The 60,948-nt window shown below is 44.8% G+C and overlaps 2 protein-coding genes across 2 annotated transcripts in view; one reads left to right on the top strand and one right to left on the bottom strand.

Annotated features, from left to right (window-relative positions):
• The first annotated feature begins 228 nt into the window (after positions 1-228).
• PCP4L1 (Purkinje cell protein 4 like 1) lies at positions 229-51,885 on the top strand. The gene is made up of 3 exons (XM_016194438.2): positions 229-405; positions 48,924-48,978; positions 50,893-51,885. Exons 1-3 carry the CDS (start codon positions 397-399, stop codon positions 51,033-51,035), a joined length of 207 nt encoding a protein of 68 aa, XP_016049924.1. The 5' UTR covers positions 229-396; the 3' UTR covers positions 51,036-51,885.
• A 7,486-nt stretch (positions 51,886-59,371) lies between these two features.
• Positions 59,372-60,948, bottom strand: part of MPZ (myelin protein zero) — an 8,698-nt gene continuing 7,121 nt past the window's right edge. The window contains exons 4-6 of the mRNA XM_007537426.3: positions 60,858-60,948; positions 60,582-60,639; positions 59,372-60,504 (exon numbers count right to left, since the gene is read on the bottom strand). The exon at positions 60,858-60,948 is cut by the window's right edge and continues 45 nt beyond it. Coding sequence (XP_007537488.3) covers positions 60,406-60,504; positions 60,582-60,639; positions 60,858-60,948 — 248 coding nt within the window. The 3' untranslated portion in view covers positions 59,372-60,405. The remainder of the gene's footprint in view (positions 60,505-60,581; positions 60,640-60,857) is intronic.

Raw genomic sequence — 60,948 nt, 5'->3', positions numbered from 1 at the left:
CCTCGAGGTTCCCAGCCCCAGCTGGGTGCTCTTTGGCGGTTCGGTCTGGCCGGCTTTCACCCCCCGACGGTCTCCCCCTCCTTCCCGCTCTCCTACCGGACCGGCCTTCCCTAGTTTGGAAATGCAGCAGACCTCGGGGCCTGCTCCCATTGGCTACTGGTGGCTGTCACTCTATGGAAGCCCTCTCTCCTATTGGCGGGGTGGAGGCGGGGCTGAACCGGCTATAAAAGGCCGGACCTGCGGCGCACGGAGCGGCTGTACCCGGACAGGGTCTGAAGGAGCAGTGGGTGGTGCGGCCCAGGTACCGGTGCTTGCTCGCAGCACTGACTCCACGCGGGCTGCCCCTGCGCTCTGCCCTGCCTTGCCAGAAGCTGCTGCACCCCGTCAGCCGCCGAGATGAGCGAGGTGAGGGCTGCGTGAGGAGCCAGGGGTCCCGAGGGCCGAAGCAGGTGGCTTCCTGGGAACCAGCGGGAGAGGAAGGTTTTCACCCTGCCCCTAGTGTGGAGGGAGCTCCTGGGGTGGGAGCACTAGACTTGGCAGGGGGGGCGGAGTTCGGGACTTCAGGGCTCCCCCCCCCCCCGGCTCTCTGAGGAGCCCTCCCCACCCCTCACTCGTGACCGCTTGCCCCGCGACTTAGAGAGCATCTCTGTTACCCCCCCCACCCCCAAGTCCTTATGTGCCTCGGGAGAGACGCGCCTAGAGAGAGACCCTCCCACCTCCATAGTGCTGCGACAACCAGAGTCCTTTGGTTAGAGTCCGGGTGGTATAGGGGTGCTCACCTGCAGACCCAGTCCAGCAATATTGTGTGTGTGGAGGTTGGAGCAGGCAGGCTTGAAAAGTGCTGGTTCTGTTTCCTCCTCCCAATTTGGAGGCACCCAGAAACAAGAGCTTCCTGTGCAAGTGAAGTAGGTGGGAATCACAAGCTTGCTCTCTGCAACCCCTTTCTGGGGGGAGGGGAGAATCCCCCAGGTTCTGAGTTCAATTCAGCTACTCCGATCTGTCACAACCCAGCTCTAAACAGGTGACTAGACCTTTCTGTGTTTCCCTGGCTAATTTGTAGAGAGAACTGCCATACATATGAATGAGGTGTAAGGTATACAGAGGGCTTAGCACAGTACCTGGCTCAGAGTAGGTGCTCAACCTGCTGTTAGCTTTTAGCTATTCTTAGTCCTCCCGAGGAGGCTCCCCTTCCCCGCCTTTTTTTCTTTTTCTTTTTCTTTCTTTCTTCTTCTCTCTTCTTCTGTTTGAGAGGTGCCCCCCAAATCCTCAGGGAAATCAGAGGCAGGACCCTACAGCCTTCATCCACAGACACTCTATTCCCTCCCATCCAAAGCTGTCACCTAGAAGCCAGTTAATACCAAGGACTGTGGTTGCCATTGTTCACTAAGATCATCCCGGAACAATCAGCAGATCCTGGGGGGGGGGGGGCTGCCTGTGAACTGGGGGTGGGGGAGACACACACAACCCCTCAGGTTTTTGTGAGTATAAGGGGCTTGGCATTCCCCCCTCCCCAAAGCAAAGGAAAGTGACTCCTCCATGTCCCAAGTCCAAGTTCAGAACCTTTCTTGTGCTGCTAAAGCTGAACTTTGTAACCCAGGCTTCCCCTCCTGGGAGTTTGTGCTCTTCATCCACATAGAGATGAATGGTTGTCCTGAGTTTTTTTTTTCCCCTGGGGGTAGAGGGGCAGTACACAGATCTATGCTGCCCCTATCCCATCGGGCATCTAGGGTGGCACTGGGTGGAGTGACAAAGCTATTTCTGTGGCAAGGAAAAATAATCAGGTTGGAAGGGGCAGTTAAATCTTTTTTTTTTTTTCACTTTATTTTTTATTTATTTATTTATTTATTTTTTACATGCATAACATTCCCCAGATTCCCATTTAGCAATACAACCCCCACTATTTCATTCATCATTTTTCATGGACCTGTATTATCCCCACCCACCCACCCACCCCAGAGTCTTTTACTTTGGTGTAGTACTCCAATTCCATTTCAGGTTCGACTTGTGTTTTCTTTTCTAATCTTGTTTTTCAACTTCGGCCTGAGAGTGAGATCATCCCATATTCATCCTTCTGTTTCTGACTTATTTCACTCAACATGATTTTTTCAAGGTCCATCCAAGATCGGCTGAAAACGGTGAAGTCACCATTTTTTACAGCTGAGTAGTATTCCATTGTGTATATATACCACAACTTGCTCTGAATGACTCTGAAAATGTCCAATAGTTCTAGGTTATCTATCTCTTCATTTAGCTCCCTTATGTCTTTACTGATTTTCTTCCTGGATGATCTGTCAAGTTGAGATAGTGGGGTGTTGAAGTCCCCTACTATGATTGTGTTACTGTTAATATATTGCTGTAGCTCTTTCAGTAGAAGTTTGATGTATTTAGATGGCTTCTCATTGGGTGCATAGATATTAATAATTGTTAAGTCCTCTTGATTGACTGATCCTCTGAGCATTAAGTAGTGTCCATTCCTATCTTTTTTAATCTTATGTATTTTAAAGTCTATCATGTCAGATATGAGAATAGCTGTTCCTGCCCTTTTTTGTGGGCCATTGGCTTGAATGATAGTTTTCCATCCTTTCACTTTAAGTCTGTGTTTGTCTTGTGGGGCAGTTGAATCTTGAGTTAGTAGTTTAACTTGACTGACTTGTCCCCAGGGAGGGGGGATTGGGAGCCCTTTTGGGGGGCCCAGTTAGCTGTCAGGGGGCCACTCCCAAGCTGTCAGAGGGAGCTTTGTCTAAGTAGCAATTTAGCCCAAACTGCTGCCTTGCCACATCAGCCCAGGAGGAGTATTAGTACAACCTCGAGCAGCCACCTGGGTATACACGGAGACCAGCTGTCTCCGGAGCCAATCCCCAAAGGGTCTGGGTCTCACCCCACAGAGGCCTGGACCCAGCCTGTTTTCTTCCTCCTGGAAGAGCTATGATAAGAATCGGAAGTGTTGCCCAATGCACTCAGGGGAGACTTAAAAGTGCCTGGTCGGGGGGGATGGGGTCCTCCTTTTGCAGATTGAAGTACCTGGCCCAGGAAAGCCCATGTACTCTGATCTTATATAAGCAGTAGCTCACTCCGGGCGGGCGCGCGCACACACACACACACACACACACACACCCACAAACCCCTCCCCCTTATTTCTGTTCTTGCTTTGGGGAAATTACACACAAGGAAGGGATTCGGATTTCTTTTTTATTTTATTTATTTATTTTGCCTCCAGGGTTATTGCTGGGGCTCAGTGCCTGCACCAAGAATCTACTGCTCCTAGAGGCCATTTTCCCCCCTTTTGTTGCCCTTGTTGTTGTAGCCTTGTTGTGGTTATTACTGTTACTGTTGATGTCGTTCGTTGTTGGATAGGACAGAGAGAAATGGAGAGAAGAAGGGAAGACAGAGAGGGGAAGAGAAAGACAGACAGAAAGACCTGCAGACCTGCTTCACTGCCTGTGAAGCGACTCCCCTGTAGGTGGGGAGCCAGGGTTTGAACCAGTATCCTTACGTGGGACCTTGCGCTTTGTGCCATGTGGGTGTGCTTAGCCCGACCCCCGGGATTTGGATTTCTTTTTTTTTTTTTTTTTATTTTTTTTATTAATTAACAAAACCATAGGGTAGGAGGGGTACAACTCCACACAATTCCCAACACCCAATCCCCATAACCCACCCCCTCCCATGGTAGCTTTCCCATTCTCTATCCCTCTGGGAGCATGGACCCAGGGTCGTTGAGGGTTGCAGAAGGTAGAAGGTCTGGCTTCTGTAATTGCTTCCCCGCTGAACATGGGCGTTGACTGGTCGGTCCATACCCCCAGTCTGCCTCTCTCTTTCCCTAGTAGGGTGTGACTCTGGGGAAGCTGAGCTCCAGGACATATTGGTGGGGTCTTCAATCCAGGGAAGCCTAGCCAGCATTCTGGTGGCATCTGGAACCTGGTGATTGAAAAGAGAGTTAACATATGAAGCCAAACAATTTGTTGAGCAATCATGGATCCCAAGCTTGGAATAGTGGAGAGGAAGTGTTAGGGAGGTACTCACTGCGAACTCTAGTGTACTTCTGCTTTCAGGTATATATTCTGCAGTAGTTTATGGATATGTGTGCACATAAGCTCTCTCTCACAGAAACTGTTGTATATCTAGGTTATGGGACTTTGTTAGAAAGTGAACTACCTGAGATGAAATTAGAGTGTACTATTAAAGGAAAGGTCTCACCCGAGTAATGAAGCTGAAGGGTTGTCATTCCACACGTGAAGTCTCTGGATACATTCTGAGGGATTTGGATTTCTAAGAGTTCTTCGTTTGCACTGAGAATAAAGACCCGGGAGGAGTGTCCAAGGCAGTGCCCTGTCTGGTGGGGTGACTGGGGAAGCTTTGGTGGCTCTCTGCTATCATTCAGCACTGCAGCAGAGTGTCACCCTAGCAGGGAGTTCCAGAGAGCTGCAGGGGTGCCTCTGAGTTCCTGTTCATTGTCTCTAGCAGGAATAATCCACCAGGTCTCACTGCCTGCCTGCCTGAGACTTTAGTAACTTCCCTGCACCCAGCTATCATTGGGGCAAAGTAGGAGTGCTGGGTGAACAGGAGCTGTTGGCATGTAATGTAATTCCCTCCCTAGCCCCCTTTGTCTAGAGACTAGAAAAACAACAGATCAGTGATTAGTCTCATTAGGAGTGACTGGAACGACACCCAAGGCTGTTGGCTCACCCAGTAGGTTACCATACACCAGGATCTGAGTTCAAGCCCCCAGCCCTCACTTGCAAGGGAGGAAGCTTCATAAGTGGTTGAGCAGTGCTGCAGGTGTCTGCCCTCTCTTTCTCTCTCTACTTCTCTCTGACTTTCTGTCATGTGGAGTGGGGGGGGGGGAGGAGAATGGCTTCAATGTTCTGACCCCCATTTTTTTTCCATAAAGCTCCAAATAACTGGCCATGGGTTTTTTTTTCTTTTTCCGGTATTTCTTCCTTCTTTCCTTCATTTTCTTTTTTCTTATTGTTGTTGTGGTTGTTATTGTTCTTGATGTCATTGTTGTTGGATAGAACAGAGAGAAATGGAGAGAGGAGGGGAAGACAGAGAAGGGGAGAGAAAGATCTACACCTGTAGACCTGCCTCACTGCCTGTGAGGCGACCCCCCTGCAGGTGGTGAGCTGGGGGCTTGAACCGGGGTCCCTACTCCAATCCTTGCGTTTTGAGCCATGTGTGCTTAACCGGCTGCGCTACCGCCTGACCCCCCTTTCCTTCATTTTCTATAGTTATTTATTTTTGGATAGAGAAAGTGAGAAACTGGGGGCCAAGCTGTGGGACACCCGGTTAAGTACACATACTACCAAGTGCAAGGATTTGAGTTCAAGTCCCCACTCCCACCTTCAGGGGGTCCGGTCCGCTTCACGAGTGGTGAAGCAGCTCTGCAAGTATCTGTCTTTCTCTCCCTCTATCTCCCTGTCCTCTCTCAATTTCTCTGTCCCATCTAATAAAAATTAGCAAGGAGGAGGTTGGTCGGTAGCACAGTGGGTTAAGCTCACAGGGCTGCCAAGTGTCTCTTTCCATCTCTATTTCCCACTTTGACTTTCAATTTCTTTTTTTAAAAAAATATTTATTTATTTATTTTCCCTTTTGTTGCCCTTGTTGTTTAACATTGTTGTGGTTATTAATGTCGTTGTTGTTGGATAGGACAGGGAGAAATGGAGAGAGGAGGGGGAAGACAGAGAGGGGGAGAGAAAGACAGACACCTGCAGACCTGCTTCACCGCTTGTGAAGCGATTCCCTGCTTGTGAAGTGATACCCCTGCAGGTGGGGAACCGGGGGCTCGAACTGGGATCCTTATGCAGGTCCTTGCGATTTGCGCCATGTGCGCTTAACCCGCTGCGCCACCACCCGACTCCCTTGACTTTCAATTTCTCTGTCACTGTCCAATAATAAATAAATAAAAATATTTTCAGAAGGGTTAGAGAGATAAAGAGAGACGCCTATAGCACTGCTTCATCTTTCTTTCTTTCTTTTTTTAAATCTTTATTTATTGGATAGAGACAGCCGGAAATTAAGAGGGAAGGGGGTAATAGGAAGGGAGAGGGACAGAGAGGCACCTGCAGCCCTGCTTCACCACTCTCAAAACTTCCCCCTTGCAGGTGTGGACCAGGGGCTCGAACCCAGGTCCTTGCACACTGTAACATATGCGCTCAACCAGGTGCACCACCACCCAGTCCCAGCACTGCTTCATCTTTTAAAATATTTATTTATTCCCTTTTGTTGCCCTTGTTGTTTTATTGTTGTAGTTATTATTGATGTCATTGTTGTTGGCTAGGACAGAGAGAGATGGAGAGAGGCAGGGAAGACAGAGGGGGGAGAGAAAGATAGACACCTGCAGACCTGCTTCACTGCCTGTGAAGCAACTCCCCTGCAGGTGGAGAGCCGGGGCCTCAAACCAAGATCCTTACGGAGGCCCTTGCTTTGTGTCACCTGCACTTAACCCGCTGTGCTACCACCCGACTCCCACCGCTTCATCTTTTAGGAAGCTTTCTCTTTCAGGTAGGGACTGGGGATTGAACTAGGGGCCTTGCACAGGTAATGGATGTACTCTACTGTGTAGATGCACTACCACCCTGTCTTTTCTTTCTTTCTCCCTCCCTCCCTTCTTTTCTTCCTTCCTATAGAGACAGAGAGAAAGGGAGAAAAGGAGAAAGGGACCACAGCACCAAAACTTCCTCTAATATGGTGGGGGCCAGGCTTAAACCTGAGCTGTACTTTTCACGTGGCAAAGTAGCACACTATGCAAGTGAACTACCAGTACTCAGTGGTGATATTTTATAAAAATATTTATTGAATAAGATATAAAGGCAGAAGGCTGAGGAGACAGCATAATGGTTCTGCAAGACACTTTTATGCCTGAGGTTCTGAAGTCCCAGGTTCAATCCATAGCACCACCATAAGCCAGAGCTGAGCAGTGCTCTAGTTTCTCTGTCTCTCTCTCAACCAGAACATTGCTCAGCTCTGACTTACAGTGGTGTAGTGGATTGAGCCTGGGACTCAAGTCTCAGGCACTGAGAGTCTCTTTGCATGACCATTATGCTATCTACCCCCACCCATTCTCTTATTATTTTTTAAATTTTATTATCTTTATGTATTGGATAGGAATAGCCAGAAATCAAGAGGGAAGGGGTGATAGAGAGACACCTCTAGCACTGTTTCACCACTCGCAAAGCTTTTCCCCTGCAGGTGGGGACTGGAGGCTTGAACCGGGTCCTGTGTGCTCAATCAGGTATGCCATCACCTGACCCCTCTATATCTCTTTCATTAAAAAAAAAAAATAGAAAAAGGAAGGAGGAAGGAAGACAGAGAGGACAGAGCACTGCCCAGGACAGCCCAGGGCTTCAGGTATGCAAATCCTTTGCTTCGCCCACTGATCCATCCTCCTGGGATGCCCATTGGTCTATTTTACCTTGAAAAGAAAAAAACACAGTTTGTTTTACACACATTCTTCAAGATGGGAATATAGGTATCTTGTTCATAGATGAAAATCTCAAGTAATATATCATTTAGTGGTAGGATTTATGAAGAATCCCTTTAGATGATCTGATCTAATCTTTAAAAAAATGTTTTATATTTATTTATTTTCCCTTTTGTTGCTCTTGTTTTTCATTGCTGTTGTAGTTATTGTTGTTGTTGTTGATGTCATCATTGTTAGATAGGACAAAGAGAAATGGGAAGAGGAAAGGAAGACAGAGGGCGAGAGAAAGATAGACACCTGCAGACCTGCTTCACCACCTGTGAAGCAACTCCCATGCAAGTGGGGAGCCGGTGGCTCGAATCAGGATCCTTACACTGGTCCTTGTACTTGGCGCCACGCGTACTTAACGCGCTGCGCTACCACCCGACTCCCGATCTGATCTAATCTTACCCATTTTACAGATAAGGAAACTGAGGCCAAAATTAATCTAAGTTACACAGTACTAGTCCCCAGACTAGAGCACATAACAGACTTTCTTTTTTTTTTTTTTAGAACAGCGTCCAAAGTCAGATTTGTCTTTTTCACTTTTATAGAATTATTTATTTATTATTGGGTAGAGACAGAAATTGAGAAGGCAGGGGATATAGAGAGGGAAAGAGACAGAGAGACACCTGCAATCCTGCTTCACCACTTGTGAAGCTTTCCTGCTGCAGGTGGGGACCAGGGGCTTGAACCTGGGTCATTGTACACTGTAATGTGTGTGCTTAACCAGGTGTGCTACTGTCTGGCCCCCACAATAACTTAAAAAAAAAATAATTTTCCAGCATATTTTCTATTTTTTAATATTCTTATTTATTTATTATTGAATACAGACAGAGAGAAATTGACAGGAAAGGGAGAGATAGAGAGGGAGAGAGATAGGGAGAAACCTGCAGCATTGCTGCACCACTTATGAAGCTTTCCCCCAGCAGGTGGGGGACCAGGGGCTTGAACCTGGGTCCTTGTGCACTGTAATGTGTGTGCTTAACCAGGTGTGCCACCGCCTGGCCCCCAAAATAACTTTCTTTCTTTTAAAGAATTTATTTATTTATTCATGAGAAAGACAGGAGGAGAGAAAGAACCAGACATCACTGTGGTACATGTGCTGCTGGGGATCGAACTCGGGACCTCATGGTTGAGAATCCAATGTTTTATCCACTGCACCACCTCCCAGACCACCCAAAATAACTTTCTTTTTTTAAAAAAAATATTTATTTATTTTTCCTTTTGTTGCTCTTGTTTTTTATTGTTGTTGTAATTACTATAGTTGTTGTTACTGATGTCGTCGTTGTTAGATAGGACAGAGAGAAGTGGAGAGAAGAGGGGAAGACAGAGATGGGGAGAGAAAGATAGACACCTACAGACCTGCTTCACCGCCTGTGAAGTGACTCCCCTGCAGGTGGGGAGCCGGGGGCTCGAACCGGGATCCTTACACCGGCCCTTGCGCCAGTCCTTGCACTTTGCACCACATGTGCTTAACCCACTGCACCACTGCCCAATCCCCGTTCCTTGCACTTTTTAAGAAATATATTTCATGGGTGGGGCTGGCAGGTGGCTCACCCAATAGAGCACACATTACCATATACAAGGGCCTGGCCACTACCTATAAGTGCCTGTAGGAGGGAAGCTTCATGGGCAGTGGAAGAGTGCTACAGTGATAACCCCCATCTGTCTTTCACCTTCAATCTAAATTCAAGGGGAAAAAAGACAACTGGGAATGGTGGAGTCATGCAGACACCAAGCCCTTGAGATAGTTCTCTTGGTAAAAGAAAAGAAAAAAAATATATATATATAGTATATGTATTTTGCTTACACATCCTTTACATAGGTGATCTAAGTGGTATGATTTAATAAATGCTGAATAAGATATATAGAGAGACCAATATGGGGTGGTCTGGGAAGTGGCACATTGGACAGACCAATATAGGGTGACCTTCATCAACAGGGTATTTTTTCCCCTCTATTATTGGGGATTAATGTTTTATATATAGTCAACAGTAAAATGGGTATTTAAAATTATTTATTATTATTATTTTTAAAATATTTATTTTATTTATTTATTCCCTTTTGTTGCCCTTGTTGCTTTATTGTTGTAGTCGTTGTTGGATAGGACAGAGAGAAATGGAGAGAGGAGGGGAAGACAGAGAGGAGGAGAGAAAGATAGACACCTGCAGACCTGCTTCACCGCCTGTGAAGGAACTCCCCTGCAGGTGGGGAGCCGGGGTTCAAACCGGGATCCTTATGCCGGTCCTTGTGCTTTGTGCCACCTGCGCTTAACCTGCTGCACTACAGCCCGACTCCCTATTTATTATTATTTTAACTAGCTCTTGTTTATGGTAGTGTGGGAGATTGAACCTGGGACTTCTGGAGCCTCAGGCAGGAGAGTCTCTTTGCATAAACATTATGCTATCTACTCCTGCCTTGGTTTTTTTTTTTTTCTTTTCTTTTTTTTTTTTTTTTTTCTTAGCACTGCTCAGCTCTGGCTTAAAGTAGTGCTGGGGATTGTACCTGGGACTTCAGAGCTTCAGACATGCAAATCTTTTGTATCATCATTGTGCTATCTCCTCTCCCAACTAAGTATGTTTTGGTAGAGTACTAGGCAGGATAAGTACCTTCCAAAGGTGCCTAGTCATTTTTAAAATGGAGCAGTAGCCAAGGAGATAGCTCAGAAGTGGAACTCAGGACTTGCATACATGGGGGCCTGGGCTTGATCCCAAGTACTGCATAGCAAACAAAGTTTAGTGCTGCCAGAGTTGAGCAGTGCTCTGGTCCTTTTCTCATGAGAATAAACAAATAAATCTTAAAAGATTTAAAATCAAAAGTGCTGGGGAGGAGGTGAGTGAATAGGGACAAAACAAAACCCTGACTTGCTCCAGAAGGAAATCCCAAGCCACTTTTTAAAAAATTATTTATTTTTACCAGAGTACTGCTCAGCTCTGGCTGCTAGTGATGCTGGGGATTGTACCTGGACCTCAAAGCGTCAGGCATGAAAGTCATTTTGTAGAACCATTATGCTTCTCCCCAACCCTTCTTAAGTCTTTTAAATATGTTTATCAGAAAGAGGGAGGGAGGGAGGCAGGGAGGGAGAGAGAGAGAGAGAGAGAGAGAGAGAGAGAGAGAGAGAGAACCTGACTAGCATTCTTTTTTAAAAATATTTTTTTATTTTCTCTTTTGTTGCCTTTGTTGCTTTATTGTTGTAGTTATTGATGTCATCATTATTGGATAGGACAGAGAGAAATGGAGAGAGGAGGGGAAGACAGAGAGGGGGAAAGAAAGAGACATCTGCAGACCTGCTTTACCACTTGTGAAGCAACTCCCCTGCAGGTGGGGAGCTGGGGGCTTGAACCAGGATCCTTATGCCGGATCGTTGCGCTTTGCACCACCTGTGCTTAACCTGCTGCAGTACTGCCTCACTCCCCTGAATAGCATTCTTACATGTGTTGTGCTCCATATCAGACTTTGACCTTGCTTCATAGTTGTGCTACCTCCTGATTAGTTGCAGACCACCTTGCAGATGTCTGTTAACCAGTCTGTCACTTTCTCCTTTTTTTTTACAACACATTTTTTTTTATAAAAAGGAAACATTGACAAAACCATAGGATAAGAGGGGTACAACTCCACACAATTCCCACCATCAGAACTCTGCATCTTATCCCCTCCCCCATAGCTTTCCTGTTTATCCCACTGGGAGTATGGACCCAGGGTCATTGTGGGATGCAGAAGGTTGAAGGTCTGTCTTCTGTAATTGCTTCCCCGCTGAACATGGGTGTTGACAGGTCGATTCATACTCCCAGCCTGTTCTCTCTCTTTCCCTAGTGGGGGGGGGGGGTTCTGGGGAAGCGGGGCTCCAGGACACATTGGTGGGGTTGTCTGTCCAGGAAAGGCTGGTTGGCATCATGGTAGCATCTGGAAACTGGAACCTGGTGGCTGAAAAGAGAGTTAACATACAAAGCCAAACAAGTTGTTGACTGATCATGAACCTAAAAGCTGGAATAGTGCAGATAAGAGTTGGGGAGGGTCTCCGTTTTGTAGATAGCTAGTAGGCATATTTTAGTTCTATTCCAAAAAGGCATCCTCCTTCATTGCACTGACTCCAGAGATGGATCTGGGTGCTCTCCCCCTTCCCCTCTCCCCACAAAGAGGTGGTGATTGCTGGCAGTTCTTGTGTTCTTGGAGCTACCTTCCTCCCACATGAATCCTCCAGCTGAGTGCAGCGCCATGGGAAGTGTGTGTGTGTGTGTGTGTGTGTGTGTGTGTGTGTGTGTGTGTGTGTGGTGGTGGTGGGGGGGGAACTCAGCTATTTATGTTGGGGCATTTGTGCCCTGTGTAGGCTGCATATTGAAGATTATAGTAATCTGGGAGACTCTGGCACTCCTCTCTCTCTCTCTCTCCCAGTCCTGGAGGAGGGGCATGGGGGGGAGGCTGGGCACAGCTCCAGGCTATGAGGAAAGAAAGAAATAACTGCTCATTAAATTGTGGCAGCCCTAGCCAGGAGGGCTGCTGACTCACCTCAAGCCTTGAGCCTGTGTGGCTGGGAGTCCTGCCTCTGCCTTCGTGCTGGGACAGCTGTTCCAGAAGGGGGGGGCACTGGGGTGCTTAGATATCCCTGTACTGTCTGGGGGTGTGGGTGGGTGGCTGATACAGAGGGATTCTGGTTCCAGCCCATTGGGTGAGGAGTGGCCTGGAAAGTGAGGATTCCCAGTGCTTTCCTTCGGGTGACCTTGAACATGTGACCTTGTGAGGGATGGAGTTGCAGGGCCAAACTGAAACCATTTCAGTTAGGCTTACAAGGGGCCCTCTGCCTTCACCCACCCACCCCCAAGTCTCACTGAGGACCTGGGGTGACGACCTTGGTTTCACCTTGGGGGATAACAGCAGCAGAGTGACAAGGCTCCTGGGCACCTGAGACTCCTTATCACTCTGATTTCTGTCTCCCTCAGGAAATGGACCCTTAGTGTCGGGGAACCCCCAAATCTAGGACCCACAGCAGGAAAGGGTGTGTTTGGGCATAGAACTAAGAGCTTGTGTCATTGTTCCTGTGTAATGGGATAGAATTCTCCACACAGAAATCACAATACTCCACACCACGTCAGGTGATTGAATATGAATTTTATTTAAGCCTACTCTGCTGAGGGTCCAGCCCAAGGAAGACTCACCACATAGGAGCTCCCCAAGGACTGAACGCCTAAGCACAGTCACAAGCATCTTTTATACTTTTTGCAGCATATGCCAGCATTGATTACATACAATATTTTGCACAGTTTCCGGGACTTGGCTTGTTTACCTGAAATCTAATGACTGGGGGGCTTTTAGGTTTGCACCACATCTTGGTACAGAAACATCCTGTTTTCCCAGAAACAAACATCCTACCTTACTGAAAGCAGCAGGGTTTACAGAAGCAGAAAGTTAGCATTATTCCTACTCTAGGTCTGGTTAATTTTGAACCCTTCTATTGTTCTGATGCCTGAATACCATCCAGGTTGATCTCTGGATTATGCCAGCAATTTCTTGATTATACCTGTACCCATTTTTCCCTTGATTATGCCTGTACCCATTTCTTTTAATTTTTAAAAAATATTTATTTTCCCTTTTCGTTTTTTCATTGTTGTAGTTATTGTTGTTGTTATTGATGTCATCGTTAGGCAGGACAGAGAGAAATGGAGAGAAGAAGGGAAGACAGAGAGGGGGAAAGACAGACACCTGCAGACCTGCTTCAACGCCTATGAAGTGACTCCCCTGCAGGTGGGGAGCCAGGGGCTTGAACCGGGATCCTTACGCCAGTCCTTGTGCTTTGCGCCACATACGCTTAACCTGCTGCACTACCACCCGACTCCCTCCTGTACCCATTTCAACCCTCACACCTGTGCCCCGAAGAAGGGGCAGGATTGTGACACTGGATAGTCACAGCCTGTTTCTCTCAGGTTGGCTCCTGTGTCAGAAAGAATGTGTGTGTATGGGGGGGTGGGGGTGGGGGGGCAGGGTGTGAAGGAGGCAATTATGACATTGCAGAGGGTCTGGAACATGTCCTCATCTGCCTGCCAGTCAGCTGTCACACACATGCTGGGGTGTGGTCCAGGTCTTTCCAGTCCACAGCTGCTCTGGATAACTCTTGCTAAAGGCCTCCTCTTCCCACTTGCGGCAGAAAAAGTGAGGGAATTTGGGTTGGTCCCTTTCCCCTAGATTGGTCTGACTTGCTTTTGCAAAGACGGGTAACACCAGTCGCCTCTTCTGTGACAATGGTTGCTATGGCAACACCTTTGGAGATGAAAGAGACAAAGGAAGGCAGCAGCTGGGGAAGGGGGCAGGGTGGGTGAAGTTCCAGGGTGCTGCACCCCACCTGCTGCTGCTCCCACTGTGGCTGGTGCTTTGCTGGAATCACCAGGATACAGACGGGGAGGAAGCATTTGATGCAGGAGACTTGGGGTGGGGTAGGGGCTTCACTGCTGAGTTCCCCCTCCTTTCCTGAGATCTATAACTCAAGATCCACAGTGGAGACAGCAGGCAGGGGTGCTCTGCACAGAGACCTAGTACTGATGGTGGATACTGTCTTAGGCGGGACCCCCATCTACCCACTCTGGATGCCAGAGTAAGTCCCATGAGGCTGTGGGGTGGTGACACAATGCCAGAAGTCATCATTGTGATGTATTTGTCCACATACTCTATGTTTAAAAGATAGAGACAGAGAGGCAGAGAGTGAAAGAGACCACAGCACCAAAGCTTTCTCGAGTGTTGTAGGGGCTCTATGTTTAAAAGATAGAGACAGAGAGGCAGAGAGTGAAAGAGACCACAGCACCAAAGCTTTCTCGAGTGTTGTAGGGGCTCTATGTTTAAAAGATAGAGACAGAGAGGCAGAGAGTGAAAGAGACCACAGCACCAAAGCTTTCTCGAGTGTTGTAGGGGCCAGGCTCAAACCTGGGTCTCATATGGCAGAGCAGTGCACTATGCAGGTGAGCTATTTCACCAGCCCTCTTTATACAGGCTCTTTACTAGGGCTTTTGAGTCATTATCACACTGGGGGGTGGGGGTGGGCTGACATTGGTAGATAAAGAGACTGGTGTCAGCTTCACGGAGGCTGCTGGTTTTACATAACAAGCTCAGCAGGAAGGCTGGTGTGGTAGCAGAAGCCCCCAGGGTCCTTTGAGCAATCTCAGTTTCTCTCCCCATCTTCACCTCCGTGGAACAAGGGACTGAGCTGCATTCTGGCAACCACAGGCTTTATTCTAGAACTTGACCTAGCCAACACCCAACAACAAAGCCCATTTAAAAATTTTAATTATCTCAATTTATTGGCTAGAGACAGGCAGAAATAAAGAGGGAAGGAGGTGATAGGGAGGGAGAAAGACAGAGGCACCTGAAGCACTGCTCCACCACTCATGAAGCTTCCCCCTTGCAGGTGGGGACCCGGAGCTTGAACCCAAGTCCTTGCACATTATAACATGTGCTCAACCAGATGTGCCACCACCCAGCCCCCATTCTTTTTAAAATTTTTATTTATTAATGAGAAAGATAGGAGGAGAGAAAGAATTAGACATTTTGGTACATGTGCTTCTGGGGATTGAACTCAGGACTTCGATTCTTGAAAGTCCAGTGCTTTATCCACTGCACCACCTCCCAGACCACCCAAGTCCATTCTTCAGCCCACAGCAATACCACTTACCAAATAACAGCTGCTTATTGAGACACAGAGAGGGAGAGAAGGAGAGAGGTCAGGCTGTGGCTCATCCAGTAGAGCGCTCACATGACCAGACACAAGAACTCAGGTTTAACCCCCCAACCCCCGCCCCTATCTGCAGGAGGGAAGCTTCACAGATAGTGAAGCAGGGGGGTCAGCAGTGATGCATCAGGTTAAGCGCACATAACAAGAAGCACAAGGATCCCGGTTCAAGCCCCTGGCTCCCTACCTACAGGGGGGGGGGGATGTGGGGGGGTTCACTTCACAAGCAGTGAAACACTGTCTGTAGGTGTCTATCCTCTCCTCTCTCCATCACAAGCTCTTAGTTCTATGCCCAAACACACCCTTTCCTGCTGTGGGTCCTAGATTTGGGGGTTCCCCGACACTAAGGGTCCATTTCCTGAGGGAGACAGAAATCAGAGTGATAAGGAGTCTCAGGTGCCCAGGAGCCTTGTCACTCTGCTGCTGTTATCCCCCAAGGTGAAACCAAGGTCGTCACCCCCGGTCCTCAGTGAGACTTGGGTGTGTGTGTGTGTGTGTGTGTGTGTGTGTGTGTGTGTGTGTGTGTGTGTGTGTTTTCCTACAGCCCTAAGCTTCTGGCTCCCTACCTACGGGGGGGGGGGATGTGGGGGGGTTCACTTCACAAGCAGTGAAACACTGTCTGTAGGTGTCTATCCTCTCCTCTCTCCATCTTCTGGGAGAAGCAACTTGGCACACTGATCCGAGTCTAACTGATCTGGGTTCAGACCCTGGATCAACAGTATTTATTCAATACCATTCTGCCAACCCAAGTTGGGTGACTGTCACTTAGCTTGGTTGTGCTCAGATAGCTCATCATCTACAGGGTGGACAGCACCACATGTGTAAAAGCGGGGCTCTGGCTTCCCCCTCTCTCTTTTACTTTATTCTTTTGTTGACAGGGACAGAGAGAAATTGAGAGGGGAAGAGAGAAGGAGAGAGAAACAGAGATGCCTATAGCACTACTTCACTGTTTTTTGGTTTATTTGTTTTGATAAGACAGAAAGAAATTGACAGAGGAGGGAAAGATATGTATGTAGATGATATCTCTGGTCTCCAAAACCCAATTTCATTCATCCATCCATCCTTCCTTTTTTCCTCCCTTCCTTCCTTCCTTCTTTCCTCTCTTCCTCCCTTCTTTCCTCTCTCTCTTTCTTCTCCCTTTTAAAAAAGTATTTATTTATTTATTTATTCCCTTTTGTTACCTTTGTTTTATTGTTGTAGTTATTATTGTTGTTATTGATGTTGTCATTGTTGGATAAGACAGAGAGGAGGGGAAGGCAGAGATGGGGAGAGAAAGACAAACACCTGAAGATCTGCTTCACCACTTGTGAAACAACCTCTCTGCAGGTGGGGAGGGGCGGGGGGGGGGAGCTGGAACCAGGATCCTTAACGTGGTCCTTGGGCTTTGCGCCACGTGCGCTTAACCCACTGTGCTAACGCCCGACTCCCTTATTTATTTATTTATAAATTTTTAAAAATATTTATTTTCCCTTTTGTTGCCCTTGCTGTTTATTTATTTTTTAAAAAATTCCTTCTATTTTTCTTTTTACTTGGTAAGACAGAAAGAAATTGAGAGAGGATGGGGAGGTAGAGAGAGAAAGAGACAGAGACAGAGAGACACCAGCAGCATTACTTTACTACTTGTGAAGCTTCCCTCCTGCATGTGGGGACTGGGGGCTTGAACCAACTAGTACATGGTAATGTGTGCGATCAACCTGGTGCACCACCACTCAGTCCTCAGATACTCATTTCTTTTTTTTTTTTTAAAGTTTATTTATTTATTATATTTATTTATTTCCTTTTGTTGCCCTTGTTGTTTTGCTGTTGTAGTTGTTATTATTGTTGTTGATGTCGTTGTTGGATAGGACAGAGAGAAATGGAGAGAGGAAGAGAAGACAGAGAGAAGGAGAGAAAGACAGACACCTGCAGACCTGCTTCACTGCTTGTGAAGTGACTCCCCTGCAGGTGGGGAGCTGGGGGCTTGATCCTTCCGCCGGTCCTTGCGCTTTGCGCCACGTGCACTTAACCTGCTGTGCTACCGCCAACTCCCTAGATACTCATTTCTTTTAGTAGCTGAGTAGTATTATCTTGAATGGATTTATTTCTGTTTGTTTCCTGTACCTTAACTGAGGCCCATTTGGGTTGTTTCCTGTTTGGGGTAATTATTAAAGCTGTAATAAACAGTCACAGCTTTATTATTTATTTATTTATTTTTAAAAATTATCTTTATTTATTTATTGGATAGAGGCAGCCAGAAATCAAGAGGGAAAAGGGTGATAGAGAGGGACAGAGACAGAGACATCTTCAGCCCTGCTTCACTGTGGGGCTATGTGTAAGCTTGATAGAGCTTAGGGAAAACTACCCCCATTCTTGGATGGAGATCTGGGAAAGACATCCCCTTGTTAGTCTCTCTCATTGAGATGAGCAAAGGGGAAAAAACAGTCTCTCAGACTCAGTTTTCCCTTTTCAGACTCTCAAGCCCACAGAGATCTCACTGCCTCTCCCCATTAACTGCAGGCCACATGGCTGCCTACCTTAAGGTTAATTCAAAGTTCACAGTCACCCAGAGTTCACACAATCACCTCACTTTTGATCACTAGAGAAAGCATAGTCCATCAAACACCACTCTGACATCAGTCAGTGAAACTCCAAACTTTATTTCCATATAGCTTTGATAACTACCATGCTTTGTTTATCTTCTCTCTATCTCACCCTGCTGGTTTAACCCCTATGTTTCTCTCAAATACCTTTGGATAACTAAGTTGCTTGCATTATGGAGAATAATTGTCTTGACCTTTATGTATCTCATCAATTCCTGTCATACCAGCCCCCTACCATAGGATAAGCTGACCTTTAAGAAACCTGTAATTTCTGACATATTTGAAAAATGTTCTTTGTCTGGACCTCTATTTTTAGCCCAAGTCCACCATCCAATAAACGAGTGTCCCAATTCTCCCCGGTGTCTCTTGTCTGTATTGCGTCGTCTCTTGAACGAGCGAGGGAGAACCGGTCGTTTGCCTTCCTTGTTGGTAATCAACCCACGTAAGTGCCAGCACTTCACCACTCACAAAGCTTTCTCCTTGCAGGTGGGGACGGGGGTTTGAACCTGGATCCTTGCACATTGTAACATGTTCACTTAGCCAGGTGTGCCACCACCCGGCCCCAGCAATCACAGGCTTATGTGTAGACAGAAGGTTTTTTTTTTTCTCCCAGATATGGAGCCTCATGCATGTGTGATTAGCTCCACCACCCCTGCACCAACTTTTTCATTTGGACAGAGAAAGGGAAAGACACAAAGCTCTGGAGCTTCCTCTGAAGGCATAGCACCTCCTTTGTGGTGCTGGGGCTCAAATCTGAGCCACTTCCCCAGTCTCACAGAATTTTCCATTTATCTCTTATTTGAATACATAGGAATATGATTATAGGTGTTTTTTCTTCCTCTCTTTTAAAAAATTTAATAATATTTGTTTATTGACCTGAGTGAGAGAAGAGAGACAGAGCATCACTCTGGCACATGCAATGCTGGGGATCAAACTCAGGACTTCACTCTTGAGAGCACACTTGGCTATTACATTACCTCCCAGGTTACAAGATTTCTGGATTTTTTTTTTTTTTTTGGTTATGTTTAGAAGTTTCTATTTTAAGGGAGTGATTTTCTAATTTTTAATTTTTTTAAATATTTATTTTATTTATTTATTCCCTTTTGTTGCCCTTGTTGTTTTATTGTTGTAGTTATTATTGTTGTTGTCGTCGTTGGATAGGACAGAAAGAAATAGAGAGAGGAGGGGAAGACAGAGAGGAGGAGAGAAAGATAGACACCTGCAGACCTGCTTCACCGCCTGTGAAGGAACTCCCCTGCAGGTGGGGAGCCGGGGTTCGAACCGGGATCCTTATGCCGGTCCTTGTGCTTTGCACCACCTGTGCTTAACCCGCTGCGCTACAGCCCGACTCCCAGATTTCTGGATTTTATGATAAATAGAGACTTGAGATAATTGCCAGAGTAGCTACTCCCATTTTTGCAATCTTATTAGTGAAGTATGAGAGTTCTAGTAACTCTGTCTTTACCAGCCCATATTGTCATTCTAAAAAACATTCTAATAGGTGTATAATACGATCTCATTGGTGATCTTAATTTGAATTTTCCATGAGTTATGCTGTTAAACATCTTTTCATGTACTTATTTTCCATCTGTGTATCTTATCGTGATGTGTCTAAATACATTGCCTATTTTTACAAAATGTATTAAATATTTTTTAATATTTATTTATTCCCTTTTGTTGCCCTTGTTTTATTGTTATAGTTATTATTGTTGTTGTTACTGATGTCGTTGTTGGCTAGGACAGAGAAATGGAAAGAGGAGGGGGAAAGAAAGACACCTGCAGACCTGCTTCACCACCTGTGACTCCCCTGCAGGTGGGGAGCTGGGGCTCGAACTGGGATCCTTAAGCCAGTCCTTGCGCTTTGCATCACCTGCGTTTAACCCGCTGTGCTACCGCCCAACTCCCCAAAGTGTATTAAATATTATAGAGATTTTAAAGCTCTATAAATTCTGAATTCACGTCTTTTATTGGATATGTGACTTGTCACTTCATTCTTTTAGGAATATTTTTCAAAGAGCAGTTCTTGACTTATCACAAAGTCCAGTTTATAATATATATGTATTTTATTTTATGGACTGAGTTTTTGATGTGTCTAAGAAATCTTTGCCTACTCCAAGGTTGCACATATATATTAGTCATCTTTGGAACCAAACCTCTCTGGTTCAACTTTTTCAAATATAAGCAGAGGCAGAGACGGCTTGGGAGACAGCATAATGGTTATGCAAAAGACTTTCATATATGAAACTCCAACTTCCCAGGTTCACTCTCCAGTACCACTAATGAGCCAGAGCTGAGCAGTGCTTTGGTGTTTCTTCTTCTTTTCCTTTCTGTTCTTTTCTTTTCTTTTTTATTATCTGTATTTATTTGATAGAGATAGCCAGAAATTGAGAGGAAATCCACCACTTGTGAAGCTTTCCCCCTGCAGGTGGGGACCAGGGGCTTGAACTTGGGTCCTTGCACATTGTAACATGTGCACTCAACCAGGTTTGCTACCACCTGGCCTCCTCTGGTGTTTCTGTATCTCTCTCATTAAAGTAAAATAAAAACAAACAGACACACAGAGAGAAAGATACCAAAGCACTGAAATCTTCCTTCAGTAAGGTGGGGCTCACACTCCAACTTGGGTCTCCTATATGGCAAATCAGGTGCACTATCCAGATAAGCTATTTTGCCAGTACTATTCTTTCAATATATATATAGTTTTTGTTTAATTATTTAATGGAAGAGAGACCAGAAAAGCACTCTGGGATATGCTAGGGAAGGTTCCTTGTGGCCCCAGCATGGAAGCCTTGTGCTGGTTTCTTGACCACAGACTTATTAACTAATTTGTTTTATTAAATTTCTTTTTTTTTAATTTCTTTATTGGGGAATTAATGTTTTATATTCAACAGTAAATACAATAGTTTATACATGCATAATATTCCCCAGTTTCCCATATAACAATACAACCCCCACTAGACCCTCTGTCATCCTTCTTGGACCTGTATTCTCCCCACCCACCCACCCGAGAGTCTTGTACTTCGTTGTCATATGTGTTTTATTAAATTTATTTACCTTTTTTTCTTTTTTATCTTTTTTGCCTCCAGGGTTATTGCTGGGCTCGGTGCCTGCACCATGAATCCACCGCTCCTGGAGGCCATTTTTCCCCCTTTTGTTGCCCTTGTTGTTATTGTTGCCATTGATTCATCGTGGCCATTCCCCCCCACTTTTGTTGCCCTTGTTGTTGCCTTGTTGTGTTTATTATTGTTATTGTTGATGTTGTTCGTAGCTGGATAGGACAGAGAGAAATGGAGAGAGGAGGGGAAGACAGAGAGGGGGAGAGAAAGACAGACACCTGCAGACCTGCTTTACCACTTGTGAAGTGACACCTCTGCAGGTGGGGAGCAAATGCTGGAGAGGTTGTGGGATCAAACGAACCCTCCTGTCTTCAGCCTCATTTATTCTGTTCTCTCTCCCTTCAACTGTTATCAGTAATTCATTTATTTTGTTACCCTGTTCTGATACTGTTTTAGCTTTTTCGGCTAGTTGTGTTCTTAGTTCAGCTATTTCAGCTTTCAGCTCTCTAATAACCTTGAGATAATTAGTGTTTTCTTCCATAGTCTCAGTTGTTGTTTCCGCATTTCTGATGACAATTCTTTCAAACTCTTTACTCATTCCTGTGACTATTTCCTTAACTAGTGTTTGGATGTTGACCTCATTTTGTGCTTCAACCTTTGGGGGGCATTTTACTGGCCTCTTGTCCTGGTTCATTTCTCTGGTATTTCTTCTTGTTAGTTTAAGCATTTTATATAGTATATTATGAGGTCCCTCCCTCAGTACTTTTCAAATTACTGATCACTGTTGCCTGGATTGACTTTTGTCTAAGTAAGGAAGTTAAAGGGTTCACAGTTGAGGAAATTGACAGTTATTTCAATATTATTTTAATCCCTGAATTGAAGCACAGTGGCTTAAAAGCTTCTTTTGTTCTTTTTCTTCCTTGTTGGTTATGGGAGCCTGAGGGCTTTTAAACTATAAGTAGGCTTCTTAGCTTCATCCCTCATTCCTGACCAAGAGATAAAGGAGTGTGGGGGAGAGATAATACAGTTGTTATGCAAAGAGACTCTCATACCTCAAGGAGCCAAAGCTCTGGACTCAGTTCAGCTTCTCTGCCAAGCTGGACAGCACTGCTTGGCCCTGTGAGTTTCTAAAGAAGTCCCGTTTATAGTCCATAGGTTCTGAGGCAATTATTCACCATTTTCTCATCAGGAGAACAATGTGGAAAGGCTCCCACTATACAGCTCCACTGCTAGTCTACCGAGGTATAGCTCTTCCCCTGAGTTTCCTGGTCAGTTCTCTGTTCCCAGATATCAACACAGGGCCTCCCCCCTCCTGCTCAAGCCTCTGAGGGCAGTAGCAATGGAGACTCAGTTATATTTGGTGAGTCTTAGGGGAGTTCTCTCCTCCCTTCAGCAGTCTTTTTGTTGGTAAAACAGACTGGAGGTGGTGCCTCAACCGGTAAACTGCTGGACTGTTACCAGACACTCATTCTCTCCTTAGGCTCCTCCCTGTCCATGAGCCACACGTGTTTGCACTCACCAGTGGTTTGGTGGGCTCCTGAAGTCGTTCTAGTCCTGCCTTGTTGTGGTCCCAGGTGATCTCCTTTGGTATTCCTCGATTATTTCATTTTTTAAAGAGACTCAAAGGTCTTTAAAATATTTTATTTATTTGTTTGTTTTTGTTGCCTTGTTGTTTTTATCATTGTTGTGGTTATTATTATTGTTATAATTTATGTTGTTGCCAGATAGGACAGAGAGAAATGGAGAGGGGAGGGGAAGACAGAGAGGTGAAGAGAAAGATAGACACCTGCAGACCTGCTTCACTGTTTGTGAAGAGACCCCCCCTACAGGTGGGGATCCGATCTTCGACCGGGAACCATGTGCCCTTAACCCTCTGCACTACTTCTGACCCCCTTTTAAAATATTTATCTATTAATATTATGTATTTATTTTTAAATATACTATTAATGAGAGGGAAAACTCTTACACATATGATGCCAGGATTGAACTTAGTACCTCATTCTTGAGAGTTGAACACTATCCACTATGCCTACTCTCAGCCTATTTATTTGTTGTTATCTTTAAAACTTATTTATTTATTTCTGAAAATGAGAGACAGAACCAGAGTTTTACTCCGGTACATACAATTCTGGGGGTTGCACTTGGGACCTCTTTCCTTTGAGTCCCTACAGGTGGGGAGCCTAGGGCTCGAACTGAGATCCTTGTGGCTGGTCTTTTCACTTTGTGCCATGTGTGCCTAACCCACTATGCTACTGCGTGGCCCCTATTATTTGTATTTAATGAAGAAAGATATAGAGATAGAGAGACCAAAGCACTGTTCAACTCTGGCCTGTGGTGGTTCTGGGGATTGAACCTGGGCACCTCAGAGTCTCAGGCATGAAAGTCTTTTGTATAATCATTATGCTGTCTCTCTGGCCTGGAGAGTAAAGGGGACTGGGTGGTGGTGCACCTGGTTGAGCGCACATGTTACAACATACTGCAGTGTGCAAGGACCTAGGTTCAAGTCCCCAGTCTACTTGCAGGGGAAAAAGCTTTGTAAGTGGTGGAGCAGAGCTGCAGAGGAAGAAGCTTTGTAAGTGGTGGAGCAGAGCTGCAGATCTCTCTCTCTCTCTCTTTCTCTCTTTCTCCATCACTGTCACCTCCTTCCTATTTCTGGTTGTCTCTATCCAATAAATAAAGATAATTAAAAAAAATAATAAAGGGTGGTCCGGGAGGTGGCGCAGTGGATAAAGCATTGGACTCTCAAGCATGAGGTCCTGAGTTCAGTCCCTGGTAGCACATGTACCAGAGTGATGTCTGGTTCTTTCTCTCTCTCCTCCTATCTTTCTCATTAATAAATAAATAAAATCTTTAAAAAATCATCTAAAAAATTAAAGCTTTCTTAAAAAATAATAAATAAAAAAAATAAAGGAAGTAGGATGGTAGCACTGCGGGTTAAGCGCACATGGCGCAAAGCCAAGAACTAGTGTAAGGATCCTGGTTCCAGCCCTCGGCTCCCCACCTGCAGGGGAGTGGCTTCACAGGTGGTGAAGCAGGTCTGCAGGTGTCTTTCTCTTCCCCTCTCTGTCTCCCCTCCTCTCTCCATTTCTCTCTGTCCTATCCAACAATGATGACATCAATAACAACAACAATAACAACAACAATAAAACAACAAGGGTAACAAAAGGGAATAAGTTAATAAATATTTTTTAAAAAATAAGTTAGAGGGAGTTGGGCGGTAGTGCAGCGGGTTAAGCGCAGGCGGTACAAAGCACAAGGACCAGCATAAGGATCCAGGTTCGAGCCCCGGCTCCCCACCTGCAGGGGAGTCGCTTCACAGGCGGTGAAGCAGGTCTGCAGGTGTCTTTCTCTCCCCCTCTCTGTCTTCCCCTCCTCTCCATTTCTCTCTGTCCTATCCAACAACAATGACATTAATAGCAACAACAGTAATTACTACAACAATAAAACAAGGGAAACAAAAGGAAATAAATAAATATTAAAAAACAAAGGAGGGAGTTGGGCGGTAGTACAGCGGGTTAGGCACACATGGTGCAAAGTGCAAGGACCGGTGGAAGGATCCCTGTTGGAGCCCCTGGATCCCCACCTGCAGGGGAGTCACTTCACAGGCGGTGACGCAGGTCTGCAGGTGTCTGTCTTTCTTTCCCCTTCTCTGTTTTCCCCATCTCTCTCCATTTCTCTCTGTCCTATCCAACAACGAGGGCAACAAAAAGGAATAAATAAATGAAGAAAGAGAGAAAGAAAGAGGCAGAGGGTAGATAGCATAACAGTTATGCAAACAGACTCTCATGCCTGAGGCTCCAAAGTCCCAGGTTCAATCCCCCGCATCACCATAAGCCAGAGCTGAACAGTGCTCTGGTTAAAAAATTAAAAAAAAAAAAAAAAAAAAAGAACAAGGGGGGTGGGCAGTGAAATTGCCCAATTGAAGAGGTCACAGCTCTCCCATGTGCATGACTCAGGCTAGAACATGGTACCTACCACCACTGGAGGAAGTTGGTGTTTTGACATCTCTCTCTTTCCGGCCGTTATGGGGGGGGGGGTATCACTGAGTCGCTTTGCAGTGTCAGAGCTTAAGGAAGAAAAGTCCCTGTGCTCACAGTCCTCTCCCTCTTCTCCTTGGTCCCCTGGGGAAGGGAGAGTCTCTTTGTTGAGCTGTAAAGGAAACAGAGTATACTCGGGAGGCACTGGCACATCAGTGGAACATTGGAGCACATGAGGCCCCAGAGAAAAGGAGAGGAAAACTGGACCAAAACTAGGGTCTCCAGGGAATGGTGAGAGGTGATGGGCTGTGCAGTTGATAATTAGTGTTTGCTGCCTTCTGCTACAGAGGAACTTCTAATCCTGTGCAGGCCGAGTAGAACCAAACTCCTAGTTCTCAGGCTGACGAGGGGTGGTTTGTAATGCAAACTGGTGGTTGATCCTAGACATGAATTTCTCAGACTCCAAAGGGTCAGTAGAGCCAGTGTGGCCTCACTGCTGGGTGTCACAGAAAGTCAAGTTCTTCTTTATTTTATTTGTTTGTTTATTGATGAGACAGAAATTCAGGGGGGAGGGGAGACAGAGGGAGAAAGCGAGACACCTGCAGCCCTTCTCCACTGCTCATGAAGCTTCCTTTCTGCAGGTGAGGAATGGGAGATTGAACCTGGGTCCTTGTGTACTGTAACGTGTGCTTAACCAAGTGGCCCCTAGACATTCATATTCTGTCACACTGGCTTTTCCATCAAGGGAAGAAGTGTTGTCACCATTCATAACAATAACAAGAGGCCAGAGGACATTATCTCAAACCACTCTTCCTCTCACCCCAGGAGTGTATAAAAAGCAGGTAGAGGGGCAGCATGGTGGTGCACTCAGTTGAGCACACACTTTACGAGGTGCAAAGACCATGATTTGAAACTCAGTCTCCACCTGCAGGAGGGAAGCTTCATGAGTGGTAAAGCAGTGCTGTAGGTGTCTCCCTTTCTTCCTCTCTCTCTCTCTCCTTCCTCCTCACTTCTCTCTCTCCTCTTTCTCCTCTCTCTCCCCCTCCATATATATATATATATATACATATATATACATATATATATATGTATATATACATATATATATAGTTTTATTTTAATGAGTAATACAGAGATCAGAGCAATGATCATCAGCTCAGTCTCAAGGTGGTGGTGTGGGGAATTGAACCTGGGACTTGGAAGCCTCAAGCATGAAAGTCCTTTTGCATAGCCATTATGCTATCTCCCTTACACCTTCCTTCTTCCCTATTTCCTCCTCCCCTCTCAATTTACTCTGTCTCATCTAATAAAAAATAAAAGGGAAGGGGAAGTCAGGTGGTAGTGCAGTGGGTTAAGCACACGTAGCACAAAGCGCAAGGACAAGTGTGAGGATCCCTGTTCGAGCCCCCAGCTCCTCACCTGCAGAGGAGTCGCCTCACAAGCAGTGAAGCAGGTCTGCAGGTGTCTATCTTTCTCTCCCCCTCTCTGTCTTCCCTTCCTCTCTCCATTTCTCTCTGTCCTATCTAACAATGACAATAATAACAACAATAATAACTACAGTAATAAAACAAGGACAACAAAAGGGAATAAATAAATAAATAAATATTTTTAAATGAAAAATAAAAGGGGAAAAACAATGGCCACCAGGAGTGGTGGATTTGTCATGTAGGCAACAAACACAAGCAATATCCCTGGTGGAAATTAAAAAAAAAATGCCGGTGGAAGCTTGATGAAATATCTCACTTGGATTGTTTGAAGCTCGGCTGTGTGTGCAACCCAGGTTTGAGCATGGCTCCTATTGCATTGGTAGAAGCTTTAAAGCTGTTGTCTCTTTCACTGTCTCTCTCAACAAACAAGAAACAAACAGGCAAACCCAAGCAGGCAGAAGTGAGGTATACGCTGGAAAGCCAGGAGCTAAATTTTGGAGGGCAACTGAAGGATGGAGTAGAGGCCCACAAATCTTACCTCCAAGTCCATGGCTCCTCAAACTTCCTCTTAAAGTCTATAATCGGTCTTAGCTATTCTTTTATTAAAAAATTTTTTTTTTAATTTATGACTTAAGAAATGGAAAGAGAGAGACCCAGAATATCATTTTGGCACATGTGATACTGGGGATTGAACTTGGGACAAATGCTTGTGAATCCACTGCACCACTACCTGGACCGTTCTTCACTGTTTTTTGTTACTTCAGAGAGTGAGGCAAGAAGGAACTGGGTAGGGATGTGACTCCCTTTAAAATTTGTAAAAATGGGATTCGAGCAGTAGTGCAGCAGGTTAAGTGCAGGTGGTGCAAAGCGCAAGGACCAGCATAAGGATCTGGGTTCGAGTCTCCAGTTCCCCACCTGCAGGGGAGTCGCTTCACAAGTAAAGCAGGTCTGCAGGTGTCTTTCTCTCCCCCCCTTCCGTCTCTGTCTTCTCCTCTCTCCATTCCTCTCTGTCCTATCCAACAATGACAACAATAACAACTACAATAATAAAACAACAAGGGCAATACAAGGGAATAAATAAATATATTTTTTAAATTTGTAAAAATAATTTTAAAAGATTATTTATGGGGGCTGGCGATAGCGCAGCAGGTAAAGTGCACATGGCATGAACTGCAAGGACCAGAATAAGGATCCCGGTTCAAACCCCGGTTCCCCACCTGCAGGAGGGTCGCTTCAAAAGAAGTGAAGCATGTCTGCAGCTGTCTTATCTTTCTGTCTCCTTCTCTGTCTTCCTCTTCTCTTTCGATTTCTCTCTGTCCTATCCAACAACAATGACAGCAATAACAACAACAATTATAACAACAACAATAAACAATAAGGGCCAACAAAAGGGAAAAAATAGCCTCTAGGAGCAGTGGATTCTACTTCTTTTTTTTTTTTTAAAGAATTTATTTATTTATTCATGAGAAAGATAGGCAGAGAGAAAGAACCAGACACCACTCTGGTACATGTGCTGCCAGGGATTGAACTCAGGACCTCATGGTTGAGAATCCAATGCTTTATCCACTACACCACATCCTAGACCATGAGCAGTGGATTGTTAATGCAGGCACGGAGCCCCAGCACTAGCCCTGGAGGCAAAAGAAAAAAAAAGATTTTTCTTAAATTTTATTATTATTTACCAGAGCTCAGCTCTAACTTATTTTTTTATATACTTCTTTTTTTCTTAAATATTTTTATTTATTTATTACCTTTTGTTGCCCTTGTTTTATTGTTGTAGTTATTATTGTTGTTGTCATTGTTGGATAGGACAGAGAGAAATGGAGAGAGGAGAAGACAGAGAGGGGGAGAGAAAGATAGTCACCTGCAGACCTGCTTTACCGCCTGTGAAGCGACTCCCCTGCAGGTGGGGAGCTGGGGTTTTGAACCAGGATCCTTATGCTGGTCCTTGCACTTAGCGCCACCTGCACTTAACCCACTACACTACTGCCCGACTCCCTCTAACTTTTTTTTTTTTTTCTCCTCCTCCAGGGTTATTGCTGGGCTCGGTGCCTGCACCATGAATCCACCGCTCCTGGAGGCCATTTTTCCCCCCTTTTGTTGCCCTTGTTGTAGCTTCGTTGTGGCTATTATTATTGCCCTTGTTGACGCAATTCGTTGTTGGATAGGACAGAGAGAAATGGAGAGAGGAGGGGAAGACAGAGAAGAGGAGAGAAAGATAGACACCTGCAGACCTGCTTCACCGCCTGTGAAGCGACTCCCCTGCAGGTGGGGAGCCGGGGGCTCGAACCAGGATCCTTACGCCCGTCCCTGCGCTTTGCGCCACATGCGCTTAACCCACTGCGCCACCGCCCGACCCCCTCTAACTTATTTTTAAAAAATATTTATTTTTTCCCTTTTGTTGCCCTTGTTGTGTTATTATTGTTGTTGTCATTGTTGGATAGGATAGAGAGATGAAGAGAGGAGGGGAAGACAGAGAGGGAGAGAGAAAGATACCTACAGATCTGCTTCACCACCTGTGAAGCGACTGTCCTGCAAGTGGGGAGCTGAGGGCTCGAACCAGGATCCTTACACCGGTCCTTGCACTTTGCACCACCTGCACTTAACCCACTGTGCTACTGCCCAACTCTTCAAAAAAAAATTTATCTTTTTATTGTTTGGGGAGAAGAGAATCAGAACATCATTTTGTATATGTGATGCCAAAACTCATTTGAGAGTCTAACACCCCATCCATTGTGTCACCTACAGGCCCACAAGCTTTCCTTTTACCTCCCAAAGGTTTTAGTTGTTCTTTTGCTGAGGCTTCTCTTTGCAGCAAGCCCACAGTTAGCCTTGTTCTCTGGGCACTCCTCTCTCACCCCATTTGAAGCATTATATGCAGTTACATGTGGGCTCACTCATAGAAAAAGTAGGTGTAGGGGGAGTCGGACTGTAGCGCAGCGGGTTAAGCGCAGGTGGCACAAAGCACAAGGACCGGCATAAGGATCCCGGTTCGAACCCCGGCTCCCCACCTGCAGGGGAGTCGCTTCACAGGCGGTGAAGCAGGTCTGCAGGTGTCTATCTTTCTCTCCTCCTCTCTGTCTTCCCCTCCTCTCTCCATTTCTCTCTGTCCTATCCAACAACGACAACAACAATAATAACTACAACAATAAAAACAACAAGGGCAACAAAAGGGAATAAATAAATAAAATAAATATAAAAAATATTTTAAAAATTTTTTAAAAATTTAAAAAAGAAAATAAAAAAAAAAAAGAAAAAAAAAAAAAGAAAAAGTAGGTGTAGGGTGCTCCGAGAACCTTGCTTTCTTCCTTCTCTCTTGCTGGGGTCTTTCAAGAAGGAAAGAGTTGCTAAATCACTTTTTGGTGGTTATTTCTGGGCCAGAGAGCTGAATTTTGACAGCACCTGAGAGTATGATCCAGGCTCAGCAGAGGGATTGAGTTGCCTTCCCTGTCTTAGCCTGGCCCAGGAGCAGAAGCCATCAGAGGAACCTGATGAGACCAGCGTGCTTAATCAGATGGTGGTGGTCAAAAGATCTCAATTCTCTTACAGTGTCTGTTTCTGAAAAACAGAAGGCTTACCCAGAGACCAGGGGCTCATAGAGGTCTTCTTATTTACTATTATTATTGTCGTTAATTTTTTAATATTTATTTCCCCTTTTGTTGCCCTTGTTGTTTTCTTATTGTTGTTGTAGTTATTATTGTTGTTATTGATGTCTTCATTGTTGGATAGGACAGAGAGAAATAGAGGAGGGGAAAACAGAGAGGGGAGAGAAAGATAGACACCTGCAGACCTGCTTCACCTCTTTTTTTTAATATTCATTTATTTTCCATTTTTGTTGCCCTTGTTTTTCATTGTTGCTGTAGTTAATATTGTTGTTGTTGATGTTGTGGTTGTTAGGACAGAGAGAAATGGAGAGAAGAGGGGAAGACAGAGAGGGGGAGAGAAAGATAGACACCTGCAGACCTGCTTCACTGCCTGTAAAGTGACTCCCCGGCAGGTGGGGAGCCAGAGGCTTGAACTGGGATCCTTATGTCGGTGCTTGCACTTTGCGCCACATGTGCTTAACCCACTGAGCTACCGCCCAACTCCCTGTTGTTATTTTTACCAGCACACTGCTCAACTCTCATTTATGATGGTGTAGGGGATTGAACTGGAGCTTCAGGCATGAAATCCTCTTTTCATAACCATTATGCTATCTCCCCCACCCTTCTTATAATTATTTAAATATTTATTTATTTATGAGAAAAACAGATGATCATTCTAGCACATGTACTCACGGGGATTAAATTAAGAACCTCAGGCTTGAGAGTTCAATGCCTTATCCACTATGCTACCTCCTGGATCTATTTACTTATCATCATCATCATCATCAACATTTTCCTTTGCCAGAGCACCGCTCAACTCTGGCCTATAGTGGTGCAGGATATTGAACCATGGACCTCATGAAATAAATGCATTTCATGCATGACTTATACCTGAAAGCCTTTTGCATAACCTTTATGCTATCTCCTCCACCCTACTTATCACTGCAGTATTTCTTGAAAAAATTTCTTTACATATTTCTTTTCATGACAGCACAGAGACCAGACTACTGCTCAACTCTGGCCTATGGTGGGGATGGGGGTTGAACTCAGAATGTCTGGGGCTCCTGGTGTGCTAGTCCAGCATTAGGCTGATTATATACAGCTAGTCACTATGTGTGAGCCACCTACCCCACCCCCAACCTCAGCACTTTACAAACAACTAAATCCAGAAATCCTGAGTGTACAGAGAGGCTATTTTGAGCACTCGCTGGGGAGGGTGGAGGGAGGAGGGGCCGGAGGTACAAGTCTCAGGGCTCTGCTTTCCAGCTGAAGGGGACAGGGTGGTGGGAGGAAAGGGGGATGCAGGGAGGGAGAGGTTTACCTCTCCTAGTGACATCTTTTTCTGGTTTCCCCAGCAACCTCAGGAAGCCAAATGGAGCCGGGGAGCTAGGAGGAGTTGAGCCTGGGTCCTTGTCCCTAGGTTTGTCATTTTGGAGAAGCTTAAGAAGGGGGAAGGATGGTTGGGTAGAGGGAAGGAGTGGCCTATGAGGTTCAGTTCCTGCCTGGAGGGGTGGGGTGGGGAACAGACTCTCTGGAGGTGATTGATGAGGAAGAAGAAAGGTGAGAGAGTGATAGAAAGCAGACATTGGAGTTGGGATCTAGCTGTTTCTCCCCTGCAGAATGGAGGGATTAAATGGAGGACTTAGAGTCAGACAGAAGAGTACTGGTGAAAGCCTGGGTCATAATTGGATTTGCTATTGCCTGCAGAACCTCCCTTTCTGCCTCTTATCTGGACTAGATTGTTCACCCAGTTACCCAGCACCCAAGCCGTGCCACGCTTTTGAGTATGGACTAGTGTCTCGCAAGGATGTCCTCTGGTGAATACTAGATCAGTGTTGCTTTTGTGAAAAACACATGGAGGGGGCCAGGCAGTGGGGCACCTGGTTGTGCACATGTTACAGTGTGCAGAGGCCTGGGTTCAAGCCCCCTGTCCCCACCTATAGGAGGAAAGCTTCACAAGTGGTGAAGCAGGGTTGCAAGTGTCTTTCTCTCTCTCTTTTTCCCTCTCTATCTCACCCTACCCTCTCGATTTCTGGCTGTCTCTACCCAACAAATAAAGATAATTAAAAAAAAGAAAAATGCATGGAGGAACTGGGTGGTAGCACATCCAGTTGAGTATAGATATTACAGTGTGCAAGTGTCGTGATGAAGCACGCCAGTGCACAATAGGAATTTGGGCACAATTAGCATACGGATGACGTTAGCCTGACTACAGAACATACTCTCAAGGGAATTATATAAGCAAGGACCTGGAGCAGCATGCTCTCTTTTTGGAATACCTCCTTCACGGCACTCTCGTTCGCATAGCTCCAGATTGATCCTCCTCCTAATCTCTTCACGTTGTTGTGTTGGGTAGCTTATTTTACGGACTTTTGTCGTCTGCTGATCCTCTTAACTAGACTTCCCCCTCACTTACACTCACAGTGATTTTTATGAATAAACCTCTCACTTGGTTAATCCTAAATGGAGCCACATGTTGATTTTACAATATGGAAGGACACAGGTTCAAAACCCCAGTCCCCAGCTGCATGAGGGAAACCTTACAAGCAGTGAATCAGTGCTGCAGATGTCTCTCTTTCTCCCATCTTCCCATTCTTGCCGGGCTAGTGTGGGGGTGCCTCTTCCCGGGCGTGTACTGTCTGGGTTGGAGAGAACTCGACTGGAGCCGGCCTGGGCTGCTACTCACTCAATGACGTGAGGGAGATGACTCAGGAACCAAACACGTGGTGGTGAGGCAATGCAATTCTTTATTGATCAGAGAGTCAAGGCTTTTAAAGGGCAGACCTGGAAGTGGCAAATCAGAAATGGAAATGGCTAGGAAAGGGGCGGAGAAGGGCCCTTTTGGGGCTGGAAAGGTAGAAACTTCCTTAGAAACTGTTGTGAGGGTTTTAACTGGTAGGATTAATATTAGCCTGCAGGCAGGGGGGGTATTGAGGGTAGAAAGAAGATAGATCAAAGGAATGGAATGGGTGGGGATCTTTCAGGCAAAACAATGATTATAGGCCATGAAAAACAATGATTAGATAGGCCATAGTATCAGGAATGCAGGGTGCTTTGTGAGCCCTGCTCAGCTCAACCACATCCTTACAATTTCCCAACACATTCTCTCTATCAAATAAGCAGATAAAAAAATACATATATAAAGAAACATATGGAAAGGATGGGGGACAGAGTAATGGTTATGCAAAAGACTTTCATGCCTGAGGCTACAGAATCAGTTTCCCTCACTACTATAAGCTGGATCTAAGCAGTGCTCTAGTAAAAACAACAGCAACAACAACAATACAACAAAACAAACAACACATGGACAGAGGAAGAGTAGTGACTGGGTCAGCCTGATAGGCCTCCCCTCACAGGAACTATCTTTTGTCATTAGCTGGCATATCACAGGGACTCAAGGGATGTTCTTGTGCATGTTCTACCAGGTTTTTTTAAAAATAAATTTAAAAATTTAATTTATTTTATTATTATTGTTTCCCTAAAGGATTGTCGTTAGAGCTCAGTACTGGCACTACAAATCCACTGCTCCTAGAGGCCATTTTTTTTTTTTTTTTTACTGGATAGGACACAGAACAATCGAGAGGATGGGGGAGATAGAGAGGGGGAGAGAAAGATGGACACCTGCAGACCTGCTTCACCACTTGTGAAGCAACCCCCCTGCAAGTGGGGAGCCAGGGGCTTGAACCAGGATCCTTGTGTGTGTCCTTGTGCTTTGTATTATATGTGCTTAACCTGGTGTGCTACCACCTATCCCCCCTCCCCGATTTTTTATTTTCTTGCATTTTTGCCACCTGGGCTTTGCTGAGGCTTCACTCATTCACTAGAAATCTCCACCAGGTGTCTTGCAAGGAAGCCCCAGTACTCATGAACCCATGAGTGCTAACTGTCATGAAGGAAACCCAGCAGGATAGTCTAGGAAGGCCTCTGCCAGGTAGCATCTGAACAAAGTCTTGAGTGACAGAGAAAGAGCAAGCCTTGTGGCCTAGGAGGTGGTGCAGTGGTGGGCTCTCAAGCATGAGGCCCTGAATTCGATCCCCAGCATCACATGTGCCAGAGAGATGCTCTGGTTCTCTCTCATAAACAAATAAAATTTAAAAAAAAATTATATGAAGACTAGCATGCCTCTGAAGATCTAGGAAAAGAATCCCAGTACTATGTGGGAGGCCATGGATGGTGGAGCAAGGATGTGTGTGTGTGTGTGTGTGTGTGTGTGTGTGTGTGTGTGTGTGTGTGGTCCTCTTCTCTCAGCACCATGGACAGCACCTAGGGAGCTCCATGGATGGTGGGGCAGGGTTGTGTGTGTGTATGTTTTTGGGGTGGGTCTTTCCTCTTTCAGGACCATGGACAGCACCCAGGGAGCTTCACTGAGAGTGGAGCAGTACTGTTCTGTCTCTCCCTTGCTCTCCTCTCTGTAAAATAAAGATAAACTGGTTTGGGGAGGTCATTCAGCAGTGGTACTATACATGGGTGAGATTTTATCTGCAGAATTTGGCACTACCATTCATTCCCAGTGCTTTGAAATAGTTTCTCCAAGTGCCTTCTGAATTACTCTAATCTTTTTTTTTTAACACCATTCCCACCACCAAAGGTCTGTGTTCATACTTCCCCTCCCCCCCCCCCCCCAGAGAAACTAAACATCTACCCTCACCTTCCACCCAGAGGTTTTTACTTTGGTGCCCTATTCCAAACTCAGTCAGATTCTGCTTTTTAGTATCCCTTTCTTTTTTTCTTTCTCAAATTCTGTATATGAGTAGGATCATCCGATACTGTAATCTTATCTTAAGTTCAACCTGACTACTTCTTAATGTTCTTTGTTGGGTTTTTTTCACTTCTACAGCTTCTGTTTGTAAGAAGACCCCAGCACTTTGAGCTTACTAACTGGTGGCCTCATGTAGTCCTGTGGGTATAAAAGTTATTTCTGTGTGGTCCAGGGGCTGGCATGGTGGATAAAACACTGAACACTGGGGACCGGGTGGTAGCACAGTGGATTAAAGCACATGGTGCGAGGTGCAGGAATCAGCGCAGAGATTTGGGTTTGAGCCCTCAGCTCCCCACTTGTGGGAGGTGGGGGAAAGTGGGAGGTGTTGCTTCACAAGCTGTGAAGCAGGTCTACAGGTGTCTATCTTTCTTTCTCCCTCTATGTCTTCTCCTCCCCTCTCGATTTCTGTTTTATCCAACAACAGCAATGGCAACAATAACAATAGCAGCAACAACAAGGACAATAAAATGGGAAATGGCCTCCATGAGCAGTGCATATTGCAGGCACTGAGCCCCAGCAATAACCCTGGAGGCAAAACAAAACAAAACAAACAAACAAACAAAAACATTGAACTCTTTTTTCCTTCTAGGGTTGTTGCTGGGGCTTGGTGCTTGTAGCACTAATCCACTGATCCTGAAGGCTATTTTTTCCCCTTTTGTTGTCCTTGTTGTTTTGGTTATTATTGTTTCTGTTGTTGTTATTAACGTCATTATTGTTGGATAGGACAGAGAGAAATGGAGAAAGGAGGGGAAGACAGAAAGGGGGAGAGGCAGACACCTGCAGACCTGCTTCACCACTTGTGAAGCAACCCCCCTGCAGGTGGGAGCCGGGGGCTTGAACCGGGATTCTTATGCCGGTCCTTGTGCTTCACAAGGTGTGCATCACTATGCTACCGCCCAACCCCCCAAAACATTGAACTCTTACATAGGAGGCCTGGGTTCACTCCCCAGTGTCACATGTGCCAGAAGGATGCTCTGGTTATCTTTCTTCCTTCCTTCCTTCCTTCCTTCCTTCCTTCCTTCCTTCCTTCCTTTCTTTCCTTTCCTTTCTTTCTTTTTTTCTTTCTTTCTTTCTTTCTTTCTTTCTTTCTTTCTTTCTTTCTTTCTTTCTTTCTTTCTTCCCGTTTATTTATTAATGAGAAAGATAGGAGAAAGAACCAGACATCACTTTGGCACATGTGCTGCCAGGGATTGAGCTCAGGACCTCATGTTTGAGAGTCTAGTGCCTTAGCCACTGAGTCACCTCCCAGACCACTCTCTCTTTCTTTCTTTCTTCCTTTCAATCTCTCTCTTTCTTTCTTTCTTGTTGAAAGAATGTTTATCTTTTGTTTGCCAGCATTAGTGCTTTTTTTATTTATTTAAAAATTTTTATCAGTGATTTAATAATGATTAACAAGATTGTAAGATAAGAGGGGTATAATTCTATATAGTTCCCACCATCAGAGTTCTGTGTCCCATCCCCTCCACTGGAAACTTCCCTATTCTTTTTTTTTTAATTTTTATTTATAAAAAGGAAACATAGACAAAAATCATAGGATAAGAGGGATACAACTCCACACAATTCCCACCACCAGAACTCCATATCCCATACCCTCCCCTGATAGCTTTCCTATTCTTTTTTAAATATTTTATTTATTTTTTCCCTTTTGTTGTCCTTGTTGTTTTTTACTGTTGTTGTAGTTATTATTGTTGTTGTTATTCATGTCATCGATGTTGGATAGGACAGAGAGAAATGAGAGAGGAGGGGAGAAAGATAGACACCTGCAGACCTGCTTCACCACCTGTGAAGCAACTCCCCTGCAGGTGGGAGCCGGAAGGCTTGAGCCGGGATCCTTGCGCTGTTCCTTGTGCTTTGCACCACCTGTGCTTAACCTGCTGCACTACCACCCGACCCCCAGATTTCCTACTCTTCATCCTTCTGGGAGGTGGAAGATCTGGCCTCTGTAATTGCTTCCCTGCTGAACATGGGCATTGACTGGTCGATCTATATTCCCAGCCTGCCTCTCTCTTTTCCTAGTGGGGCAGGGTTCTGGGAAAGTGGGGCTCCAGGACATATTGGTGGGGTCATCTGCCTAAGGAAGTCCAGTTGGCATCATGTTAGCATCTGGAACCTGGTGGCTGAAAAAAAGTGTTAACATATAAAGCCAAACAACTTGTTGACTAACTTCCCTATTCTTTACCCCTGTGGGAGTATGGACTAGAATTCATTATGGGTGGAGAAAGATAGAGGGTCTGGCTTCTATAATTGCTTCTCTGCTGGCTATAGATGTTGACATGTTGATCCATATCCCCAACCTATTTTTTTTCTTTTATTTCTTTATTGGGGAATTAATGTTTTACATTCAACAGTAAATACAATAGTTTGTACATGCATAACATTCCCCAGTTTCCCATATAACAGTACAACCCCCACTAGGTCCTCTGTCATCCTTCTTTGACCTGTATTCTCCCCACCCATCCTTTTTCTTTCTTTCTTATTTATTTATTTATTTATTTATTCCCTTTTGTTGCCCTTGTTTTTCCTTTTTATTGTTGTAGTTACTATTGTTGTCATTGTTGTTAGGTAGGACAGAGAGAAATGAAGAGAGGAAGGGAAGACAGAGAGGGAAGAGAAAGACAGACACCAGCAGACCCACTTCATCACCTGTGAAGTGATTCCCCTGCAGGTGGGGAACCGGGAGCTGGAATAGGGTTCCTTAAGCTGGTCCTGGTGCTTTGCACCACCTGCGCTTAACCTGCTGCACTTAACCCGCTGCGCTACCGCCCGACTCCCTTCTTTTTTCTGCTTAAGCAGAACACTGTTCAGTTCTGGCTTATGGTGGTGCAAGGGATTGAACCTAGGATGTTGGACCCTCAGACATGAGAGTCTGTTTGCATAACCATTATGCTATCTACCCTCCTCCCTATTTTAGTCTTTTTAAAAATATACTTATTATTGGATAGAGACAGAGAGAAATTGAGAAGAGAGTGGGAAATAGAAAGAGGGAAAGAAAGAGACACCAGCAGCCAGCTCTGCTTTACCATTTGTGAAACTTTCCCCATATAGGAGATCAGGGGCTTGAACCTAGGTCCTTGAGCACTGTAATGTGTGTGCTTAACCAGGTATTCACCACCAGGCCCCTCTTCCTCTCTTTTTCAATTTTTTAAAATTCATATTTATTTATTTTCCCTTTTGTTGCCCTTGTTTTTTTTAATTTCTTTATTGGGGAATTAATATTTTACATTCAACAGTAAATACAATAGTTTGTACATGCATAACATTTCCCAGTTTTCCACATAACAATACAACCCTCACTAGGTCCTCTGTCATCCTTCTTGGATCTGTATTCTCCCCACCCACCCACCCACCCCAGAATCTTTTACTTTGGTGCAATATGCCAATTCCAGTTCAGATTCTACTTGTGTTTTCTTTTCTGATCTTGTTTTTCAACTTCTGCCTGAGAGTGAGATCATCCCATATTCATCCTTCTGTTTCTAACTTATTTCACTCAACATAAATTTCCATCCAAGGTGGGCTGACAAAGGTGATGTCACTATTTGTTATAGCTGAGTGGTATTCCATTGAATATATATATATATATACCACAACTTGCTCAGCCACTCATCTGTTGTTGGACACCTGGGTTGCTTGCAGGTTTTGGCTATTACAAATTGTGCTGCCAAGAACATATGTGTACACAGATCTTTTTGGATGGGTGTGTTGGGTTCCTTAGGATATATCCCCAGGAGAGGAATTGCAGGATCATAGGGTAGGTCCATTTCTAGCCTTCTGAGAGTTCTCCAGACTGTTCTCCACAGACGTTGGACCAATGACATTCCCACCAGCAGTGTAGGAGGGTTCCTTTGACCCCATACCCTCTCCAGCATTTGCTGCTGTTACCTTTTCTGATGTATGACATTCTCACAGGAGTGAAGTGGTATCTCATTGTTGTCTTTATTTGCAATCAGAGACTGGGAGCATTTTTTCATGTGTTTCTCAGCCTTTTGGATCTCTTCTGTGGTGAATATTCTGTCCATGTCCTCCCCCCATTTTTGGATGGGGTTATTTGTTGTCTTTTTGTTGAGATTTGCAAGTTCTTTATAGATTCTGGTTATTAGTCTTTTGTCTGATGGATGGCATATAAAGATCTTCTCCCATTCTGTGAGGGGATCTCTTGGTTTGGGTAGTAGTTTCTTTCATTTTTTTTTTTTAATAAATTTATTTCTTTATTGGGGAATTAATGCTTTACATTCAACAGTAAATACAATAGTTTGTACATGCATAACATTCCCCAGATTCCCATTTAACAATACAACCCCCACTATTTCATACATCATTTTTCATGGACCTGTATTCTCCCCACCCACCCACCCACCCCAGAGTCTTTTACTTTGGTGTAATACTCTAATTCCATTTCAGGTTCGACTTGTGTTTTCTTTTCTAATCTTGTTTTTCAACTTCGGCCTGAGAGTGAGATCATCCCATATTCATCCTTCAGTTTCTGACTTATTTCACTCAACATGATTTTTTCAAGGTCCATCCAAGATCGGCTAAAAACGGTGAAGTCACCATTTTTTACAGCTGAGTAGTATTCCATTGTGTATATATACCACAACTTGCTCAGCCACTCATCTGTTGTTGGACACCTGGGTTGCTTCCAAGTTTTGGCTATTACAAATTGTGCTGCCAAGAACATATGTGTATACAGATCTTTTTGGATGGATGTGTTGGGTTCCTTAGGATATATCCCCAGGAGGGGAATTGCAGGGTCATAGGGTAGGTCCATTTAATATATTGCTGTAGCTCTTTCAGTAGAAGTTTGATGTATTTAGATGGCTTCTCATTGGGTGCATAGATATTAATAATTGTTAAGTCCTCTTGATTGACTGATCCTCTGAGCATTAAGTAGTGTCCATTGCTATCTTTTTTAATCTTATCTATTTTAAAGTCTATCATGTAAGATATGAGAATAGCTGTTCCTGCCCTTTTTTGTGGGCCATTGGCTTGAATGATAGTTTTCCATCCTTTCACTTTAAGTCTGTGTTTGTCTTGTTGCGTTAGGTGAGTTTCCTGTAGACAACATATTGTTGGGTTGTGTTTTCTTTTTTTTTTTTTTTTTAGTTATTATTGTTTTTTTTTTTATTTAAGAAAGGATTAATTAACAAAACCATAGGGTAGGAGGGGTACAACTCCACACAATTCCCACCGCCCAATCTCCATATCCCACCCCCTCCCCCAATAGCTTTCCCATTCTCTATCCCTCTGGGAGCATGGACCCAGGGTCATTGAGGGTTGCAGAAGGTAGAAGGTCTGGCTTCTGTAATTGCTTCCTCGCTGAACATGGGCGTTGACTGGTCGGTCCATACTCCCAGTCTGCCTCTCTCTTTCCCTAGTAGGATGGGTCTCTGGGGAAGCTGAGGTCCAGGACACATTGGTGGTGTCTTCAATCCAGGGAAGTCTGGTCGGCATCCTGATGATACCTGGAACCTGGTGACTGAAAAGAGAGTTAACATACAAAGCCAAACAAATTGTTGAGCAATCATGGACCCAAAGCTTGGAAAAGTGGAGAGGAAGTATTAGGGAGGTACTCACTGCAAACTCTAGTATACTTCTGCTTTCTTACTTTGGTGCCATACTCCAAACTCAGTCAATTTCTGCTTTGCGTTTCTACTTTTTTTTTTTTTTTACATGCATAACATTCCCCAGATTCCCATTTAGCAATACAACCCCCACTATTTCATTCATCATTTTTCATGGACCTGTATTCTCCCCACCCACCCACCCACCCCAGAGTCTTTTACTTTGGTGTAATACTCCAATTCCATTTCAGGTTCGACTTGTGTTTTCTTTTCTAATCTTGTTTTTCAACTTCGGCCTGAGAGTGAGATCATCCCATATTCATCCTTCTGTTTCTGACTTATTTCACTCAACATGATTTTTTCAAGGTCCATCCAAGATCGGCTGAAAACGGTGAAGTCACCATTTTTTACAGCTGAGTAGTATTCCATTGTGTATATATACCACAACTTGCTCTGAATGACTCTGAAAATGTCCAATAGTTCTAGGTTATCTATCTCTTCATTTAGCTCCCTTATGTCTTTACTGATTTTCTTCCTGGATGATCTGTCAAGTTGAGATAGTGGGGTGTTGAAGTCCCCTACTATGATTGTGTTACTGTTAATATATTGCTGTAGCTCTTTCAGTAGAAGTTTGATGTATTTAGATGGCTTCTCATGGGGTGCATAGATATTAATAATTGTTAAGTCCTCTTGATTGACTGATCCTCTGAGCATTAAGTAGTGTCCATTCCTATCTTTTTTAATCTTATGTATTTTAAAGTCTATCATGTCAGATATGAGAATAGCTGTTCCTGCCCTTTTTTGTGGGCCATTGGCTTGAATGATAGTTTTCCATCCTTTCACTTTAAGTCTGTGTTTGTCTTGTTGCGTTAGGTGAGTTTCCTGTAGACAACATATTGTTGGGTTGTGTTTTCTGATCCATCTTCCTACTCTGTGTCTTTTAATAGGTGAATTCAGGCCATTCACATTTATTGATATCAAAGATTGAAGATATTTTAACGCCATTCTTGTAGAGTTTTAGAGTGTTTTGATATATGTTCTATTTGTGGTGGTCTGGTTGTTTATAGGAAACCTTTCAGAACTTCTTTCAAGGCAGGCTTGGTGATGGTTGCTTCCTTCAACTGTTGCTTGTCTGAGAAGGTTTTGATGCTTCCATCTAGTCTGAATGACAATCTAGCAGGATATAGTATTCTTGGCTGAAAGCCTTTCTCATTGAGCACTCGATAGATATCTTGCCATTCTCTTCTGGCCTGTAGTGTTTGTATGGAGAAGTCTGCTGCTAATTTTATGGGTTTTCCTTTGTAGGTGACTCTTTGTTTTTCTCTTGCAGCCTTGAGGATCCTTTCTTTATCCTTATTCCTTTCCAATCTAAGTATGACATGTCTTGGTGTCTTTAGGTCTGGGTTAATTCTGTTTGGGACCCTCTGGGCTTCTTGAATCTTTATGTCTTTGGTGTTGTCTAGACTAGAGAAATTTTCAGCTATTATGGCCTGGAGAACGCTTTCTTCCTCCCCTTCTCTTTCTTCCTCTGGTAAGCCAATAATGCGTATATTGTTTCTTTTGAAGTAATCCCATAGGACTCTGTTGTTGTTTTCAGCATCTCTTAATCTCTTTTTGAGATCTCTTACTTCTTTTTTAGTTGTCTCTAATTCATCCTCAATCTTGCTAATTCTGTTTTCAGCCTCATAGATTCTATTCTCTCTGCCCTCTACTGCTTTCTGGAGTTCATCTATTTTGTTGCCTTGCTCTGATACTGTTTTAGCTTGTTCAGCTAGTTGCCTTCTTAGCTCAGCAATTTCAGCTTTCAGCTCTTTAATAACCATGAGATAATTAGAATTTTCTTCCATTTTCTCATTTGTTGTTCCTGCATTTCTGATTACAATTTTTTCAAATTCTTTACTCACTCCTATTATTATTTCCTTAGCTAATGTTTGGATGTTGAACTCGTTGTTTTGTGCTTCACCCTCTGGAGGAGTTTTAGCTGGACTCTTGTCCTGGTTCGAGTCTCCAATATTTTTTCTTGTTGTTTTAACCATTTTATATATGTTAACAGTTTTTTCAATCCCTGAGTTGGAGCTCAGTGGTTTAAAAGCCTCTTTTTTTTTTCTTCCCTGTAGGCTATGGGAGCCTGAGGGCTTTTAAACTATCAATAGGCTTCTTAGCTTAATCACTGACTCCTGACCAAGAGATAAAGCAGGGTGTGGCAGAGATAATCTAGTGGTTATGCAAAGAGACTTTCACAGCCCCTCAGCTATGCCACCGAGGTATAGATCTTCTCCTGAGTTTCCAGGTTAGATCTCTGTCCCCTGGTGTCCCTCCCTGTTGCTGCTCCAGATTCTGAGGGTAGTAGCAATGGAGACTCAGAGTTGCACTTGGTGAGTGTCTGGGGAGTCCTTTCCTCCCTTCAGCTGTCCCCTTGTTGTGGAGCAGACTGGAGGTGGTGTCTCCACTGATAAACTGTTGAACTATTAGCAGCCACTTAATCTCTCCTTAGGCCCCTCTCTCCTCTCTGTCACCAGCCACGCGTGTTTGTACTCACGGGTGATTTACTGGGTTCCTGTGGTCATTCTAGTCCTGTCTTGTTTCGGTCCGGGTGGTCTCCTTTGGTATTCCTAGTTGATCCGGGAGAGGAGAGGAGAGAGGAGAGGAGAGGAGAGGAGAGGAGAGGAGAGGAGAGGAGAGGAGAGGAGAGGAGAGGAGACTGGGTAGTAGTTTCTTTAGCTGTGCAGAAGCTTTTTAATTTGATGGAGTCCCATAGGTTTATGCTTGTCTTAGTCTTCTTTGTAATTGGATTCATTTCATTGAAGATGTCTTTAAAAATTTATACGGAAAAGAGTTTTGCCAATATTTTCCTCTAAGTACCTGATAGTTTGTGGTCTAACATCCAAGTCCTTGATCCACTTGGAATTTACTTTTGTATTTGGTGAAATATAGTGGTTCAGTTTCATTCTTCTGCATGTTTCAACCCATTTTTTCCAACACCATTTGTTAAAGAGACCCCCCTTTCCCCATTTAATAGTCTGGGCACTTTTTTCAAAGAGTAGATGTCCATAGGTGTGGGGGCTTACTTCTGGGCTCTCAATTCTATTCCACTGGTCAGTATGTCTATTCATGTTCCAGTACCAAGCACTTTTGATGACAACAGCCCTATAATACAATTTGAGATCTGGGAGTGTGATGCCTCAGGTTCTGTTCTTTTTTCTCAAGATTGTTTTGGCAATTCTAGGTCTTTTCTGGTTCCAGATAAACATTTGTAGCACTTGTTCTATTCTCCTAAAAAAATGTGGTTGGGGTCTTGATGGGGATAGCATTAAATTTGTAGATGGCTCTGTGTAGTATATTCATTTTGATGATGATAATTCTACCAACCCATGAACATGGAATATCTTTCCACTTCTTTGTGTCTTTTTCAATTTCTTTGAGTAGTGACTCATAATTTTCAGTATACAAGTCTTTCACTTCTTTGGTTAGGTTCACTCCTTGATATTTTATTGTTTTTGTTGCTATAGTAAAAGGAATTGACATCTGGATTTCAGTTTCTTCTAACTTAGTGTTTGCATAGAGGAATGCCACTGACTTTTGAATGTTAATTTTGTAGCCTGACACCTTACTGTATTGCCTGATGATATCCAAAAGCTTCTTACTGGATTCCTTAGGTTTTTCTATGTATACTGTCATGTCATCTGCAAATGGGGAGAGTTTGACTTCTTCTCTTCCAATCTGTATGCCTTTAATTCCTTGCTCCTGCCTGATTGCTATGGCAAGAACTTCCAACACTATGTTGAATAGTAATGGTGATAGTGGGCAGCCCTGTCTAGTACCTGATCTGAGTGGAAATGCTTCCAGTTTTTCACCATTGAGTATGATGCTGGCTGTAGGTTTGCTATATATGGACTCCACTATCTTCAGGAATTTTCCATCTATTCCTATTTTTTGTAGTGTTTTGATCATAAAGGGATGTTGTATTTTGTCAAAGGCCTTTTCTGCATCTATTGGTATGACCATGTGCTTTTCGGTCTTGCTTTTGTTGATGTGGTGGATCACGTTGATTGATTTACATATATAAAACCAACCTTGCATGCCTGGGATAAACTCCACCTGGTCATGATGAACAATCTTTTTAATATACTGCTATATCCGGTTGGCTAGAATTTTGTTCAATATTTTCACATCTATATTCATCAGAGATAGTGGTCTGTAGTTTTCTTTTTTGGCTGTGTCCCTGTCTGCTTTTGGTATCAAAGTGATGTTGGCTTCATTGAAGCTGGAAGGGAGTATTCCAGTGTCTTCAGTCTTCTGGAAGACTTTAAAAGTAGAGGTATTAGTTCTTTGAAGGTTTTATAGAATTCATTTGTAAAACCATCTGGTCCAGGACTTTTATTTTTGGGAAGATTTTTGATAGCTGTTTCAATTTCATTAGCTGTGATGGGCCTGTTCATGTTATCCACTTCTTCTTTACTTAGTTTTGGAAGTTGGTAGATATCTAGGAAATCATCCATTTCTTCCAGGTTCTCTAGCTTGGTGGCATATAGTTGTTCATAGAAGCCTCGCATGATATGTTGAATTTCTGCAGTGTCTGTTTTTATATCTCCTCTTTCATTTACGATTGATTTATTTTGGTCTTCTCCCTTTTTTGTTTTGTGAGTCTGGCTAAAGGTTTGTCGATTTTGTTCACTCTTTCGAAGAACCAACATATACTTTAGTAACACTTACTTTCGTTGATCTTTTGTATGGTTTTCTCATTTTTCTTTAAGTCTAGGTTAGTTCTGTTTGGGACCCTCTGGGCTTCTTGAATCTTTATGTCTTTGATATTGTCTAGACTAGAGAAGTTTTCAGCTATTATGGCCTGAAGAATGCTTTCTTCCCCTCCCCTCTTTCTTCCTCTGGTAAGCCAATAATGTATATATTGTTTCTTTTGCAGTCATCCCATAGGACTCTGTTGTTGTTTTATGTATCTCTTAATCTCTTTTTGAGATCTCTTGCTTCTTTTTTAGTTGTCTCTAATTTGTCATCGATCTTGCTAATTCTGTCTTCAGCGTCATTGATTCTATTCTCTCTCCCCTGTACTGTTTTCTGGAGTTTATCTATTTTGTTACCGGTTCTGATACTATTTTCACTTGTTCAGCTAATTGTATTCTTAGCTCAGCTATTTCAGCTTTCAGCTCTCTAATAACCTTGAGATAATTAGTGTTTTCTTCCATAGTCTCATGTGTTGTTACTGTATTTCAGATTACAATTCTTTCAAACTCTTTACTCCTGTGATTATTTCCTTAGCTAGTGTTTGGATGTTGACCTCATTATTTTGTGCTTCACCCTTTGGGGGCTTTTAGCTGGACTCTTGTCCTGGTTCATTTCTCCGGTATTTCTTCTTGTTGGTTTACCCATTTTATATATTATGTTATGAGTTCCCTCTTTCAGTACTTTTCAAATTACTGATTACTATTGCCTGGATTGACTTGTGTCTAAGTAAGGTAATTAAAGGGTTCACAGTGGTGGAAGTTAACAGTTGTTTCAATAGTATTTTAATCCCTGATTTGGAGCTCAGTGGCTTAAAAGCCTGCTTTGTTCTTTTTCTTCCCTGTAGGCTATGGGATCCTGAGGGCTTTTAAACTATAAGTAGGCTTCTTAGCTTAATCACTGACTCCTGACCGAGAGATAAAGCAGGGTGTGGCAGAGATAATCCAGTGGCTATGCAAAGAGACTTTCACAGCCCCACTGCTATGCCACCGAGATATAGATCTTCTCCTGAGTTTCCTGGTTAGATCTCGGTCCCCAGGTGTCCCTCCCTGCTGCTGCTCCAGATTCTGAGGGTAGTAGCAATGGAGACTCAGAGTTGTACTTGGTGAGTCTCCAGGGAGTCCTCTCCTCCCTTCAGCTGTCCCCTTGTTGGTGGAACAGACTGGAGGTGGTGTCACTGATAAACTGCCGGACTGTTACTAGCTACTTAATCTCTCCCTAGGCTCCTTGCTGACCACCAGCCACACGTGTTTGCACTCACCGGTGATTTGGTGGGTGGCTGAAGTCGTTCTAGTCCTGTCTTGTTTCCGTCCCAGGTGTTCTCCTTTGGTATTCCTAGTTGACCTGGGAGAGGAGAGGAGAGGAGAGGAGAGGAGAGGAGAGGAGAGGAGAGGAGAGGAGAGGAGAGGAGAGGAGAGGAGAGGAGAGGAGCGAAACAGATCTGTTTCTGCTCGTAGCCCTGCCTCCGGAAATCTCTGCCCTTGTTTTTTTAATTGTTGTAGTTATTGTTATTGTTGTTATTGATGTTATTGTTGTTGGATAATACAGAGAGAAGTGGAGAGAGAAGGGGAAGACAGAGATGGGGAGAGAAAGATAGACACCTGCAGACTTGCTTCACCACCTGTGAAGGACTCCCCTGCAGGTGGGGAGCCAGGAGCTCAAACCGGGATCCTTACACTGGTCCTTGAGCTTTACGCCATGTGCATTTAACCCATGCTACTCTACTAACCAATTCCTTCTTCTTCACTTTTAAAAGATACATCACCCCCGTGTTAATTCATTAATTAATTTTGAGATGGAGACCATTAGAGCATTTTTCTGATTTGTTCTGAATTGTTGAGGTTCAAAGTCAGAACTTAATGCTTGCAAATTCTGCTGCTATTCCTGCACCACCTCCTGGTCTACTAACTCCTCACTTTTTCCTCCTCCTTCTTCTCTTCTCCTCCTCCTCTTCCTTCTTTTCTTTTCTGGTGCTGTGGCGACACCATTCAACTTAAAAGCATGATGTCCAGGGGGCCCGACCCACTGCACCAGCTTCCAAGCTGCTAACTATCTCCATCCATCCATCCATCCATCCATCCATCCATCCATCCATCCATCCATCTTTCCTTCCTTCCTCTCTCTCTCCCTCCCTCTCTCCCTTCCTGCTTTCTCTTTAAGAGTGTGGATTTACCTGTTTATGACAGAAAGGAGGGCGAGGAGGAGAGAAAGATTGAATTTGGAATCTTATGCTTGGGAATCCAGTGCTTATCCACTGGACCACATCCTAGGCCACACTCCCCAGTTTCGATCTGTAACCAGGCCCTCTGTCTAACTTTCCTTGGATAGCCAGTTGGTTTTGAAAGCATCTACTCTTGGATAATTAATAGGTTTCTCAGAGTTGTCCCCAATCAAACTCCTGACCTATCCCTAACCAGATCTTCCTGCCATCTTCTCTATTTCAGGGAATGCCAACTCTATTAAAAAAGGGGGGGGTCGGTGGGTTGGGTGATAATGCAGCGGGTTAAGCACACGTGGCGTGAATCGCAAGGACCTGCATAAGTATCCCAGTTCGAGCCCTGGCTCCCCACCTGCAGGAGAGTCGCTTTACAAGCAGTGAAGCAGGTCTGCAGGTGTCTATCTTTCTCTCCTCCTCTCTGTCTTCCCCTCCTCTCTCCATTTCTCTCTGTCCTATCCAACAACTATGACGACAACAACAACAATAATAACTACAACAACAATAAAACAAAAAGGGCAAGAAAGGGAAAAATAAATAATAAAAACTTTTAAAAAAGGAGTTGGGCGGTAGTGCAACGGCTTAAGTGCAGGTGGTACAAAGCAAGGACCGGTGTAAGGATCCCAGTTTGAGCTCCCGGCTCCCCACCTCTAGGGGAGTCGCTTCACAGGCGGTGATCCAGGTCTGCAGGTGTCTATCTTTCACTCTGTCTGTCTTCCCCTCCTCTCTCCATTTCTCTCTGTCCTATCCAACAACAATGATGTCAATAATAACTACAACAATAAAACAAGGGCAACAAAAGGGAATAAATAAATAAATTTTAAAAAAGAAAAAAAAAGAAGTCAGAACTCATAAAAAATTTAAAAAAGAAAGAGAGAGAGAAAGGTGTGTGTGGGGAGGTGTGGTATACTAGGTTGAAGGCACATGTTATGATTCACAAAGACCTAAGTTCAAGCCCCCACTCGCCACCTGCAGAGGGGCTGCTTCACAAGCAGTGAAACAGGTCTGCAGAACCTCTTTTTTTCCTGTCTCCTCTTTCCACTTCAGTTTTCCTCAGTCTCTATCAAATAAATTAATAAATAAAAAAATTAAAAAAGAAAATTATTTATTTAGTTATGAGAAAGAGGGAGAGAGAACCAGGGCATTACTCTGGCACATGTGATGTCAGAGATTGAACTCAGGACTTCAGCTTGAGGGTCCAATACTTTATCCACTGCACCACCTCCTGCCTGCTCCATTCCCCCCCCCCACTTCCACAGGCTCCAGTATTTTTGATGTCATCCTTACATTTTTCTTACAATTCCACTCATCAAGAACAGTGCTTAGACCAGAGAATCACTCCACCATTCTGCATGTGGACTCTCAGCTCTGAGTTTTGATCCTTGGCAGCACATGTACCAGAGTGCTGCTCTTGTTCTCTCTCCTCTCCTCCTCTCTCTCACTAATAAACAAGTAGCGGACTGCCAAGCTGGTATAGTGGCTCTGCCCGTGGAGTCTGAGGTAGACAGGGCTTCAGTTCAGGTTCAAAGCCTGTCCTCACCAGAAGCCAGTGGTTCAATGCACTGGGGAGGCAGGGGAGAAGAAGAAAACTTGTGGTCCAGGAGGTGGCATAGTGAATAAAGCATTGGACCCTCAAGCATGTTGTCCCAAGTTCCATCCCCGGCAGCACATGTACCAGAGTGATGTCTGCTTCTTTCTCTCTCTCCTTCTATCTGTCTCATTAATAAATAAATAAAATATTAAAAATAATTAAATAAACAAGTAAATCTTTACGATAACAAAAGAAATTCTGACTCTCAGGAGAGTGGCATTTCAAAAGACTTGGCAGGAATAGTGAATATTCTGATCTTTCCTTTTTCAGCTCAACACCAAGACAGCCCCAGCCACCAACCAGGCCTCCAGCCCAGATGAGAAGGGTGAGTGGGTTGGACTGGGCAGCTGGAAGACCTAGGGAACATAAAGGCAAGTGGGGCTGTAAGGTGGGACACACTGAAGTGTGGAGTCAGAGGCAGTGAGACAGGAGGAGCCCAGAACTCCATCCATAACTTTCTTCCCATCTTCTGTATTTGTGTGTGTGTGTGTGTGTGTGTGTGTGTGTGTGTACCAGAGCACTGATCAGCTTTAGCTTATGGTGGTGCAGGGGATTAAACCTGGGACTTCAAAGCCTCAGGCATGAGAGTCTCTGCATAACCATTATGCTATCTACCCCTACCCACTTTCTTCCCACCTTCTACTGTTTATAGACTACCATATTTACTCTTCTAATTTATTTACTAATGTTTACTTGTTTATTTTGAAACTAATGATTTGTTTATTTATTTTACCATATCAGTGCTCAGCTCTGGTTTATAGTGGTATGGAGGAATTGAACCTGAGACTTCAGAGCCTTGGGCATGAAAGTCCTTTGCATAATCATTATCCTGTCTCACTCACCCATAAATTTTTATTTTATTTTATTTTATTTTATTTTATTGTTTATTTTTTAAATAAAGTCAGAGGAGAGAGAGAGAGAGGGAATCCACAACACCAAAGCTTTCTCCAATGTGGGATCCGGGCTCAAATTTGAGTTGCACATATGGCAAAGCAGCGTATTATTCAAGTGAGCTATTTTACCAGCCCTACTCTTTGGTTTTTGAAACTGGCTCTGGGGAGGTTGGAGACAGGCAGGGTGACAGGAAGCATGAACAGATGATGCCAGCTACTGTCTGCTTTGGAGACGTTGAGCTGTAGGATGTCAGAATAAGTGGTGATGTGACATCTCCTCATGTCATTCCAAAAGTAGCAAAGCATTTAAGTAATTGAGCAGATTCTCTGCCTCAGCCCCTGGCTCTAAGTTGTTTTTTTTTTAATATTTATTTATTGTCCCTTTTGTTGCCCTTGTTTTTTATTGTTGTTGTCATCATTGTTAGGACAGAGAGAAATGGAGAGATGGGGAAGACAAAGCAGAGGAGAGAAAGATAGACACCTGCAGACCTGCTTCACCACTTGTGAAGCAACTCCCCTGCAGGTGGGGAGCTGGGGGCTCAAACTGGGATCCTTATGCTGGTCCTTGTGCTTCACACCACATGCGCCTAACACCATGTGTGCTTAACATGCTACCGCCCAACTCCCAAGTTTTGTTTTATTTTACATTTTTGAAAAAGTTTTATTTATTGGGCTGAGGAGACAACACAATGGTTATGCAAAAGATTTTCATGCCTAAGGCTCTGAAGTTCCAAGTTCAGTCCCTAGCACCATTATAAGCCAGAACTGAGCAGTGCTCTGGTCTCACTCTCTGTATCTTTCTCTCTTTACCGCTCTCATTAAAAATAAAATAAATACATAATTTATTTATAATTTGACACAACAGATAGAAATTGAGGAGGGGGGAGGTAAGGAAAGAGAAAGAGAGACACCTGCAGCACTGCTTCATTGCTCATGAAGCTTCCCCCCTGCAAGTGGGAACCAGGGGTTTAAACGTGGGTTCTTGCACATCATAATGTATGTACTCAACCAAGTAGGCCACTGCTCAGCTCCAGATTTTATTTATATATTTATTTTTATTGATTACACTGTGGGGGAGTTCAACATGAGGCAGAGGAGAGAAAGAAGCCCAAGCATCTATTCTGGTACCTGCAGTACTGGGGGTTGAACTGGGAACCTCAGGCATGCAAGCCCAGTATTCTATTTTTGAGCCATCTTTTGGGTCATGCTAGCTCCAACTTCCAGGCTAGTGATAGGGGAACCTCCCAGCTTCTGACAGAAGGTGAACTTTACCTGCTCTGTTTGGGGGGTAGAGAATGGGGCTGGGGTCCCTCAGTGTCCTTTAACTGTCCCTTTACCATCTGCAGGGAAAGCAGGCAACACCAAGAAGGCAGAAGAGGAGGAGGAGATTGACATTGACCTCACAGCCCCGGAGACAGAGAAGGCTGCCCTGGCCATTCAGGGCAAGTTTCGGAGGTTCCAGAAAAGGAAAAAGGACCCTAGCTCCTAAGCGTCCAGCCACCCCTCCCCCCAGGTTCCCTCTCCCCATCTCCTCCTTGACATCTTATTCTCTCTGTCCCTCCAGCTTCCCTTTGGGTCAAGTCCAACCCTTCTCTGTTATGTTCTTTGGCCTCCAAGTTCTCCTCAAAGCAGCAAGGGTACTGTGAAAGTGGGAGAGATAGTAGTTTCCTGGTGCCTGGGGTGAGGTTGATGGGATCCCTGAGAATGTGTGTGTTGGGGGGTGGGGGGAGCTCTCAGAGTGAGATGTTCATGGATGAGATCTCAGGAGACACATACTCCCTCTCCCCTTCATTTGCTTCACTCTTGCACTACCACTCCATCTTCACTGATGAACTCTGCCCCTGCCCCTCCCTGTGGGGTTCAGAGCCCCCCAGTGTCCCTTTTGGGCATTACTTCCCCCCAACCCCCCAATCCAGCAGCTACCATGTTAGTGCATGCCACTAGAGCAGTTCCAAGGACAGGAGAGGTAAGACCCAAGTGTCCCTGCTCCTGTGGTCTGGGACCATGAGGGGCAGAGGGTGGGGGAGAGGTGTGAGGGACCACAGGCAGGGAGGGAAACAGATTTGGGGATGGGGAGTGAACAGGTGATTGCCCCCGACATGCATTACTGCTAGTGAAATTGCGTTTTAGGAGGTTCTTGGGGCTTCGCTGAGCAGCTTGCCCCCAGCCCCGTCCCATCTCCAGTCTGGCTGCATCCCTTTCCCATCCCAGGTCACACCAACTAGGTGACCCCCATAGTTAGCACCAGCCCCACCCTGGGAAGCCAGGACTGAGTGGGCTCATGGCTCTTATGTGACTTTAGCATGTTGAATGATAATAAAACAAAATTTTCAAAAGCCCTCTTCTGGAGTCATTTAAGTTCATTTTCTTTTCCCTTTCTTTAGGGAGGAATAGGAATGTGAACATGAGGTCCCGCCTCACCCACCCCCGCCCAGCCCTGACCTTGAGTGTTGTGTCCTCTTGATCTGTGCTGTCACCACCCCCCAGTGCACCTGTGAGAGCTCTGCTCCAGCAGCAAGCCCCCCATCTTCCATCCTGCCTCCCTCCCCAAGCAAGGGAAACTTCCCATCATTCCCTATCCCTAAAGGACCTGGCCCTGCTGTCCCCATCTTCCCCAAAAAGGCAGAACAGCAGAAACCTAGCCTTTGGGAGAAAATACTGAGCAAAGAGAAGGGCTTTAGTGTGTTGTGCTAAACTCATGTCTCCCCACAAAACTTCCAAAGACCAAGTCCCCTGTTAGGTTGCTTGCTTTCCCGCCCCCACCCCCACCCCTATCTTCTTCTCCCTGGGGTTCTAGAAACCAGGTTTTCACCCTGTTTCTGTCCCGGCTGCTGCTAGCACCAACCTTGGGGTACTAAACCCTGAGAGCTGATTTTTTTGGGGAGGAGCTGATTCTGAGTGTGTTAGAAACAGGAGGAAGGCTGCCTGTGAGGTGCAGTGAATAAGATGTTGGACTCTCAAGCATGAGGGATGCTCTGGTTCTCTTTCTCTAACTCTCTCATAAATAAACTAAATAGAAGGGGGGAAAAAAGAAAGAAAAAGAAACAGGAGGAAGGAGTCAGAAGGCAGGGGAAGACAGACAGGAGGAGAGAAAGATAGACACCTGCAGACCTGCTTCACCACTTGTGAAGCAACCCCCCTGCAGGTGGGGAACTGGGGGGCTCTAACTGGGATCTTTAAGCCAGTCCTTGAGCATTGCACCATGTGCGCTTAACCTGCTATGCTACCCCCAGCCCCCTCTTATTTATTTTTAAACAAACAGAGAGAGTGAAAGAGATCACAGCACTGAGGCTTCCTCCAATGCAGTGGAGGGCTGGATTTGAACCTGTCTCACACACATGATAAAGCAGAGCACTATCCAAGTAAACTAAATCACCAGCCATGCAAAGACTTAATCTTGGTTAACTCAAGGAGGGCAGGGTCTCACAGTGCCTTGAGCTGCCCTCTCTGCAGGTCGAGGGGCTGTGCTGCCCTCTAGGGGATAGTTTGGGGAATCATAGGGAAAGGGTCTGGGCAGTTTCCTCCTATAGTGTAAGGGACCAGCAGGGCCCTTGCACAAAACACAACAGTCTCTCAGCAGCCCCAATGGATGTTCATTCACACAGGCAAGAAAGACTTTGTATTGTCTAAGGGAGCCTAGAACCCAGCTCCACCTTATATATAAACACATAGTATCTTTTGCACTATTCTTCTTTCTTTCTTTCTTTCTTTTTTTTTTTTTAGAATTTATTTATTCATGAGAAAGATAGGAGAGAAAGAACCAGCCATCACTCTGGTACATGTGCTGCCGGAGATCTAACTCAGGACCTCATGCTTGACAGTCTAGTGCCTTAGCCACTGCGCCACCTCCCAGACCACTCTTGTGCACTATTCTAAACACTGAGTTTCCCCAAAAGGCTACTAACAGATGAGAGAAGGTCTTGGGGATGGGCTTACTGTATATGTTCTATATTATATATAATATATATATATATATATATTATATATAAAATGTTTCCATGACTCTGTACTCATGCTTGAACATTGCTTATTCAAATGTCTAGAATTTTAAAAAATATTTATTTATTCCCTTTTGTTGCCCTTGTTGTTTTATATTATTGTGGTTATTATTGTTGTTATTAATGTCATCATTATTGGATAGGACAGAGAGAAATGGAGAGAGGAGGGGAAGACAGAGGGGGAGAGAAAGACAGACACCTGCAGACCTGCTTCACCGCCTGTGAAGCGACTCCCCTGCAGGTGGGGAACCAGAATCGTTATGCTGGTTCTTGCACTTTGTGTCACGTACACTTAACCCCACTGTACTACTGCCCGACTCCCTCAAATGTCTAGAATTTTATTGCAAATGATATTTTACTTGTGCCCCCCCACACACACACACCCATACAGAGGCTTTACTGCTCTGAGTTCTTTATTTCAGACAGACAAAGATACCACAACTTCTTGCAGTGCAGTGGGGCTAGGCTTGAACCTAGGTCATATACATGGCAAAGTACCACACTATCCAGGTGATCTATTTTGCTGGCCCCTTTTCACTTTGGGGATTATGCATATTATTTATATCATATGCAAATATCATTTCAGGATAGTAAATGGGGCCCTTGGGAATTATTGCCTTGACTCTCTGGAAAGCCAAACTGAGTGTGGTCCTGAATATTCAGAAATCCTCTTTTATCTACCACCACCTTCCCCCCCTGAAATCATCTCCCTATCCTTCCTGACTGGTTGTCCTTTCTTTCTTTTTTTTTTTTTTAAGATCTTATTTATTAATGAGAAAGTAGGAGGAGAGAGAGAAAGAACCAGACATCACTCTGGTACATGTGTTGCCAGGGATTGAACTCAGGACCTCATACTTCAGAGTACAACGCTTTATCCACTGCGCCACCTCCCAGACCACTTGCTATCATTTCTCATAAGAATTTTGCAAACATTGGGAGTCAAGCGGTAGCACAGCGGGTTAAGTGCAGGTGGCACAAAGTGCAAGGACCAGTTTAAGGAACCTGGTTCGAGCCCCTGGCTCCCCACCTGCAGGGGAGTCGCTTCACAGGTGGTGAAACAGGTCTGCAGGTGTCTATCTTTCTCTTCCCCTCTCTGTCTTCCCCTCCTCTCTCCATTTCTCTCTGTCCTATCCAACAGCGACATGATAATAACAACAATAAAAAACCAACAAGGGTAACAAAAGGGAATAAATAAAGAAGATTATTTTTTTTTAAAAAATTGAGTAAGCCCATGTGTGTATAGACTCCATTTGAAGGGACTGGATGGTTTGTAACATTCATGAGAGCCTGGTGGTGACACACCTGGTTGAACCCACAAGTTACAAAGCCCAGGTTTGAGCTACCTGGTCCCCACCTGTACGGGGAAAGCATTGCGAGTGGTGAAGCAGTGTTGCAGCTGTCTGTCTCTTTCCTCCTCCACCACCCCCTTCCCTCTTGATTTCTGACTGTTTCTACCAAATAAATAAAGCTAAAAAAATGAACTATCGGGAGTTGAGCGGTAGCACAGCAGGTTAAGCACACATGGAGCAAAGCGCAAGGACTGGGGTAAGGATCCCGGTTCGAGCCCCTAGCTCCCCACCTGCAGGGGAGTCACCTCACAAGCAGTGAAGCAGGTCTGCAGCTGTCTATCTTTCTCTCCCCCTCTCTGTCATTCCCTCTCTCCATTTCTCTCTGTCCTACCTAGCAATGACGACATCAATAACAACAACAATAATAACTACAACAATAAAACAACAAGGGCAACAAAAGGGAATAAATAAATATTTAGAAAATGAACTATCCATCTATCACCAAGGGCACTTGAATTGCTTCCTTTTATAGTTATTGTGAAATTGAGCTGTGCAAATAGTTCTTCAAGACCCTGTTTTTTTAAGACCCTGTTTTCAATTCTATTTATTTACCTGTTTATTTATTTTATTTATTTTTAAATGTGGTCTTTTAATTTTTTCCCTTTTTGTTGCCTTCCTTTATTGTTGTTATTACTTTTGTTGTTATTGTTGTTGGATAAGACAGAGGATGGGAAGTCAGAGAGGGGGAGAGAAAGATAGACACCTGCAGACCTGCTTCACCGCCTATGAAGTGACTCCCCTGAAGGTGGGGAGCCGGGGGCTCGAACCAGGATCCTTATACTGGTCCTTGCGCTTTATACCGTGTGCGCTTAACCCACTGCACTATCACCCAGCCCCCTACTTATTTATTTTAAAATTTATTTATTATTGGATAGAGACAGAGAGAAATTGAGAGATAGAGTGAGAGAGACACCTGCAGCCCTGATTCACAACTCATGAAACTGTCCCCCTGCAGATGGGGACCAGGGACTTGAACCTGGGTCCTTGTGCACTGTAATGTGGGCACTTAACCATGTGTGCCACCACCTGGCCCCTTATTTATTTTTAACCACAGCACTGCTCTGCTCAGCTCTGGCTTGTGGTAGTGCCAGGGATTGAACCTAGAATCTTTGGTCCCTCAGGCATGAAAGAAAAGTCTTTTTGCATAATCATTAGGCTATCTCCCAACTCTCTCTCTTTTTTTTTTTTCTGAGAATGCCCTCATTCTTTCTCTCTCTCTCTCTCTCTCTCTCTCTCTCTCCTTTCTTTTTCCAGAGCAATGCTCAGCTCTGGCTTATGATCATTCTAGGGAATGAAGCTGAGACCTTTGGTGCCTCAGGCAAGAAAGTCTTTTTACATTACCATTATGCTATCTACTCAAGCACTTTTTGTTGTTGTTGTTTTGTTTTTAAACAGACATTCATGGAAGAGAGAGAGAGAATGAGGACATTACTGTGCCATATTCAGCGTCTAGGGCTGGACTCCAAACCTCATGCTTGGAAGTCAAGTATTTTACCTTCTGTACCATTTCCCAGGGCCCTGTTTTCAGTTCTTTTGGTGTATATACCCAGAAGTAAAACTTCTGGGTCATATGGTAATTCTATATTTAAATATCTTTTTGAGGAAACACACATTTCCCCCCACAGCTATGCTGTACAATTTCACCAATAATACACCAGGGTTTTGATTTCTCCCCATCATTTCAAAACACTCTCCTATCCATCCTAATGGGTATCTCATTGTCATTTTACATGTACCTATTGGAAGTAGCTTGGGTTTTGACCAAACTGATGTTCCTAATCTAATTGTGTGTGTGTGTTTTAAAGATTATTTGTGTATTTGTTTATTTATTAGAAAGATAGGAGGAGAGAAAGAACCAGACATCACTCTGGTACATGTGCTGCCGGTGATTGAACTCAGGACCTCATGCTTGAGAGTCTTTTTTTTTTTAATTTTATTTTTATTTATTTATTCCCTTTTGTTGCCCTTGTTTTTTTTTTTTATTGTTGTAGTTATTATTGTTGTCATTGTTGTTGGATAGGACAGAGAGAAATGGAGAGGGGAGGGGGAAGACAGAGAGAGGGAAAGATAGACACCTGCAGACCTGTTTCACTGCTTGTGAAGCGACACCCCTTCAGGTGGGGAGCCAGGGCTTGAACCAGGATCCTTTTGCGGGTCCTTGTGCTTAGCGCCACCTGCGCTTAACCCGCTGCGCTACAGCCTGACTCCCGCTTGAGAGTCTTAATGCCTTAGCCGTTGTGCCACCACCTCCTGGATCACGTGTGTGTGTGTGTGTGTGTGTGTGTGTGTGTGTGTGTCATTTTATTTATTTATTTTCCCTTTTGTTGCCCTTGTCTTTTTATTGTTGTTGTAGTTATTATTGTTTTAAAGATTTATTTCTTGCAGCTTGGGAGTTGGTGTAGTGGATAAGGCATTGGACATTCTGTCTTTTTTTTTTTAATATAGCTTCTTTTTAAAATTTATTTATTTATTCCCTTTTGTTGCCCTTGTTGTTTTATTATTGTAGTTATTATTGATGTCGTCATTGTTGGATAGGACAGAGAGAAATGGAGAGAGGAGGGGAAGACAGAGATGGGGAGAGAAAGATAGACACCTCCAGACCTGCTTCACTGCTTGTGAAGTGACTCTCTTGCAGGTGGGGATCCAGGGGCTCAAACCGGGATCCATATGCGGTCCCTGTGCTTAACCCGCTGTGCCACTGCACCACCGCCTGACTCTTTCTCTCTCTTTTTAAAATATCTTTATTTGTTGGATAGAGACAGCTAGAAATCAAGAAGGAAGGGGGTGATAGAGAGGAAGAGAGACAGAAACCTGCAATACTGCTTCACCACTCACAAAGCTTTCCCCCAGCAGATGGGGACTGGGGGCTCGGACCTGGGTCTTTGCACATTGTAACATGTGTGCTCAACCAAGTGTGCAACCACCCAGCCCCTGGACTCTCTCTTTTTTAAAAATTACTACCAGTATTATTACTGGGGTTTGGTATCTATATGATGAATCCCAGTGGTCATTTTTTCCTTTTATTAGACAGAAGTTGAGAGGGGAGGGAGACAGAGAATGGGAAAGAAAGACATACCTACAACACTACTTCACCACTCATGAAACTTTCTCCTGCTACTGGGGACCTGTGGTTGAACCCAGGTTCTTGTGCATGATAACATGTGTGCTCAGCCAGGTATACCAGTGCCTGGCCCCATCTTTAACCTTTTCCCAAGGTGAAGAAATGACTTGTAGAAGTCTAGAATTTTTTCGCCATCAGTGACCACCCCCCCCAGAGGAAATGATATGTCTGTGTTTTTTCACAATCATTACAGGGTATTAATGGTGTAGCTAAAGTAGCATACAAAAAACAAGTAGATGAGGTATTAATAGTATGTGTAAGACAGCATACACACAAGACAAAATCCTGTTTGTGGGATCTGTGCTAACCTGTAAAATGTAATTCTTTCAGCAAGCTCTAGAAACATCTTTAAAGGATCAAGTCTTCATTGTCTATCAGTTTTGAGATTCCATATAATCCCTCACTGAATTCTGACACACTCAAAAAATGTTGTGAATTAAGCACACTAGGTTTCATTTTCTCAGTTGTTTACCAGTTTTAGGATGATTGTACCAGAGTTGGCTAACTAGCTGGCTCACACAGTTGTCCAGTGGCTGAACACTTCTATGAATTCACATCTTGCCTAAGAGGTAGTGCAGTGAACAAAGTGAGAAGTGCTGAGTTTAGTCCCTAGCATTGCATGTGCCAGAGTCATGCTCTAGTTCCCACATAAGTAAATAAATCAATATTTTTATTTTAAAATATACTTTTAATATATTTTATTTGTTTTTATTTTAGTGTGAGAGAGAGAGAGATACAGAGGGAGAGACCAAAGCACTGCTCAGCTCAGGCTTATGGTGGTTCAGAGGAATTGAACCTGGGGCTTGGAGTCACAGGCGTGAAGATCTTTTTGCACATCTCCCCTATCCTAAATATTATTTTTTGGATAGAGACAGAAAAATTGAGAAAGGGGGGGAGAGAAAGAGACTTGTAGCCCTGCTTCATTGTAGGTGGGGGCCATGGGCTTTAACCCAGGCCCTAACACATGGTAACGTGTGCTTCCTACCAGATGTGCCATGGCCAGCCCCAAATAAACTTTTTCTCTGTTTTTAAAGAAGAAAATATGGTGAGGCAGACTGCGGTCTGTGTGTGGACTCTCAGAAAGGTAGAGCCAGATGCACAGTTGAACATGTAATTGTATAAGCTCACTAGATATTTACTGAGTGTATCATTGTGTCCTGTGACTCCATTTCCGAGACCTCGCCTTTGTCCCTTATAAAATCAAAATCAAACTTATAACAACTGAAACTAATTTTTTTGGGGGGGAGAAGAGGAAAAATGTGGAGGGTCTGGAATGAGTTAAGGGGCAGGGCGTTCCCCACCCCCCACCCCTCACCTCCACCCCAGCAGATGAAATCAGAGATAGAGGCCCAGCAGCTTCTGGAAATGTCAGTGTTTATTAAACATTTAAGGATATGTGGGAGTTTGAGAAGAAATATACAGAATGTAGAAAAAAAATCCTAAGAGTCTCCTGTGGCTGGGAGGGCAGCCTCCCTCCCCCCTTCCTGTTTGTTTTTCCTGGTGGGTGTGTGGGGGCAGCTATTCAACTCCCTGGCTTTGGAGGACCTATTCTCTCTTTCCCCTTGACCTTGAGTCCCAGGACAGTGCTCCGAAGTGGTCCTGGCCACCATTCCTACTGTGAAGGTGGAAGGAGTGGGGGGGCCCCCCTCTGCTCCAGGCCAACTGTCCTAGAGGACTCAAGATGTAGGGGGTGAAGTTTGCCAAACCACATGACGTCATTAGAGGGCTCAGTCATGGGGGGAGGGGACTGCACAGGTAAACCAAGGGTGAATTAAAAAACAAAACAATAACAAAACAAAAAAACCAACAACCAAAAGGAACCCTGGAGAGACTCTGCTCTGGGTGACCCGGATGTTAGCTAAGGAGGTGGGGGTGAGGGGGCAGTGGAATCTTTTGGGACTGGATTGGGAAAACCAGGTGGGAGTGGGAGTGAGGGAGGAGGGTATCAAGGTCCCTTTCTTCTCAGCGCCTGAGGTTCAGACACCAAACACACAGCCCTTGGGGCCGGGGAGGGGTGGGGTTAGATCCAGGGCTTCCAGAAAGTTCGGAGGGGCGAGGTGGGGGGGGTGGCTTTTGGAATGAAACTTACATCTTGGGGGGGTGGGTGTTGAGGGCAGGGCTGGGGAGTTAGGAGGAAAGCACCTGGGGAGGGTCCCCCTGCTCCGGCGGGGCCCGGGGTGGGGTGGGGAGCGGTCACTTGTCCGAATCCAGGCCTATCATGTTCTTGAGGGCGTTCTTGAGGCTGGTCCGGCTGGGGGACTTGACCGCTGGCCGCAGCTCGGCGCCCGCCTCGTCCCGGCGCAACTCCATCTCGATGACTACCACCCGAGCGCCCTTGGCCTCCGGCTCAGCGGCCCCGGACCCCCGACCCCCCGCCCGGCCCGCTAACCGCTATTTCTTATCCTTGCGCGACTCCCCCAGCCCCTTTTTCTTCTCGCTGGCGGCCTTGGTGCTTCGACTGTGGTCCAGCATGGCGTACAGCACCGGGGTCTGCGGGAGAGGGCGCGTCACTCCCCGCGCTCCTGGGGTTTCCCCCCACGGTCCCCTACTAGTGCAAGGCTTCTTACCTGCCGGCCCCGCTTGGAGTCCTTCCCAGATTTGTGCAGTTTCCCCTTTTCCATGGCACTGGGGAAGGTAAAGTTGTTGCTTGGGGTTGTGCAGGGGAACCCCCATTCTTTTGCCCCCCCTTCACGGGTGGGTGGGTGCGCTGGTTTAGATGGGGTAATGAGTAGGATAGGGAGCAGGCTCCACCTTTGATTTGCCCTCCCGCCCCTTTCCCACCCGGGGGAGCGCTCTCTGGCCTAAGAGGAGAACTGCCACCCCCGCCCCTTCCTCCCCGTTACCTGAGCCTCCTCTGCAGGGCAGCCTGCCTGCGCAGCCAGCAGTAGCGCACCAGGAAGTAGAGCAGCAGCAGCAGGAGCACCACCCCCAGAA

Source organism: Erinaceus europaeus, chromosome 9, assembly GCF_950295315.1.
Source record: "Erinaceus europaeus chromosome 9, mEriEur2.1, whole genome shotgun sequence".
In the NCBI taxonomy this organism is placed as follows: domain Eukaryota; kingdom Metazoa; phylum Chordata; class Mammalia; order Eulipotyphla; family Erinaceidae; genus Erinaceus; species Erinaceus europaeus.
This window is presented reverse-complemented; position numbering and strand designations above follow the sequence as displayed.

Excerpts from the sequence above, each read along its gene's own strand:
- PCP4L1 (XM_016194438.2), top strand. Across the intron at positions 48,979-50,892 it reads CTCCAGCCCAGATGAGAAGG|GGAAAGCAGGCAACACCAAG; the intron begins GTGAGTGGGTTG and ends TACCATCTGCAG.